The sequence below is a fragment of the Lepidothrix coronata genome, unplaced genomic scaffold (assembly GCF_001604755.1).
Source record: "Lepidothrix coronata isolate B3197 unplaced genomic scaffold, Lepidothrix_coronata-1.0 Scaffold68, whole genome shotgun sequence".
Lineage (NCBI taxonomy): Eukaryota > Metazoa > Chordata > Aves > Passeriformes > Pipridae > Lepidothrix > Lepidothrix coronata.
Window position 1 is genome coordinate 3,037,654 of NW_016690248.1, and position 72,089 is coordinate 3,109,742.

The window sequence follows — 72,089 nt, forward strand, 5'->3', positions numbered from 1 at the left end:
CTCCCTCTTCTTCAGCCCTCTGCCTTCGGGTACTAATACACACAGATAAGTTCCCCCCCTGAGCATCTTCTTTTCCTGGCTGAACAGTCCCAGCTCTCTCTGCCCCTCCTCATAGAAGAGATGCTCCTGTCCTTAAATAGTCTTCTTAGTCCTTTGATTGATTTTTTACACTATGTCCGTGTCTCTCTCATACGGGGGAGTCCAAAGCTGGACCCAGCACTCACCAGGGCTGAGTAAAAGCCTCTTGACTGTGATTTTTACAGATACTGTTAAAGAAAGGAGTGAAAACAAGACTTTCACCTTTTGTTCAGATCCAGTTTCTATGTTGAGAGTGGCTGAGTCAGTATTAGCTGATGATTATGGATTCCTTCAATGACTGATGAATTCAGACTGCTCTCTATTGGAAAAGGATTTGTATCACCAAAGTCACTATTCCAAGTGCTGCCTTTTGTGGAGTCTTAGCTAGGAGGCCAAAGGCAGAAGATTTCAAGAAAACAGGCAGTCCTCTCCACCTAGATGTCAGAAGTGAATTGTTTTGGTAGAAGAGAATATCTTTGAAGAGCTTACTTGGCTCAATTCTGACACCTTCATACAGTTCATGAGTTTTCTGTAGCTCTCTTGGAAGAAGGAATGACTTGATCAGTTACAGAGATGCCTTTGGCTGCTGGCAAAACAAACCATTTTCTAACACAGAGTGTCAGTGTTAGGGGTTGGTGTGCATTTCCCAGTGAGCTCCCAAGTGTGTACCACAGTAAAAATCACAGCCCAATTTGCCTGCACTATTGTTTCAGTACCATGTAGAGAATGATCTAGCCCAAATACATTCGTCCCTACAAATAAGCAACACTACTTAATGAAGTAGGGAGGAGAAATGTCAGAGAGGGACCACACAAAATTTCTACCAAATCTGAAGAAAAATCACAGTATGGAATGGCCGTGCTGGCTGTTGCTAAACACCAGCACAGAGAACAATCAACCAACCAACCAAAGCATTTTCCTGACCCCAATAAAAAGTAATTGTTTTACATACTAAATTCAACATATCCTTTCAAACGTGACAAGGAGGATAAGGATTACAAACAGAGGGAATGTGAATCAGAAAGGAGTGCCTGAAGAAGCGGAAGATATGTACAAAACCGTTGCCTTCAAAGTAGCGATCTCTCTATTGCTGGCAATAACTGCTATCACAGACCAAAGCCACCGTCCTACCGGGATCCAGCCCGAAAACCTACGCGATCAGTGTTTGAGCATCCCGGTACGTGACACGCCGGGCGCTGCCCGGCTCCCCAAGCCCCCCGCGCTGTCCCCGGCCGCTTGTGTGGAGCTGTGCTGCCCTCCGGCGGCGGTGGCCCGAACAGCAGCCCTTGGCTGAGGTCGCCCACCGCAGTGACAGTGACACGGCAGGAGGAGCAGGTGGGCTCGGCGCGGCGTGGGCGGCACCGGATTGCGTGACACCCGCACTCCTCAGCTCGCCCCTTCGCCGAGTAAGGCGTTTTCGTGGCGTTGTTGCCCATGGCAGGGGGGTGGAACTAGGTGATCTCTAAGATTCCTTTCCAACCCCAAATGTTCTGTGATTCTACCATTCTTTTCTTTAAGCTTTCCTTTAACATTTTCTTGCTGTTCTGCTCCCCTGATTCCTAAGCGCTTCCTGCCTTTGCTGTTGAGAAGCAGATCTGCAGCATATGGCTTCGTGGAGAAGATGGAACTAGTCAGAGGAACCGAGGCACTGCTCACTGGGGAGCTGGAGCAAGAGGCCAGAGCACACAGCTCTTTCCCATTTGCACAAAAGTCTAGGCTTATATTCCTGTGTCTCGCTTTTGTAAAATTATTTAAAGCTCACATATTTTTACAGCATCACCTATATGGAGATATAAATAGTTCGTACCAGAAATGAAAGCACTGTAGAAAATGTGATTTAAACGCTCCTAGGCAAGAACATTATCATGAGAAACTACTGGCGCTTCATACTACTTTACTCAGATATTTTTAAGCATCCAGAAAGCTGTTCTGATAGCAACATTCATTCACAACTTCATATTTATTGAAGTCACCAAGGAACAACGAAGAACAACGTATGTCATTGGCTCTGCATTTAAGATCATAAATCATTGCTGTAAAACTTGAACACAGCTAAGCACCACATACAGAGCCATAGAACCGTAGACTGGTTTGGGTTGGATGGGACCTTTAAAGATCATCTAGTCCAAACCCTGGGAAGTCTCAAGGGAATATTGAAGAGGGGAATTACAAAGAACTGCCTGAGAAAATGCTACTCAATTGATACTAGAAAAATTATCCCTTGTTTACACAGAAATTCTCCCTGGGGCTACATTTCTAGTTTTGTTAGGTGGGAAAAAATGTAAACTGAAATTCCTAAGGACCTATTTTCAACTTAGACGGTGCATACCATGGACTAGGCATACATACAGCAGCCACCCTCTGTGGCAATGAGCTACAGAATCAATACGGATTTCAGTGGAGGGATTAAATTCACAGGCTTTTTTTATGGATATAGAGAAAAGACAAATGTTTCATTGATCCATAATGTTCCCTTAAAGACAGGCATTACCTCGTTAGATCTGGTAATTTAATAACCAAGTTTGCAGTGTTATTTCAAAGTATGATCACAGCAGTATATATTGAAATCATATATTATCATGTGTAATATGCGCACGCATACTGCATGCATCCCAAGGAATCCCCGGGAACTGGGGCTCATTTCATCATACAACATCATACAACACCCATTTCATCTTTCACATGGCTCGAAAGGCACCTGCAAGCAGTACATTATATATGTGACGAACACGTAGCAAGTGTAAAGCTCCCATTATTGAGGCTGTGAAGCAGTGCATCCATTTTTCTGGAATAGCAGCACACACAATCACAAGGAAACCTCGAAGTTACTGCAAGTCTCCTGGAATTTTTAATACCGATACAAACCCTGGACGTCTAATAATGAGGATGTACAAAGAGAGTTTATGCTGTGGATAGAAAATCCCACTTCAGCATTTAAGAGCTATGATGGTTTAGGTCAGGTCCATCGGCTACAGAAGAGGAGTATAGATACAGATCTGGGTATGTACGGGTGTGTATATATATACGTACGATTATACATGTGTGGTGTAAGGAGCATATATACCGGCAAGCCTCCGGCGTGGTGGGTGCCCCTGCCCCAAGGCTACAGGACACCCGCAGGGCTAGGCTGTGGCAGGGGCTCCCGCTCCCCGAGAACGGTCGGTGCCGGCCGGACTCGCCCGGGACCCAGGCCCGTGGGACGCTCGGTGGGACCTGCTCCCGGGAGTTCGGCGCGGGGAGCCCAGGGAGCCGCTGAAGCCTTCCGGGGCTGCGACGGCTCCGGGAGCTGCCTTTTCCCGGGAGGTCCCCGCGGGTCGGGCGCGCCCCGCACACCTCCCCGCGCTCCCGGCCGCGGTCTCGGCGCGGGGGTGGCGCGGGCGCGGCGCTGCGGCGGGGCCGCGCTTGGCAGCGGCCGGGAGGCAGCGCCGCCGCTCCCGCTCCCGCTGCCGCTCCGCAACTTTCAGGCAAACACCGCCCCCTCGCCCTCGTCCCCCCGCCGGCGGCTGGTAAGCGCCGGGCTCCCGCGCCCGGCCGGGCGGACGGAGGGCGGCGGGGAGCCCCGGCCGCGGACCCCCGGGCGGACACTGCCGCGCACATGGCCGCGGGAAACTTCGGCCGGCGGGAGGGGCGGGGGCGAGCCCGAGGGCCTCGCGGGCGCCGGGGAGGGAAGAGGGACAGGGGCGGCGGGGCGGGCGGGCAGGTGTCCCCGTCCGCGGAGCCCTGCGGAGCGGTGCGCGGCGCCCCGGGGCGCAGTGCCCGGGCGGCGGCGGCGAGTGAGCGGCGGTCCCCGGACAGGTGCGGGCGGGCCAGGGCTGCGGGTGCTCAGAAGGGAGCGGCGGCCCCGCAGTGCCCGGTAGGGAGCGGCGCAGAGATAGCGGGACCCGCTGCGGGGCAGCGCGGGCCGGGCGGGGGGAGCCCCGGGGGACGGCTTTTGCTTCGGGTGTCTTGCCTAGCCGGCGGGGTGGGAGAGTAAGTTGTTGAGCGATATAGCGCGGGGGCACAGGGTTCAGGTGGAAAATCCAGCCAATTCCCCTCAAGGTGTGTTTTTGGGGTCTGTTTTGGGTTTTTTGTTGGGTTTTCAGTGTTTCCTTTGTTTGTGTGTTTGGGCTTTGTTTTGGTGTTTATTTGGGGAGGCGGGTTGTTGTGGTTTTGGGTTTTTTGTTTGGTTTTTTTTGTTTGTTTTGTTTTTAATAGGGCACAGAGGAAAACGTTAGTGCACAATGCTGAAATTGGTGATCTGGTCGCTGAGGCAGGTATCCAGAAAGCGGCATTCACTGGAGCAGCTACATTACTGTCATTCTTCATGCTAGCGTGAGGTTTATGTGCCTTTGAGGGGAAGGTCACTTTTTACCCTCTCCCCCCACCCCCAGCAACCCACCCTCCTTTTGCTAAGCTGTGCATCAGCAGCATGAATTCCAAGAAGCAGTAGGTGTTTCTTGGCATTTCAACTGGGATTTTGGAAAGGGAAGCTGGGTATTTAATGGGAAAAAATTGCGATGAAAGCAAAGGATGCGGAGGCTGCACACAGCCCTGGGTTTGCAGGCATGTGGAAGTTGTTGAAATAGGTAAAGGGTTGAAATTGGCATTTGGAAAATGGTGACTTTTTCTTTACTTACTTATACAACAGAAAACTGGGCCACAAAGAATTTTTCCTGTTTTGCAGTTTGCTGTCAGCAGAAGGTAAAACATGTCCTTGAAGACATACAACTTTACATAAACAGCTGATGTTTACATAAGCCTAGATAAGTTTGTGAGAAACGCAGATAGCAGAAGATGCGGTGTTAGCTGAACTCAGCTATCCCGCTTTTTGTCCGTGCAATAATTTTCAAATTTTTTTGTATTGTTGCAGCATAAGAACAAAGTGAACAGCTGCACCTTCACCAAAGCAACCACCTGCATTCCTTTTCTCCTCTGGAATGGACAATGGGATGGTCTCTGACTTTATCATGATCAAAAACTTCTTCCTCTTCTGCGTTTCCATGAGTTTAGCCAGCCACTTTGGGTGAGTTGCCAATTGTGTTTGAATTTTTGCTGTGGGTTTTTTAAGTAAATGAAAAACCATGTCTCTGTGTGGTGTGGAGCAGCTGAACAAAACAACCGGGCTTTGCATTTCATCTTAATGTGCTGGTGTCAGGGGGAAGGGAGTGATTTACACTCCTGTTCAGATTTAGTCTCTTGTGTCAGTTCTTCATGCTGTTGTGGGAAGGCTTGGAGGGCACAAAGGGCACAGACCAGGCCTACAGATGCTGAGTGCTCTGACCTGGGTTTAGCACAGCTAGGGGCTGTGGTGCTCCCTGCTTCTGTATCTGTGATGCAAGGGTCTTGCACCTTCCCTCTTGCCTGATGGATGCAGGTTATAGGCAGTAGTGCAAGACTGCAACAGTGGGACTCGGTGCATGCTACTAGCTGGTACAGGCTTTTCTGGTGATTAAGCTAAGATAGTGACTGTTCAGAAGGATGTCTGAGTTTGAAACTTGTTAGAATAATTAGAAATTGTGTTTCCCTGAAGCATATAGGAAGGAATCCTGTTTTCTTATTTTTGCTTTGGGTGCTTCCCTGACAGTGATATTCTGAAAGCTATATCAAAAAAATACTGCAAGTATAGCGCTCAGAAAATGAAAAATATAATGTCAGAAACCCTCTATTTATATGTTTTTCCTATACCCAGAGATATTAAGAACTTTCCAAAATTGAGCTATGTAATGGAATCTGGAAAAAGCGTTTTGCAAGTGCTCAGGAAACGTAGGTTGATTCTTCTTTGTGGAGGAGAACAATTATTTATGATTTCACCAGAAAAAAAATGAATCCTCCCAACATTCTGATTCACAAGCACACCCATCAATTCCTTGCTATAAGAAGACACAAAATGGAGATGCAAATCAGTTTCTGATTTCAAGCAAAGTGACTTGTTCCAGATTGGAACTAGGAGTAAGACCAAACCGACTGTCCACGCTGTAAGCAAAACTTAGCCTGGTCTCCAGGACATGTCCTGTGTACACAGACGGAAGCCTGTGACCACAGTGGTTTATAGGAACAATTGTAGGACTGCACTCTACAAAGGATGCAAAGAGTTGTACACTCATTTATCCACCTTGAAAAAACTTGATCATGCTTTCACTGTGGTCTAAGGGAAAACTCTCCCAAGACTTTGTGATAGAAATGAAGAGGGCATAGATAGTGTGGGAGTGGTTTTAAACTTGTCTTTACATTGTTGTAATTCGACAAAGTATTTTCAGAATAAGAAAATCTTCATGACTGTAACCTTAAGTCCTTCTTGACTGTTCATCATCCCTGCAGAAGGCAGCACATTGCAATAGTTGAGTATGACCTGCTTGGTATGGGGGGGTCTTTTAACTGTGCTTCTTCTCTAACAGAAGAATAGATAGGTAAGGCTGTAAAAAAAATAAAATAAATCCAAACCTAAAAACAACCCAAATGCCTGAGGGTTTAACTGTCCCTTTCGACTCCAAAGAAAATACTGAATGAAGGTCCCAGGTAGGAATCAGTATAACGTGTAACCTGGCAGATAATCAAAACAGGACAGTTAGATGAAACTAGGACATTTGTTTTTTGTGAGTTAGTCAAAAAGCTTCTATGCACTAAAATGAGATCATCACATAAATTCCCCCCACCCTCCTTGCCCCCCATTTCTAATCTAGTAATTTTAGTCCAGGCCTGTAGAGATAAGCAGCTCCAATTCACTGCACCATTCACGCAGTGCCTTAGGGCTGAATTTTGACCCTGCTCAAAAGACAGAGGATGCTCCAGTGCTTCTGTTTCAGAGGCAGAAGCAGTTTCAGAGTGTAATTTGCTAAGTGCTTTGGGACTGACTCTTCAGGACAGAACGGTACAATTAACATGTAGGCTGCTGTATTAACTGCAGGAATCTAATACTGATAACACTTGCTGTTGATAGCAGGTTCTTCTTTATTAGCTTCATCCATGTTTGTACTGTGCTGTTATATTGCAGTGTGTTTTGCAATATGCTTGATAAAAGTGATTGGTTGAAAGAGCACAAATTAAAAACCAAAATACAGGAGGGCATTACAGATGAAGCAGATATTTTTCTACAGTTCTCCATAGTCATTCCATATTTATATTAAATCACAAATACAGTTTTTGCTAACATAGTTAAAGCCACCTTGGGGGATTTTGATGCACAATGCCTGGTTAAATAAACAGAAAATACGTATCTCAATCTCTTAGGCTACTTGATAAATCTCTACAAAAGTCTGTGATTGATGTTTAACGTAAATGTGTAATGACTATCGAGAATTATCCACACTAATACGCAGTAGAGAAGGACTGTAGACAGAGTTGGTAGAAGTTATTTAAAGAAAAATCGGTGAATTAATTAAAATTCAAAGATGTAGATGAACTGAGAAGAGGATGTGAAGTCTTCCCCGCCTCTCGCTCTGTTGTTGGTATAACAGTTTTATGAGTTTACATCTGCAGAAACGGTCCAGCATGAGTCAAAGCTTTTTCAAGCTTGCTTGAGTTCAGCCTTGAGTTGTATAATGTTCTAGCAACTTATTTTACTTAAGCATTCCAAGATAGTTCACAATTGTCTTGAAACTTAACATTAATAATAAGGCTAGAGAATGACTAAAAGTCAAATATAACCATCAAGAGTGTTTTCAGGTAAGACAAGAGACTGATTCCTTGTGGGCCCTCGAGGAGGCCAGGTATTGGCAGCCCTGTGAGGGTTGGAGCCATGGGTGGCTGTTTGCACGCAGATCTGTGTGAGACAAGGTAGCCTGTGTTCAGCTCCATGCTGGCCAGTCTTACTGTGTCCTGGCTTTTATTGCACAAGTCCCAGACCGTCCATGGGCACGTCTCTGGGGACACGTTGGTGATCCACAGTCCTGTTTTGGACGTGCAATTTCAGAAATCTGTCTGAAAGCCAAAACCAACAGGGACGGACGTTGTTCATGTACCCACAGTTTAGTTGCCATCTGCTAATAATATTTATAATAGTAGAAACACAGAGAACAGAAGATCCCAATTATATGTAGCCAACCCAGTATTTCTCTGTACACTCTTAAGAATTCAGTCCATGGTGTGTCTGTAGTTTCACATACTTCTTCTCTAGCTCACAGCCCTTATCACTAAGACTATAATCCTACTATTTAGGCAGAACATACCTCTCCTTTAGACCGTTATTTCAAGTTAGTCTCTGCAGCCCTAAGCAGTTAATTCTGCAGGGATATCCCTTTCCAAGTACTTGTGATGCTTGGGAGTTCTTCCTCATATTTTTAAAGACTAATTTTGTAAGAATTATCATATCTTATGCAGTCATGCTTGTCTGTTTATTCTTTTTTATTCTGTTTTCCTTTCCTTCTCTATATCTCCAGATACCTTTTTAAACCCATTAGACAATTTTAGTAATTGGAAAACTAAGTGGGTATCTAGAACTTCTTGGAGGAGTCAGACAACCATCAGTCAATCCCACTGCTGAACAGCAGACTACGGCTTCAGCATCTCTGGTCAGCCAGCTGGCCAAATATAAGGCATGTACCTGCCGTCCAGCCAGCACGTACTTAGTTTAGGAGAAGCCCTGGCATGCAATGCATCCCAGTGAAGTTGCAGGTCAGTGACCTGGAGAGCTGAGAGTACTGGGAGGTGTTTAATGACCCTGGAAGAAATTCAAGACACTGAAAGGGACATTAATTTGCAAGGGGGTGAGGACTGTAAGATGTCACTCTATAAAAAACAGGCTTTCATTGCACTGCTCACAAATTGCTCCTTCCCAGAAGGTGGTAAAATACTGATCTTTCTAAATAAACGAATTAAATTATTCTTTAAAAATATGAAAATAATATTAAATCTTCATCATTTTAGTCAGTCCTCTCCTCTGTTTAAATCTCATGTGAAAGAATTGAATCTTCATTGCACAAATTCACAAAACATCAACATTTTTAGATCTCAAGATTCTATAAGAAAGGGGTAGCAAGAGACTAACTTAGAAAAGTAAATCTGTTTCCTCTGATGTCTTGCCAGTGTCAGTATCCAAAAGTTTGCAAGTATATTTTCCACTGTCTTTCCCACAAACTGTTAATTTGTCTGAAATTCAGGTATAATTGCAATCCTATGAAGGCAAGTTATTGGAAATGCTTCTCTTAAGAGAGAGAGAAAAAAATTACATCTTTCAGTAGCAAAATACTCTTCAGTTATTTTTTCAGTATTTCTTCCCCTTTTTTTAAAAGAGATTTTGGGAAAAATCATTAAATATCTACTATGCATTTTCCTCTTAGTACAACTAAGCTACAAATAGTACCTGTTATGATTTTGACTGGATGACAGTAACATTTAAAATGGTAAATGATGTACTCATCGGAAGAGGTAGCTGAGCATATTTAGAGAGTTATTATGTTTTACGCTCATGGGCCCCTTCTGTGGCTTCTTATTTTTTCAGTTATCCTGAATTGCAATATTAAATAAATGTGATGAGAAGTATTCCTGGTTGATTTAGTTTATGTTCAATAATGAGCTTTAAATGCAATTATCTCTGAATTTTCTTAGCATTTTCCTAAGGTTTTTTTCTAGGTTTATTTTTATCCATACTGAAAATTTCTGCTATAAAAACATTTTTTGCTGCAGAGAGGCAATAATGTGCTTACCTAGTAATATGTTGATAAAACTAAATCTTTAGCTGTGTGAAAATAATTAGTAAAGGGTAGCACCTGTTTTCTCTCTATTCTTAGAGCTATATAGTATCTAATGTATGTATGTGACTTTGCAAGTACTATAAATGTCTTGCGTCATAACAGACAATCTCGGACCTTACTCCAAAATATGCATTTCACCAGCAATCTCAATAACAGAAATTAAATACTAACTTTCTGCGAAAGAAAACGTAACATTTACACAACAGCAAACAGCAATCTATCTACAAATGCAGCTTCCCATCATACTGACATTTCACTGAAATTTAGCATCAGGTGCCTTTTTTATGGGTGAAGCGATCTGCCAAATCAGATTTGGACTGCAGTTTAGCAGAAGTGCAGACTTTTTGTAAATCTTCACTGTAGTTGATTCTCCATCTTTTTCCTCTATTAATTAGCTTTTCTTGTGGAGATACAGAAGTATTTCAGTATATGGGGTGTGTGTACTATTCTTGTAAGAGATGTACATAGCTGAGATAGAAGGAAGCAGCATCAATTACTCTTGTTAGATTCAGAGGAGCAGTTATGAGAACTAAGTGTATTTTGTCCTATCCCCACAAAAATAGTTCAGTGGAAATCTTCCCTCTGAGTTCAGCTGGCTTTGAATTCAGCCATAAGCACTAAAAATAACAGGATTTTTCAAGAGCAGAAAAACGAGTGAACCTTTGTGTCCTGTGCCCCCAGCACCATATCTTTGCAATAATCCCAGCTCCACATTTGGCATCCCTTGTTCTCATCTCGCGTTGCAACACCTACATTTTACCTCTGCTGTCCTTTTCTCCCAGGATCTTTCCTAATCACCCTGGAAGTCTCCTCCATCTCTCTTAATTATCAGAGGAGGGGAGCTGATCTTGCTGAGGCTGTTTCTGACCTACATGTATGCTGAATGGCCCAGTCAGCAAGCCAGAGGGAATAGATGACTGCTAACCTTACATTTTTACTTAATGAGACGCTAATTCAGATTGCTCTCCCCTTGTCTAGTCACAGCTTCTCATGAAACTTGTAGGAATGAAATGAAGTTTGATCTCTCAACTCCTTTGTCAGACGCAGTGGAAAATGAAAATGGGTTCCTACGCTGATACGGTGTAGCAGGCAGACAGCATGATGTATATCTCTTTCTTATGAAAAAAAGAAGATAAAATAGATGAGAAAAGTTGAAAATAGTATTCTAGATATATTGGATTTTTGTGGTTTGTGCTAGGATTTTATCAAAGTATTTAGTTATGGTCGCTGCATGTAAAGAACATCTGTAACTTCTGTCTCCTGTTTGAATTCCTTTGTGTTCGTTAGGCTGCTACTTGTAAATTAATATTCACTTTTATCTGGTGAGTCCCTTTGATTACATTGACAAAAAGGTGTACAGTCTTTTATCTTGAATGGTCCAGCATGCAGGGATGGCTAATGTTTATGTAATCAGTGTGCTGTGCTGGATTAACTGTTTTTCGTTAAAGTCAAACATGTCCATGATCTTTTCTGCCTCAGTTGCTCACTGGAGGTTGTGGTCACAGCATATAAAACAGAATTAATTTGGTCTTTTGACCACGGAGAGATGAATGGCCTGAAAAATGGTCAAGATCTGTGGCTATGCCTCCACCTGCAGTGAAGGGGAGATCCTTGATGGCCTTGGGCTCTGCAGTGTGGATCTCGTTAGGGTTGCAGCAGTGCCAACTGTGCTCAGACCGCAAGGAACATCCTCAACCAGGCATTTGCATGGGCTTTGGTGTTTCAGGGAATTGGACCTGTGCTCCTACTGCCTGGCCTTACTCCCCTGTTCTGAGAGGCTTTGCAATCCTTTCCGTTTTCAGCAGAAGCCCATAAACTATCAAGGACTGGTAGTCCCGGTGTCTGTGAGAGGATATGTGTCCAAGAGCAGCTTGTTCTGAGCCAGGTCTGTTGTCTAAAACTTCCAGATCCATTACATGGATGTCAGTGAGGTCCCGTTAGTGGAAACCTTATGCAGGTAAAACCAAGTTGAGGTCCCTTCTTTCTTTGTCTGAATCCTGTTCTGCTAGGTAAGCCAAACACATATGTTGCAACCATTCTGTAAGGCAAGCTGTTCAGAGACATGCTCTGAGCTTCTCTGTTTATTTACTGATTTATTTCCCTGGGGACTGGTAATAAATAAACATGGATTTTATTTATTTATTTATTTATTTATTTATTTATTTATTTACTGTCTCCTGATGACTGTCTGGCATTGAGTTCAGGTTGCTGGAGCATAAGCAATTCCTATCTGCTGACAGTGGGCATGAGGCAGAGTATATGGTTCCTAGTGGGCCTTTGTGCCCTTTCACAGCTGGAAAATTTGTTGGTGATTTCAGCAGAGGCTGAATATTGAATAAGCACCAAGTGTGAGGAAACTTGCTGTCTTAAGAAACGTTCATTGCTTCTGCAGGTGAAGCATGCTTATGGATAATCTCCCATGTCTATTCTTTAGGTAAGCAAAGGCATTAGTAGGCAGGGGATTCTCCTAAGCATCTTTAAATGAAAATCAAACAGATTTAAAAATGCAAGTTTTAGTTGTGCTGTGAGCTGTGAGCAGCTTCCTAGGTCTGAGCCACGGATAAAATGATGAAATAAAAAAGAGTTCAAATTAAAAACAAATCTGGCCCAAAAGATATGAAATGTGGCCCACTACACAGTGCTGTTATTTGCATACTACAAGGGAGAACTAATTTATGCAAAAGAAAGAGGAGGAGTGAAGAACTGTGTTTTCTATACAGCAGTATGTTTTTCAGATACCCCAGTAGTACCCCAGTGGGATTTTTTGAATGTAGTGGGAGTTTGTTATCCTCAAATAAGGTTAGAGTTCATCCTTTGTTCTGGCAATAAATTACATAAATTTTGAAAATTAAAAGCTGTTTGGCATTTAAAGATTAGACAGTACCTTCAGGCAGACTTGAAGGTGCATCCCCAGGGCAAAACCATGCTACTCATGCAGCTCCACTGTCAGCTGGTGTAGTTCCTAAAAAATGTAGGGCTAACCTGGTGAAAACCAGTAACAGCTTTTGCTGGCCCCTTGAGCTGATCTCGCTCCCTCCAGGGGATGGAGAAATGCCAACACTTGGGAAGTTATGGACAGAGGGTCAAAGGGCTCAGGTGTCCCCTGATCCAGCACCCCAGGGTTGTACCTCCATGGCATGGATCCTTTTTCAAATCCTCCTCCAGGGAGAGCTGTTTAGGATTGCTTATAGCAATGATGAAATCACCGCAGCTCCCTGTGCTACTCAGCTGGAGCAGCAGGAGAGGACAGAGGCTCAGTGGCTCCATTGCTCCATTGCAAAGTTTCCTCGAGACTGAAGCCCCTTGAAACCAGCATGGCTTTTGACATGTTTTCTTTCATTTGCATAAAATAGCTTCTCACAAACGCCAACAGCGTCAGGAAAAGAGGACACCAATGATAACATCACCATATTCACCAGGATCTTGGATGGTTTGCTGGACGGCTACGACAACCGACTACGCCCAGGACTGGGAGGTAGGATAACGCATTGGCTGTGGCCGGTCCCCTGCTATACGGGACCATCGTCTATGTGATGCCCTTTCAGATGGGTACTTGCTCTTGGCCTTGATGAGGGAGTTGTGTTTGATTAACTAAACTAAGTCCAGAAAGTAGATTTGTCTCCTAGTAAATGGGCCACAATAAAAAAAAAAATCACTGAAAGTTGTCTTCTTTCAGTCACTGAGGTCATCTGAGGTTGGGTTAGGAGAGCATCTGTGATACATTTTTTCTGTAATTGGATACAGTTTGGGTTTTTCTTTCTGGTACTTCCTAAGATGAGCAAGACAATATGCTAGCAGGTTGCTGCGAGGTTCCCTTACTGGTCAGCCTACATAAAATTATGCTGGTGACACATATCACTTTCAAAACCAGATCCCTAAACCATTCGTTTTTAGACAACTACAGAAAATCTGTATTGATATGTCATTTTGATAACCTCTACAGCAGCTATTTTAAAACCATAGCATGTGAATGGTTGTGAATAGCATGTGAATAGTTGTGAATAGCATGTGAATAGGTTGCCATCCTAACCTTGTTGAGCCCTCCTTCAGCTCTCTATCCCTCAGATTTCTCTCATCTTCTACCCATGTGTAAACCATCTGTTATGTTTCTTCCTGGCCCTTTTTTAATCTGGCTACCCCCACCCCTTCCTCTTGTGAGACCAACACATTGCTTTCATCCCTTTCTCTCCTTCTCATCTCACTTTACACAGAGATGCTTGAAAATAGGGCTCGATGCTCTTATCTTATATAACGAACTTCTGAAATTTCTGCCCCTAAATTAAATTAGTACCGGATTTGAAAAGATGCCAGAAAGACTTAGAAACTTGAGGGCAGAAGTAATTTCACCTAATTTTGGACATCTCTAATATAGATGTCTGAAATTGGGCAGATCACCCAAGCCAGCAGAGGGGAATAGGTCCTTCCAAGATATACTTCATCTCATCCTATAGTAGGAGTTGAGTAAGTGCCGGCAATGTGTGCTCACAGCCCTGAAAACCAATTGCATGGTGGGATCCGTCAGAACAAGCGTGGCCAGCAGGTTGAAGGAGGTGATTCTGCTCCTCTGCTTTTGTGAGTACCATGTCCAGTTCTGGGGTCCCAGCATAAGAAGGACATGGACCTCTTGGAGTGAGTCCAGAGAAGGTTACCAAGATGATCAGAGGGCTGCAGCAACTTTCCTGTGAAGACAGGCTGAGAGAGTTGGGGTTGTTCAGCCTGGAGAAGAGAATACTCTGGGCAGACCTTATGAAAGCCTTCAAGTGCTTAAAGGAGCTTAGAGGAAAGATGCAGAGGGGCCCTTTATCGGAGAGTGTAGTGATAGGACAAATGTGTAACGGTTTTAAACTGGAAGAGGGTAGATATAGATTCAGTATTTGGAAGAAATTTTCATTGTGAGGGTGGTGAGGCACTGGCACAGCCTGCCCAGAGAAGTTGTGGATGCTCCATCATTCAAGCATTCAAGGCCAGGCTGGATGGGTCTTTGAGCAAACCTGATCTAGTCGAAGGTGTCCCTGCCCGTGGCAGGGCAGTTCAAACAAGAACATCTTTAAGGTCCCTTCCAACCCAAATGATTCTGCGTTTCTATGATCTGTAGAAGCCTGTCAGTCAGAGGAATTGCACCCTTGAAAGTCTTGTTTCTTTCTGATTATAAGAACAGAGTCTGGACTCCCTGCATTTGATCAGGGATGAAATGTCTCCTCAAGCATCCTCTTAATTTCAAGCTTATGGGAATTTTTGAGTGATTTGGAAATTTTTAATAGATAAATGCATCACAAGTATGTATTTCCATCTTAAAATAATTACTAATGCAAACCCCATATTTATTACAGAGAGAATAACTCAGGTGAAAACAGACATCTATGTTACCAGTTTTGGTCCTGTGTCAGACACAGAAATGGTAAGTTAGCATGGGGCTGCCAACTCTGTTGTATTTACTTCACTAAAGTCATTTTTGGAACTATTGCTTCTATTCAGATCCTGCAATACCTTGATTGTTTCTTTTTTCCAGGAATACACCATTGATGTTTTTTTCCGACAAAGCTGGAAGGATGAAAGGCTGCGATTCAAAGGACCTATGCAACGCCTCCCTCTTAACAACCTGCTTGCCAGCAAGATTTGGACCCCAGACACTTTCTTCCACAATGGCAAGAAGTCTATTGCTCACAACATGACAACCCCAAACAAACTTCTGCGCCTGGAGGATGACGGCACTCTGCTGTATACCATGAGGTAATAACCAGGATTGATTTCTTCTGATGCTGATTCCCAATTAACCCTGCAAGTACCTGTGGGGAGCATCACTTTCTCCACTCCTATTAGAACTGGGCAACCAATCTTTCACACATATTTACATGAATATCAAGAAAAATGGAGAACATAATCACTGCCTACAAGTACCAATTAATTTGTAGCTTCTGAATACTGCTAGTGCCTAAATATTTCCTTTGATTAAATGGAAGGCATATTCTCAACAGATTTGATGATTCAGTTCAGCTTTTTTATGAAGATCTGTTCTCTCTTACTGTTTGTATTTGCAGCTATAGTGCAGACTGCAGGAGAACAGTCTCCAAGACCAGAAACCGAGACTTTGTTCTGGGGCAGTACATCTCGAACCCTTGGAGCTTTTGTTATTTTTTTTCGGTTTCACTAATAGTACTAAAAGGCAAATGATCATAGGGATAAATGAAATAAGCTAGCAGCACTGTGAAGCTGCTTTAGCAAGTATTATCCTGAAAACAAAACTGAGACATTATATTGGTGTCTCAGATCTTCAGGATCATGCTTCTCATCTGATTAGAGGATACTGTCAAACTTCATCATTGCATAACCTAGATAGAAGATATAATATCGGTGATTTTAGAGGACTGTGTGAAGCTCTTCTCAGGCTAAATCCCACATCACTGTATGGCAATTTGCTCATTAAAGGTAATTAGCCTGTAGTAATTAAGACTGCTGTCTATCTTCAACACGGTTTTCTCCAAGAGCATAGTTATATGGATAACACTTGAAAAAGAGATGAAAGGAAAAACCTACCAAGCAACAAACTGTTATTCAGAGCTTTTCACATACAAGCCCAGAGTGGTGCCTGAGACCCAGTAAAGTGCTCAGGAGCCTGAAGTTGGGTGCTGAGATGCTGGGGTTTTCAGTAGGCAACCCCAACCAAGTGGGGAGCTGAACTCCTGCTGGTGCTGTGTCCTGCTGTGGGACCACATGCTGCTGCACATCAAGAGGACAAGTCACGAGTTCACTCACAGGACCTGTGGTTAAGATTTGTTGGGGCTCAAGGAGATTATGCTTTTGTACAAAGGCACCTGGAGCTCTTCAGAAGAGATAGGCAAGGTAGGAGAGGTGGAGGGGTGGCTCTGTATGTTAGAGAGTCTCTTGACCTTGAGGTCAGTGACGATAAGGTTGAGTGCTTATGGGTCAGAATCGGGGGAAGACCAACAAGGCTGACATCCTGGTGGGAGTCTGTTATAGACTTCATCCAACCAGGATGAAGAGGGTGATGAATTATTCTACAAGCAGCTGGCAGAGGTTTCAAAATCGCCAGCCCTTGTTCTTATGGGTGACTTTAACCTGATGGATGTCTGCTGGGTGAAAATGGCAGAATATTGTCAGATGCCACATGTATGATATTGAGGCAAAGCTCAACATAGCTTTTGCTATTTTGCTAGAATATTGTGTGTGGATGTGCGTGTGTGTGGAAATAAAATTTCCACCAACTATGGCATATGTGATAAGAAATGGAGCACAAAACTTTTAAAATAGCTTGCCTTCCGCTATTGCAAGTAATAACTTCAAAGAGTGTCTGCTTAAACATGAGTCAGGAGCCTGCTTTTCTAATGTGCATGGAGCTGTGCTCCTTTAGAGGCTGTAGATTTTCATGATGGGTGTTTCAGCAGCATGAGCGATGCTGTGCCAGGAGGTGGCTTGAGAATCCCCTCCCAACTTGTACAGAGATGATTGTGACAAGCAGCCAGCCCCTTCAGCTGCCTTGGCATGTCCTGATGAAGGTAACAGCTCAGCAGTTTCCTAGGATGGCTTTTCTTGAGAAGATAGGCAGCACTGGGCTTTTAGGGGGGAGAGCTGCTTGTCTCAGTGGTAGTGTGCTGTGAAGGTACTGAGTCCAAACTGGGGCTTCAGCCCCATTTCCTCTAGCTCCCATCAGGCTTACTCAGTTCTCAGGATCTGTGGATGTGTAGACAACTCTCTGTTAGCTCTGCATTCTCTTCGTTTCCAAGGAGGAATTGCGAGCTTCCCAGACTGTACGTAGGAGTATTATGTGCAGGGAGGATTGGACCCTCTGTCATTGACGGAGATGCCTGAATTGCTTTTGCAACCTCGCATCTGGCTGCCTGAATGAAGAGGAGGAAAGCAGCCAAGCCAATGCTGACCTTCCATCCTATTTCACTTCCAAATATACCAAGTATGATCAGCTGAGCAAACTTCCAGCTTTAGCACTTGTCAGGACATACGTTTTCATGACACACATGTTTACTTATAAAGAAAAATGTACTCTGCGCATATTGCGTTTGATGATATGTTGTCTAGGTCAGAAGTTGATGGGATGTATGTTGCTAGGGAAATCTGATAAATGGGCTTCTGTATTTGTGTGGCATTAAAACCCTTCTGCATGAATATAGAAACACAACATGTCCTTTAGACAGATTTCATAAGCAGCAGTGCTCTCTGCTGGGAATGACTTAATAATTCTGGTTGTCTTTCACTTGGGAGGACCTATTAGTTTTATTTCACTAATGTAATTTACAAATTACGTGCTGCTGAATGAAATATTGCAAATTCTGTTTCTGCCCCTAGAGGGGAGTATTGTCCACAGCTCCACTTTTAATTTTTTTATTTCTTTTTTTAAGTAAGGGCACTGGAATAAAAAGCACTAGAAAATATAGTTCATATTTTACTAATACGTATAGAAAATGTCTTTGTGAATGGAGGCAAAAATAAGATTAATTCCCTTTAAAAACTTAAAATATATTTCATTTATCTTATCTGAGAAATACATTTTGTAAAAAACATAGAATTCCTTAATTCCATGAAGCTATTCTGAAAAATTGGAACAGTGATTTAATCAACATTTTTAGACTAAGAAGAGAACCATCATGTTTCAGTGAGCTGCATTTTTTTTTTGCTCAGTGGGAGTTGGCAACTGGATTTCTGTAGACAGAAGTTTTGATAAAGTTTGCTGCAGAATGCCAGAAAAAATGCTGCAAAGAAGCCAAAAATTGTGTGAAGTAAAGCATACTCACTAGAGCTAAACTTTTGGACTGTGAATTAGCTTTTCACCAGCAGCTCATAGGCATTTTTTAATGATTTTCTATTAGCTGTAGATATTGAAAAATCTTTCTTGTGCTCCTTAGAGCCCTGTTCTCACTATCACTTTGAAAGGACTCCAAACTCCTTTTGCTACCACTGGGACTTCCAGGCATCTGATATAATCTGGGATTTTAAACAGAACATGGTCATATATCTGAGGAAAGTACAAACGGATTTTTCCTATCTTATTATGGCAACTGAAGATTGCCAGAGATCCTGAGAGAGCTTATAGTTAAATCTGTCCCAGTAATTTGCATACGAATAGTTTATCAGCTGGAGAATGCAGATATTTTTCAGTATGGTGTTAAAAAACTCCAAAACTTTTAGTACAGCCCTGAAATACAGTTATCTTCACTGTTCCTGGAAGATATTTATAATTCAGCAATGTGTAAGATGCCTATCCACTTGATGGCAGTATAACCACACTGCTTGCTCTGCTGTAGTACATACACAGGTCTACCTAGGCTGAAAATATTTTTTCTTACATTAATACTGGGCATTAAAATTGTATGTGCATGTCCTGGATGCATGTTAGCCCAAAATGTGCTCTTCCACGAAGGACTTGGATTAGCAAGCTAACCATTTTATGCTATAAAGCTATTGATCATAAAACCAGCTGACCAGAAGATACGATACTGCTTTAGAGATGTCCATTGGGAAAGCCAGGTTTTGTTTGCTTGCTTTTTTTTTTAAAGGAAAATTATTGTATGAAAAATGTGTGGGTTCTTAAGCTCTGACTTTGCCAGAAGGCAGCCTTTCCCAGATGTGGGTTTGCTTGTGTGCCCCTGAGTGAAAAGTGGCCAGCAAATATTGACCCTGAGATTAGCTCAGTTGGTTAAAACTTTGTGGTGATAACACCAATGTCAGGGATTCAATCCCCTGTGTGGGCCATTAACTTAAGAGTTGGACTCAATGATCTTTGTGGGTCCCTTCCAACTCAGAATATTCTATGATTCTGTAAATCTAGAATATTGTTCTTTAAAATGAACTCTTCATTTTCCATCAGCCAGCCACCTAAATGGGAACATTTCTGTTCAATTTGAATGTGTTTTTCTTATTTCAAAGGGAAGTTTTCATTTCCACATCCATTTATATTTACAGACAGGGATCTGTGAATACGTTTTAGGCCTTGTAAAAATATTACAAAACTAATTAGGGGCTATGAAGCCATGCAAATGTGCATTTCCTTTCCCTTTGTTAAACTTGCTCCATTTTCTTTCATATTCAAGCTTCAAACTGCCTGAAGCTGGAAGAAAAAGAATACTTTCTTCACACTGAGCTGAATCTTGCAGAGTGATGAAAAACTGCCATGGTGGCAAGGACTCTCAGCTGCTTTTCATCAATTCAGATTTTGACAGAGCAAGAGAAAATAGGAATATATGAAATGAAAGGCCCTTCCCTGAGGATAGCAACAGGATTCTTGTTTTAACATCAAGCCTGTTGGTTCTTATCTCTCTGCTTTGGTTGTACATTGCCCCTTTTCTCAAAAGTTGTCTGTCAAGGAACCAAAAAAATCCAGGGCTGGATTAACTCACAGTAAAGGAAGGCATCAGAGGAGACTGTGGTGTAATACATTTAAAATGGCCAATTATGACCTGACTAAATACAGTCCCCTTGTAGAGTGTGTGATAGCGGCCTATTCTGCTGGAAATAAAAGTGGGCAGAGCCCCACAGAGATCTCCATCACAGGGATGGGAGCTCACACAGCAAGGCAGAATTGATTAAAGACAAAACCCAAACCAGAACTGGCCCTGCCTTGGATGAGGGGAATGCTTGCTTAGACTTTGAGGGGTTACAAAAGGTACAGCTTTAGCTCCAGATCTGTGCTGAGCTCAAATGCAGACCAACTTTCTTTGGGGTTAGATGGAACAATTTCTACCAGATTCCTTTGCTTTATGAGGATGAACCAGCAGAGCTGACCTGATGTGCTGGGTATGCATGGATGGGGTGACTGAACAGTAACTGGAGAGAAGCAGTGCCCTAATAGGTGCTCCCCAAGCATTCCTAGGAAAGCACAGCTGCCTTGGTGACTCTGTCTTTGCCCACTCTGCAGCTGGGTCCCAGCTTCTGAAGCTGGGGGCTTTGGAAGTACCTGGTAGATGCTGAAGAATTATTATGCTTCTGCTCTTTTTTTATTATCGGGGAGGATAATATTACAGTGGACTCCCTAGTCATTTCCCTTAGACTGAAATTAAAATCTTCATCTGCCTAATCAGAAATACTGTCCCCTGAAGTACATTTATGTTTGTGCTGAAGTATCCAACTGATATTGAGTAATCTATAAAATGCTGTGGTGGAGGGCACCAGGCAAGATGGGTGGGATTCATCTCAGCTAATTCTGTTCATCTGTAATGTTGATTTCTGCAGCTGTGCCTCTTGACTAAGAATTGCTCCCAGTGCAGAACAGTGACTTTCTTAAGGAGTTAGGTATCTACGTTATCTGCTGCTCCAGCTGGATCCCTGCAAATTTATGGGGTCTATTGGGATTCATCCCAGAATCCTTGAAGAGCTGACTGATGTCATCACAGAACCTCTTTCAATGATTTTTGAGTGGTCTTGGGAATCCAGAGAGGTTCCAGCTGACCAGAAGCTGGTGAATGTTGTCCTGATTTTCAAGAAAGGCATGAAAGAGGATCCTGGAAACTACGGGCATGTCAGTTTCACTTCAATGCCTGGTAAACTTAAAGAGAAGATTATTCTGGAAAGTATTGAAAAACACCTGAAAGACAACGCAACCATTGGCCACAGCCAGCACGGCTTCATGAGGGGAAAGTCCTGCTTATCCAAGCTGATTTCCTTTTATAACAAGGTAACTCACCTAGCTGATCAAGGGAAGCCAGTTGACATAATCTTTTTGGATTTCAGTAAAGCTTTTGATACTGTCTCTCACAGGATCCTTCAGGACAAAGTGTCCAGCACACAGCTGGATGAACACATCATGTGGTGGGTGAGCAATTGGCTCATGGATCGAGCACAGAGGGTAATAGTGAATGGGGTAACATCACAGTGGTGATCTGTCACTAGTGGGGTTCCACAGGGCTCCATTTTGGGCCCTGTGCTCTTCAACATCTTCATAAAGGACTGGGATGCAGGACTGGAAGGGATACTAAGGCAGTTTGCAGATGACACAAGACTGGGAGGAGCTGTTGACTCCCTCAAAGGCAGGAAGGCCCTGCAGAGAGACCTCAAAGAATTAGAGGACTGGGCAATCACCAACCATATGAATTTCAACAAGGGAAGGTGCTGGATTCTGCACCTGGGATGAGGCAACTCCGAATGTCTGTACAGACTGGGAAATGAGATGCTGGAAAGCAGCACTGCAGAAAGGTACCTGGGGGTCCCATTCAAAGACAAGTTGAATCTGAGTCAGCAGTGCCCCGGCAGCCAGGAGGGCCAACCATGTCCTGGGGGCATCAGGCAAAGCATCACCAGCCAGTCGAGGGAGGGAATTGTCCTGCTCTGCTCTGCACTGGTGTGGCCTCACCTTGAATATTGTGGCAGTTTTGGGCACTGCAATGTGAGAAAGACATTAAGCTATTAGAGAGTGTCGAAAGGAGGGCAGTGAAGATGGTGTAGGGCCTTGAGGGGAAGCTGTATGAGGAGTGGCTGAGGTCACTTGGACTGTTCAGCCTGGAGGAGACTGAGGGGAGACCTCATTGCAGTCTACAACTTCCTCAAGAGGGGAAGAGTAGGGGCAGGCAGTGATCTCTTCTTTGTGGTGACCAGTGACAGAACCCAAGGGAATGGCCTGAAATTGTGTCGAGGAGGTTTAGGTTGCATGTTAGAAAATGGTTCTTCACGAAGAGAGTGGTTGGGTGCTGGAACAGGCTCCCCAGGGAAGTGGTCACAGCACCATCCTGAGAATTCAAGTGGTTTGGATGATACTCTTGGGCACTTGGTGTGACTCTTGGGGATGGTCCTGTGCAGGGCCTGTGTTGGGCTCGATGATCCTTGTGGGTTCCTTCCAACTCAGCATATTCTGTGATTTGGTGATATATGTATTTGTATGTGTATACATATATGCTTATGTAGACACATGTTACATTTACTTAAGGGACACAGGGAGACATCAGTTCCCTGGGCTAAACGCTTATTGCACTGGGGCCTGAAACAACTCTTGCTCTAAAATTCTGTGAAAGAAGTAACAGTTTGGTTATAGAAGTGTTCCCAAGACATCACAGTGGAGAACAGGTGAATAGTTGTGTCCTATCCTCAGCAAAGGCTAAATGAGTAATTTCACAAACCTAACCATGTGTTCACAGTTTGAAAAAAACCAAACCAATCCATCAACTCTCTTATTCTCCTATCCACATGTGTGCCCGTGGGCATACTAGAGATGTCACAAGGGCTCAAATTGTTCTGCCGAGGTCCTATTGGAGCAGGTACCCAGGGAAGCTTCTCCTGAAAAGAGTCTGACCCAGCCCTGAAGTCTCCCTTTGCAGGGAGCCAACCAGCCCCATGGAGTGGGATATGGCTTGACTAAGGCTGGATCCACTTAACTCTTTGTTGGCATGTTGGTGAGATAGATTGAGATAGGTTTAATATGAGTTTCAAACAAACATTTTGCATTTTATTGGGGAAAATGGTGATGGCTGGCCTCATGCTGGGAACAGCACTTGGGCTCACCTGAGCCCCGTAGCAGGTGCTGGCTGCCAGCACAGGTGGGGCCAAAACAGCATCAAAATGTTCCCTTTAATCAGGGGTAAGAGCAGTGCACAGAAATAAACAACTGTTATGGTTTGAAATTGCCCCGTCTGGGAGCCAGAGGGCCTAGAGGTGGTTGGGTGCCAGGGCAGTCTCCCCTAGAGGGCCAATCACTGCTCGTTTTGTTCGCTCCTGTGAAAAATCATATATACACAACTGGCAGAAGTTGTTGGCAATCGATCTGTCTGTCTGCTGCTCTGTGGGTGTGAGAAAGGCCCAGGGGTGGCAGGGCCCCCTTCTTTCCTTTCTGGGGGAAAGGGGGCCCCTGCGGCCCTCAGCTCTGGCTAAGCCAGGGTTGGAGGCAGCATTGGAGTGACTGTGTGTTTGTGAGGGAAGAGACTCACAAACAGCTGGGAAGCGGGAGAGAGAGAGGCAGGCCTTGCAGCCAAGTCCTCTTCCCCCCCCCCCCCCCCCCATTTGCAGCTAGATTGTGGAGGGGGCTTCTTCTTGTTCTCTCTCACTGTAAAGTAGAAGGGAGGCTCAGCATTGGAGCTGAGCCAAAGTGGATGGGCGAAATGCAGCCCGGTGCCAGGGAGATAACCCCAGGCGAAATTGGAGACGGACCAGAGAAAGGCCCAGAGGATGTCCTTGCAGTGATTTAAATGAAGGACAGCCGAAAACTCGGAGGAGGAATGAAGATTCCAAGATGCGTATGTGTAATAAGCTGAACTGAACTACAGCAGCATGGAATCGAGGTATGAGAGAGAGAATCACACAGCAGAGATGGCACGGGACCAAGGAGAAAGGACTCAGAGCTATCTTCTTGGACTTCGTGGGGAAGAAAAGACTTCAGGAAACAGCTGGAGGTTGGTGGGGGGAGTGAATCAGGTTCCCTGAACACTCCCACAAGAGAAAGACTGCTTTTCCTATCAGCCTGAAGGGCTTTTCCTGGACTGAATTGAGGGAGAAGCTTAAAGGGACTGATAGAAGTGTGTAATATTATATATATAGTTGCTTTTAGCTTGTACAGTATTTATTTGTGTAGAATAAATGTATATATACTTCGCCTTTTCCCCTACAGAGGTGTCTGTCTGAAAGTTTCTCTTCGGTGTTGAGATAAAATTGTGGGAAGGGGTGGGGAAAGCCTGGAAATTGGATTTTGGCTCAAACCACCACAACAACTAAGAAGATGGGACTGATTTGGGGATTAAGGCAAACAGTCAGAAAAGCTTTGTATCTCTCTGGCAATAGTACCTTAGCACCAGCAAAAGTTTCCTTGTGTCCTGTTCCTCAGTAACTCTTGTTATTCAACACTTATCTTGAATTAACTTCTCCCAGAAGGCTCTGGTGACTCTGCCTTTCTGCTCCCCTATCCTAAAGCTCTCTGTTTTAATTTGTTTGCATATTTAAGCTAGTAGCTGATAAGAAAAAGCAAGTTTCTGCTCTGTCTGTGGGCTCCCCAGGCACATGACTGCCCTCTGCTCCTGCCTGGTAGTAGCAGATAATACTCCAGAAAGTGTTTTTCTGCACTGCCAGGGTAGGAGAGAGCTTTGCTCAGTCCCCCCACTCTTTTCCTTTGCATTGAGGGAGTCACAGAGACAGCTGAGGGGTCCCTGCAGTGCCCTAAAACAGGGTCTTGCAGGACAGGGTGCTTTTTGTCTCAGGGACTTCTACCAAGGGATACCCACCTCTCCTTGAAACACACTCACTGCAAATGTCTGGCTCCCTAATATCTGCATTTATTTCCTTGCCACATCCTTGACTTTAACACCTCCTTCTTTTCCTTCTTGCTAAAAAGGAACAGTCTCTTGAAAGCACTGTCATGCTTAATTCCCCAGTGGAAATGGTTGAAGGTGACTTTTCTGGAGTGACGAAGTCTTGCTGCTTGAATTGTTGTGCTTTTCTGAGAGGGATATTTGCTTATGTGTCTTGAAACAGAACTTCAGTAATCACTTTATGTTCTTAAAGTAAAGGCTATACATAATGAAGCTTTAATAAAGCTTTCATATACAATTATAGGTGACAGATTAAATAATTTGGAAACCTAACATTTTTCTTTTCAGATAGTTAAGGTATGCAATAGCATTTTGTTAGTTGATTAACATTTGGATAGTAGCGTGAGTATTTGGAGCATTATGAAAGTGAAATTTTGTCAATAATAAATCAGCAACTATAATCAGGGTTTGTTACATTTTTTTGGGTGAATAGGGGCCCCATTAAGTCAGGGAGAATTTTACCATTATCTTCAATAAAATCAGAGTTTCATTCTCCCATTGCAAAGGACCTTTAACAGCCACCTATAATCTCATCATAAACTCTGTTTGAGTGAAACTAGTCTTACAGGGATTTTATTAAGACAGAATGATGGTGGAGGAGGAAAGCTTTTAAATGCTTTGGTTGAGAACTACCTTTGAGAAATGCTTGTGCTGTGACAGAAGAATCCTGGTATGGGGACTGTCTTTAGCTCAGATAACTGTACTTCCTTGCACACAGCAGGATCATTCTGGAGTCACCCTATTTAAAAGGATTAGGCAAAGGCTGTTTCAAAGGATACCAAGGCCTCCTTTCTTTTTAAATAAATGCAAACTGAGAATAATGTTATTATAATCAGCTGTGTAAACTAGAGTATGCAAAGGGTACCTAAGCTTCATCACAATGTTAAAAGCCAAAGTGTGCAAATATCACCACAGTTTGAAGGAGTAGACGCAGATATCAATTTTTTTGTGAGTCCTGAAGCTATGATCTGAATATATAGTTTGTACTCTGCACCAAGGAGCAAATCTGTATGCAGTGACCCATGCTTCCTGCTCCCAGAGTGTAAGAGTTGGCTGCTGTGCTGCTTTTATTTCTGTATGCAATAGAAAATCCAGTCTCTTTGAACCAGGAGTCAGTTTAGTGACTTTGTTTTTAGGTCTTCACACAGTAATGAAAAGCAGCTCCTGCTTGGCACAGAACACCCTGCAGAAATTCGGGGTAGTGACATTTGTGCTGTGTATGAGAACCCATAGTCAAGTTTTCTTAGAAGTCTCCTGTCAAATATTTTGTCACATTGGCCATTACAAGACACTTCAGAAGCCTCTTGTAATGCACACTTTTGTAGGAGGCATCTAAGGAGAGTGTTCAGTGAGCACTTTAAAATCATCTAAGAGGCTCAACTACAAGGTTTTAATAGCAAGTAACAAATAGCATAGCCAGTTCACTTGTTCAAGATGGCCAGACTAGTAGTGGTCCTAGGATGGAGGCACTGGAAAAGTAAAGAAGTATGCAGATATCACTGATATAGAGCAAAAAGAACTTTTTCATCCAAAGAATTTGTGTTAACGAAAGGAAAGACTGTACCCAAGCACATTCACAGCTGCTAAACTTCATTCTCTCTACCTCCAAGATAGACCCAGAAGACTGCAGCAGGCATCATCCTTTTAAGAGATGTGCCGCCTTTTGCTGGATGAGAAATTCGGTGTGGACAGAGGAGTAGGCCTGGCACCAGAAGGATTTCTGGGGCTTCTGAGTCAGGTAGTGGCAGCCAGATGCCCTCCAGCCTTATCTGCTACCCTTTCATTTAAGACAGGCAAGAATAATTTCTGGAGGGACTTAATTAAATTCCACTCCGTCACACTCTCTGTACAAATCATCTTCTCTTCCACATTTACAGTTGATGAATGTCTACAGCCTTCCTCATTATACACAAGGGTTATTTCCAGAGATGCAGGCAGCAGGATACAATTCATAGGACAGTCAGATGAAACAGAAAGTCTTATGCATAATTCTGCACTGAATCTTCCTTCACTTCCTGATTCTACACCTGTTGTCTTTGTAAGATGGATATAGGGATCCCCTCCTTCGATGTTTGCAGATTTCAAACATGTATAATAAAGTGTTGCATCCTTTGAAATGACATGCTTAAATTGTTGGTAGAAAAAGAGACAGGAGATGCAGTGCAGTAAAACATGCCAGCTTTCTTATGGGCTCTTGGAGAAAGGTTTCTGAATTTATCAAGAAAATTAAATTTGCAGTGTTAAGCATGGAAAATATAACTGCATTGGAGGGATGGTAACCTTGCTTTCAAGTACCCATCAGAGTGATTTTTATGAAAAAGATGCAAGGTCTGGACAGGATGCTACTAGAACCAGCTTGTAAAATCCATCCACACAGCACTCTTGGTGACTTTGGCTTTGCTGGCTTTGGTGCCCAGGGGCATTCTCCACGGCAGACAACTCCATATTTGAGTGATCTTAAAATTTCTTTTACAAAAATAAAGCCCAAGGATAGTTCTGCCTAAGGGCCGGTATCTCAGGCTTCAGGAACTTTTTTCTATGTTGTAACCTCCTATCTGTTCTTACAAAATGGTACACTATCTCTGTTCTGAACTGGATTTTTTTTCATATGCTTTTTATGGCATATTATCTTTAAATTTTCTATTACTGTGTGCAGTTTGCCTTTTTCCTTCCTGTTTCCCAGCTTATCCTCAGAATATGATCTCTAGCCAATGATACTATTACATTTTTCTGTGATTATTTTGCCATTTCCAGCCTTTGGTAAAGCTCCAGAATTTCTCTGTGTTGGCAGAGAGTGGAGCTGTTTCCCCCAGTTTATTTTCTGTGTAGCTGGAGTGCCCCAGCAAGGCATCATTGTGTTCTGTTGAATTGGACTGGCTGAACGCTGTGCCATCTGTACACGGACAGATTGTTACCCTTTACAGTCCCCTTGGATGGAAGTTCTTGTAGCACTTTGGGGCGCTAGTAGGAAGTGGTGAGTATATATAGCTAGGGAGTATGGCTCTGTGTTGCTTTTGTGATAGGAAAGTGTACTTTGCGTTCTGGTGGTAGGGTGTTGTGGATTTCTTTGCAGATTTTTGCTCCCCAGGCAATAGTTTTCTTAGGAACCAGCCTGCCCTCCAGCAGAGCCCCAGCACCAGGCAGTCTGTAAGGCTTCGGGTGTCTCTGATCTGTTGCCTCTGAGGTGGAATAGCATAAAATGAGAAAACCATAAGATTACTTATAATGTAAAATGAGATTTGCATCCTCACTCTCCTGAGCAAACTGTGTATTTTGCAAATATCAAAATGGCATAAACAAAACAGTTTTTCCTTGTGCTAGAAGTAAGCTTTGGCTCTCTTGATATATTTGATGTATTTGATGCATTTGATATCAGTATAACTGATGTTACACTGCTCAGAAATTTACCTCAGACTTTTTTAGTGTTCAGCTTGATCTGTCAATCATACAGAACATCCATAAGACATGGCTGTATTTTCCTAAGAGTTTTTCTTTCCCTACCGCTATGTCCAATCTAGATCAAGTATTTCCACACAGTGGCAAAGTAGTCTAGGATAGAAATGCATCCCTAGGCAATACATTGTCTAGGGAAAGTCACCCTGTTGTTTTTTCCTGACAAGATGCCCAGGTAATTCACAGTGTGTTGAACTGAAATGGACTACCCCAATACCATGTGATTTCCACAGAATCTAACTATAGTGCTATATAAAGTGATGCATATATGTCCTTGATGATACATCACTTTATATATAGTTATAGATAGTTATATTATGTACTTTTATTTGTAATTATTTGGTTTATGTATTTAAATAGTTACATCTACATATAAAGTCAATGCTTTTTTATGTCTGTAACAGTGCTATACGCAGGAGTCAAATTCCTAGTTCAGTTGCAGTATGTACAGAAAGGAGATAAGTATAAGGTGTGTGGCAGAAGCTCCATCACAGGAGTTTCTTTGCGTACTAATAAGAAAGAATGACCTTATTGGTACAGCTTACATAAATAAAATCATTTCACGTGTCTCAGGGTTGCTAGATAAGGCCTATGGCATGCACACACTGTGGTCCCCCTGGCTTATCTCACATTCAATTTAACTGGGGGTTGCTGAGTTTTCAGCAGGAACAAGGAGCCTTCAGGAAAAGCTTGCCTGTGTCAGCACTCATGTATTGTGGTGAGGGGCCTAAAGAGAAGGTGCAGGGGAAAAAAAATTATGTTTTCTTTTTACTCCCCCACAGATTGACCATCTCTGCTGAATGTCCCATGCAGCTTGAAGATTTCCCCATGGATGCACATGCTTGCCCATTAAAATTTGGAAGCTGTAAGTTCTCTTCTGAAATAAGAAATAGAAAAATGTCTTGTTTTCTGGCTTTTCATATTCAGCCGTGTCTCATACAGATCTTCCATCCTCCCCCCCAGCACTCCCCTTTTAACGCTGCTCATTTAGCCCCCCAGTCCACTCCCCTTGCTGCTATCCTGTTGCTCCTTTTCCATGACTATGCTTTATCTGTGCCTGCTGCTTTTCAACTCATGCTTGCATGCTCCATGATAAACAGTGAGCTGATGGGTGATATGTCTTATGTATCCACATCAAGTGTAACAGCCACTGTTAGATGGAGTTGTAGATGCAGACAGCTAAGTTGATAACTTGGTTTTACATATGTAGTAAAACAGAGCTTTCACTGGACTGATCAGATTGATGTGCAGTCATTGTGGTATTTATGTGAATCAGGCTTCAGTGCAATATCTACATCGCATATATTAAAAGAGATCTAGAATATTAAAAGAGGAAATATCTTTCCATTTGGCTTTAATAAATCCAGTCCTGTATCCTGTTACATGATGTTGTATACACATGTATTTGTATATATGCACACATTATACTAAATTGTATGCTGAATGATGATTTTTCCTCAATTCCAAGCCTCTAATCCACCACACTGTTGCCTTGCCAGAAGCTTATTTTAAAAATAACCTCAGGAAATCAGTTATATTTAAAAACAAAGCTTTTAATTAAAGTAAAAATGAGGCTACTACAGTCAACTTCTTTTTTTATTATTATTATTTATTTTGGTAATCCAATCAGAGGTTCCAGGTGCAATCAGTGTATCTGAAGACTTTTGATAATTACCAGGCAAGGCGTTTTGCTAAGCCCCGAAGCCACCTAACTTCAGCATTTTGCAATGTTTTTCAGTCGTATCAATTTAGAGTCACTAATCCTAGCAAGATTAAGCTTTGCTTTTATCGTCTGAATCTGCCCTGATTTAATACTGACTATACATTGTCTTCTAGTGATCATACTAAGAAGTAAAAACACTGTTTAGAATAACCATTACTAAATTACCAAACTTAAGATAAACTGATTTCCTTTCCCTCTTGCAATCCAGGTAGACCCTGTTTCATCTGAATGTATTTTACAAGGTCACTGTAGGTACAAGTGTGTTCACTGACTTCAGCAGCATTAATTTACAGTAAAGCCTATATAAATCTGAAGGTCTATACACCTTTATACTCAAAAAAAAATGCAAAACATCTACTTCATTCCAAACTTAAGAAATGGGAAGACATCTCACAGGAAAATGTAATTGTTTGTATATCAGGTTAAACAAAAGCTAAAGGAAAGAATCAATAAGACGAAAAATAAGTTATCCTTCCTAGTGTTACATGTCCTTTACTGTATCAATAGATAAAGTTGAAGTCACACCTATTGGTCTGTAGTGTAGACTATAGAACTGGGATGTTGCATAATTTTATGAAATCTTGCAAAATATGCAATATAAAACTAAAAGATACATATTTAAACAAAGTGCCTGATGCAGCAGAGATCTAAAGCTCAGCCTTAAAGTTAAATGGATGCTTCCATGTATTATTAGATTAGGTGCAGAAAGGTACAGGTTCTCACTGTCCATATAGTAAAGACACAAAAAAAAAGCACCCCAACCAAACATGCAAGTGTATGAGATAATGTTACAAGATAAGCTACAAATGCTTAGAAGGAGTACCCAGTAATGTCTTAATGTAATTATATGTTCTGCTTGTGCCAAATGTGTTACATATTAATCACTTCTTAGCACACAGGTAATTTTAATCCATGCCAAACTAGCACTGAAAAGTTGTATTTTAGGCATTGAGAGGTGAATGCAGTTTTAGTTTATGCTCCTTGCCATGCTCAGAATACAGTCCTAGAGTACATTTCATAAGCTGTTACAAGTCACCTTTAAGTTCTTCCACAGTGTGTAGACAGGGAGCCATTTGACCTGTGCTAGTCAAACCAGTGGCCTCTGCAGTAAGTAAATATATAGGAACAAGCTATAGACAGTCTTTCAGCCTTGGGAATTTCTGTATTACTGATCTGACCACTCACTAGTAATTTACTATGCAGATGTCTGCACAAGTAGCAGCCTGTAAATCAGGGTTTATTGAACTAGCCCAGATGTATTTTAGGAGAATACAATATTTATTCCCTAATTACAGCAGTATGTTTAGGGGTTTACATTGAGTCATCTCCAGGTTTGCAGCAAGACAAAGCCTGCAGCAGTATGGTACACAAGCACATACACTTTGTTCTTTAGCTTTCCTCCATCTTTCCCCAAAGGGTTTCTTTTTAATGGTCTTCTTTCCAAGAAGGATTTTGAAAAGCGTCAAGGAATAGCATCAAAGTAAATGTTAAACACATTATCAATGGAGATGGGAGGGTGGAGAAGAGACTAGTGCTAACCAGTCTGAGGGTAGAGAGAGCAGGGCAGTGAAATGAAACAGCTGGCACACAGACGGATCGTCAGCAGAAAGGATGCTGAGAAGTGATCAGTGTCACAGCAGAAGCAGGAGCAGGTTATAAATTTTCTGGTTGCGTGACCATTCACCATACTTGCTGTAATTCAGCAAGCGAAAGGCAAAAATGTGCTTGATGTTTTCTTCATTATTAAAGAGAAGGAATACTAATCTTGCTCACAGAAATAAAGGTAAATGTTGAATTCTTATGTCCCATTTGACTGGTTTCTTGTTTTATTAGAATTGTGGGAGGTTTTATGGGCCTAGGAAACATTAGATGTAGCAACAGAATATTTTGTAGAAAAAATTAAAAGGAAGGTCAAATACACAAAAAGGGATACAAAGTTACCTGTGCACACCACCAGCCTAGATACCTGCCAGGCAGTTCAAATGCTGACTATAGTAGTATTTTTTAGTGCTCTGTGGCACATCATGAAAAGGAAAGAATTTCAAGGACAGCTTCTCACAAACTGAACAGAGCAGATTTTAGTTGTCCTTCTCTTAAGTACAACGCCCCACTGCTCAGAGATGTCAAGATCAGGTGGGTCTGCTCCAGGAGATGCATGTATGCAGGTACTTTTCCTTTGGGCTTGTATCCCTGCTATGAGTCAGGACACCTGTAGAAATTATCTTGCAGAAGTATCATTTAGAGGGAACTGGGGATGGATGGTGCACAAGCACAGGCTCTAGGGTATCTGCAGCAGGCTCTGCTTCCTTTGAATCAGGAGTACAATCTGTTCATTACCTCGTGGTAGCATGGGAAGGATGCTGTTTTCTTCCATGGCCAAGTTTATTTTAAACTTTACGTTGCAATTCTAGTGCTGACCTGTATTCTAAATAACTTTACTGGTCAAACAGGATCTGATGAAAATTCCTGATGCCAGACCCAGTTGTACGGGGAGCACCTTAGCCTAAGAAATTTGTCCTTACCCCTAAGCTATTTCTGGTGTGTGGGGGAGGAATTAGATAAAATAGCAAGGACATTAAAGCTTCACAGCTTTAATGTTTCACCTCTTCCACTGATGGGCCCTAAGAATACATTAAGAATATCATTTAGTACAGATTCAAAATGCCCATGTGTCACCAGGTAGGTAAGCATCATTATCTCTAGGGCAGCTGAGACAGAGAAGTTAATTGACTTTCTGTAAGGTCATGCAACAAATCAATGTCAGAAAAAGGATTAGACTCAACTTCTTTGGTTGGAGAAGCAGATGTCTAATCCACTAGACCATGAAGGCCTCTGCCCAGGCAACTGACTTAACTCCTAAATCTCATTTTACTCATGTGTTAATTATGTCGGTGTTGCCCTGAAGATGAATTAGTTAATTGCTGTTGGTGACCATTAACCGGTGCTTTGACAATGTCAAATACTGTAAGGTGGTGTCTATTTATGGCGACTATCTCTTGAAGACACAGTGTCCGAGTACACGGAATTAGGAGATCTTGTATCGTGGAATGGACAAATGCCTGAGGCAGCTGCCCACTAGTCACTCAGCAGCAAAAAAAGAAAAAAAAAAACAAAAAACCTCCCAAACCAAACCGTATGATTTTTAGAGTAAGTAGAGAGTTTAACGAATATTCTGAAAATAATGAGATCCCCAAGCTCATGAACAGAGGAAAACCAAGCCTGTGTTTGTTCCTGATGAATTTTTAGTCAGACATGAAGATGGTAAAGGTTGATCACTGTTGATCAACAAGGGATAACTGTTGATAACTGTTTATGAGGAAACAGCACCAGGTACAATTTGTAGTGTCTGGAGAAAGCAGTTAACATGGTTTATGCACATCTTCCTTTTTAACAGCTCAAACTAAGTCACAGTATGACTTTTGATAAAGGAAAGTGCACAAGCTATATCTGTAGCAGGAAGCATGCTCAAATTATTTTCCTCTAAGAAGTCTGGTGAAGTCAGAATAATAAGTAGACAGTAACTTCACCAGTATGCCAGGATTTTATTCCAACACAATATTAAGGCGCTCAGTGTTCACAAACTGTCCATTCACCTGCAGCTGCTGAGAAATTTCTGCAAAAAAAAAGTATTTAAGGAAAATTTCCCCGATGATATTTCCTTATAATGCAGAGAAGGCACCGAGGTAAAAGCACCTACAGGGCATTTCTTGATTTTATGCTTCCCTCCATTAGCATCTGCAAGAGCTGCAGGAAAACTGCAAGGGTTAGAGGGAGAACTTCAAAACAGAATCCTTCTAAACAGACTCTAATTCTCTATTAGTAAAATGTGATAAAAAATGTATCCAGCCTTTCAAAACCTGTGTGTAAGAGTCTTGTGTAAGAATACAATTAAATGAATAAGAAATAAAGACAAATGTTAATTTTAAGAGACTTTGAAAAGGAGGAATGGCTCTTTGGAAGGTTTTCATAGGTTGTTCCCAGGGACAGCTGGAACTCCAGTCTCATGTGTGGAGGCAGAGCTTTTCTGTTACTCATCTCTTCAGATGGTCAGAAAAGGCTCCTGAGTCTATTGCTGAGAGCAGAGATAGGCAGCATAGCTTGTTGACTCTGCTGGGATGTGTTGTGCCTTTTTTCAGAAAGGACATGTGGAGAGGACCATGGAGGGTCTCTGTGAAGTGCTGAGTAGCAAAGTTCAAGACTAAGTTGTGACTTTGCAATTTAAGGCAAAAGCCTCCTAATATAGAATGGATAGTTTTGGTGATGTTCTGTTCAGTCATGTAACATCTTCCTTTACGTTTTCCTAAGGTTTATCACTGTGTCCTTAGACACCTCCATTGCAATGGACATCGAATGACTAAAATAAGGTGAAGTTATGTGAATACTAAAATATTTATTTCTAAGACACTCGATATATTTTTCTCCCTCTTCTAACCCCATATTACCACCAACTACTAACTACCACTTTAGTTGGAATACTTTTTCCCTAACTTTTAGCTGTTTAGAAGCTAGATCTCCAGACACAATAAAGAGATGCTTGTGGCAGCATCAGAAAGGCAGTCTAGACAACTAGCTTGAACCACCATTGTAGTTTTACTTAAATGAGTAGTTTTAATAGCTAGCTAGTAAAGCACAGGCATCTAGCCTGAACTAGTTTTCCATTCAACCTTTAGAATGAATGGAGGAGGTGGAGACCACCTAATGATATTGCTGTAATTTGCCTCTAGTTTCCTTGGAATTATGGACACATGACTTGTCATGGGACTGTGTTGTTTAAAAAATTAAATGTTATAGTGCAGAATGAACACAGTGATTTGGCCCACATCAAAAGCCTTGCATTGACAGCAAAGGCTTAGGGAATGGACAGGATGGATCTGTGACAATTTCAGATAGACAAATATGTCCCAGTTAGTCGTCTAGAATCCCTTTATGGCCACTGAAAGGAAGTCAGCACTTCTGCAGTTAGATTCATTAGAACTATTTTTGATACCAGCCTAAGGATAAGATGAATCATATTTTAGAAGTTCCTATTTTTCTGCACTGGTAGCTCAGAAGTAGATAAGTGTATGATACCCTAGTTGGTGTAACTTAGATGTCTATTTTTCTCTGCATTGCTACCTCAGAAATACAAAACCATACTTTGTTCAGAAGAAACAGTCACTGCTGTAGATTAGTTAGGTGTTATGTTATATTGGTGGTGAGCTTTTTTATCTCTCCTAGGGACTATTTTCACTGTTTCTGCTGGAAGTCCCATTTTTTAAAGGATCTTAATGAAACAGTCAGTAGGAATCTTCACTATGGGGACAACTATACCATTTCTGCAAGCATCTTTTATAAGCCAAGCTTATAAAAGTTTCTTTGGCATTGAGTGCAGTGGGTTAAAACAATAGATACTTAAGCCTTTTTACAGGTGTTGCAACATAGCCTGAAGTCATTTCAGATACACATGTATAGCAAGATAGACTCTTGTAGTCCAGCATTTTGGGCAGTCAGTGCTGCCAATAGTTCCATCCTTGTACTGAGTCCCACAGTCAGGGTGGAGCAACGCAGCCCAGAACTCCCGAAGAGCAGGATATTCATCAAGAGTGGTGCTTAAAATATTCAAGTATTCCAGACATCTAAGAAGCTTTCTGAACAGGAATCTACTTAGAAATTAAAACGTAGGGTTCTGGACCTGAACTGTGTGGTGTGGGTTTCTGCAGCAGTTGTTGTTATGGGACTCCAGTCTGCATCAGAACTTGCAAATGAATATGACTGTAAAATCTCACTTGTCTGGTAGGTTTCCCATAGAAAGGATACTTTTTAGTATGACAGAAGGGAAAAGGGCCCTTTTTAAAAGCTCTTTAAAATGTTCACATAGTCAGTTTTTCTTTGCCCATTACAGTGTACAGTGACACGCATTCAGGACTTTCTAGAAAAGGCTTGAGAAACTCTGCTAGTATACTCTTCAAGCATTTGCAGTTACTGTAGCTATTTAACTTTCCAAAGACTTTGTCATGTATACATGGTTACTGTTTTCCACTGAGCTAATTTAAAAAAATACATTAAAACAGCAGCATTCACTGTAGCCCACTCCCCTGGCTGAGTGATGGCTTACCTGCGGAATGGTGCCCAGCTCTGGGTCAGTCACCTCCTACTCTGCTCACCCATTTCTTAGAAGCCAATGAGTTTTTCCTGCTTAGGTTCATAGTGGAAAAAGGGACTCAGAAAGAACAATTGCTTGCACAGGGCGTTTGCCATGTGGTCCGAAAAAGCTGTTGTCTTCCCCATCTATCTTGCAGCCAGCACTAACCCCAGGCTGCAAACTCTGTCAACCTGCAGCAGCTGAGGGCTTGGCTCCCTACCAGCCCCTGCACAGGCAGGATTGTCCCTAATGAAGCCCATTTCTGTATGGTTAAGGACCTTCCTGGGGTGCCAGTGGCAGCTTTTGTAGCAGCTGCAGAGAGCCCCTTGAGCAGCCACCACTGGAAGCCTACGTGCTGCCTGCCCTGGGAGCAGGCTCCTCATCACAAGATGGCCCACATACGTCAAGCTTTTGGGGGTAGAAAAGGTCAACTGGTGGCATTTTTGAGTGCAAGGAAAGAGCAGTTCAGGCAGGGGGAAGAGTTGGTGTGGAGTTTTCAGCAGTGGGGTTTTTGTCTCATGAAAGAGGTCTAGACAGGATTGTGGTGGAGCGGCGTGGAGATCCAGGGTGCTTTGCTGATGGAACAAACATCAGCATGCATTTCCCACACTGGAGGTTTCAGCCTAAATTTAAAGTTTGCGCAACTTCCTGGTTACAGGACAGGAGTGATTGAATTTGAGTTGTCAGCAGTAGAAAATAACATGCTGAGACTCTGTGCTTAGTGTGCTTAAGCTTTCAAATGGCTCTTGAGTGCAAACCTGCAAAGGGATTGCTGGGCTCACAATGCCCCAAAAGGCAGCGCCAGGGCTTATGGTTGCCAGCCATGGGTTTATACCACTGGCAAATGGGATATTATTTGTAAATATGACAAGTGGCTAAATACTGCTCCACTGTTGTACAAGTGAGGTTTTTAATGTCTCATATTTTCTAAGGTGGCTGTTTTCATGGCTTGTAAGCATTTCATAAATGTTTCTGGAATCATTCTCATGATGCCAGTATGAGGTTGGAAGGTCTCTGCTGCCTGCATTTTGTAGGTGGGGATAAAGGAGGCAAAGAGCAATTACAGTCTCTTCTGAGCTAAGATAGAACGGTTCATTACTTGCTTTTATTGCCTCTGTCGTTATGGGTCCCTAGGTTCAATTAGAGTCTCCTAGTGCTACTGCAGTACATTAATGACAAAATTACGTGCCTGGGGTTTTGGGGGGAGGAAAAAAGCTCCAAGACACTGCTCAAACTTGGATTTCAGTTTCTAGTCTGGCAGGTCCTTTATGACACCTCAGTCTCTAGTGGGCCAGCACGTCCTTCCCCTGAATTGCACATTAGCCTCCTCTCCTACACAGAGAGCCAAGTTAGTCTAAGTTGTCATCTAGCACTGCTGCAGTCCCAGCCCAGCAAGTTTCTTCAAAGGAAATAGTTGTTTCATGTTGTCCCCCATGAAGAAACAAGACAGAAGGAGGAGTGGGAAGAGGGAAAGCCTGATAAGCCTTCTCTTTTTTTTTCTCCTTCTCCACTGAAAGAGTCCTCACGGCCAGTCTCTGCTAGCTAACCATTTTGCTGAAAACATCCCAGAGATAAATCTGTCAGCAAAGCTGGGATTCCTCCCTCCTAAATTTATATTTCTGTAAAGTAAATATATACAGCTGAGCTGATTGCTCTCACCCTCTTAGGGGAGAGAGGTAGATATTTTTAGGCTCAGGTTAATCTTCTCCTATTTTAGGAGGAGATTTACAGCTGATGGCTGTAAATAAGGAGATGTTTTATTTGTGCACAGAGAAGATGAGATCGTGAGCACCTTTGGATCTGGGTCTCCGTGACTGGGAGAGGACAGTTCCCAAAGAGGGGGTGTGTGCCTGAGTATTGTAGCATAAAGCAGGCAAAATGGCAGTGCCTCTGGTCAGCAACAGCTCACATTAGAGAGGCTCCTTGTATCCATCACTGAGGTTGGGCAGTTTGAACTGATGGCCTTGGGAGATTTTATCCCCTTCTCTTAAATACAAGCCTGCACTGCGTCCCATGGCAGGAGTCTATAATCCATCTTCTGAGTTTTAGATGACTGTACCTTTGGCGTAGGGAATAAGTTCTTGTGATTGCAATCTAGAAGCAGTATTAAAGTGTTTGAATAATAATGTTTCAGCTTGCTATCTCTACATACCTATTGATTACACGTTCTCACAGTGTTATTAATGTAGCAGTACTTCTGAGATTTGTAAATGTCTGAATTAAGGGACTGGATTCAGAAACAAAGATATATATTCAGCTCTGCCAATAGTTCCAATCAGTCTCAGCTGTTTTCAGGCCATACTGATTTATAAGTGAGGGTGCTTTGAATGGGAAAGCTCAGTAGATACACTAACTATGATGTTTGAGTTCCTGATGCCACTCAAGTGGGTGGGAAGAATGTCTGTAGATTGCGATGAGGTCACAATTTCATTCTGTGCTGTCAGTTATGGCCAAAAATACCATGTTTGTGAAGGTACCTTCCTCAACAACATCAAATATAGCATTTTCTAAAATTTACTCCACATTTTGCAAAAGAAGCTCCAGTGACACTCCTAAAGAACTGGTCAAATTAGCTTTGCTGATATAAAGTGGCAGCTTGCAAACTGAGTGGACCACTGCAATCAAGATTGCTCAGAGAGTAAAGGTACTATGCAAAATGACTAATGGTGTCAGCCATACTTTGGAGGATACTTTTGTTTGCCTTGCAAAAAGTAAATTAAATTTCTTTACATCTTTCTCATGACCATGCCGTTTTTCCTAATGAAGCATTTAATATAACTGCCTAATATTCTGATTGTAAATTCAAAGTTCATTAAATGTTAGTACAGCACTCAAACTGGCCAACTGACTTGGAATTACCATATTCCTGGCCTGGAAAGACCAACATAAGGTCAGAAACATCCCAGGATATTTTAAATATCATCCCAGCATATCCTACTGTTTTGTTGCTCTAGTCCTCGTACAGTGGATATTTTGACACATTCCATATGAAAAGCAGTTGTGTAGTCACCATTAAATGGTGATGTAAAATCAATTCTCAGGTTAGTTCTAGATTGAGACAGCTACCACTAAACTTGAAAATAAAGCAAGAAGTTTTATTGTAAATACCGACTGCAGTGAGACGAAGAAACTGGACGAGACAAAAGAAGGAAGCTATAACCTGATCCCTAACATCAGCTCTCAGATGACACCAAGGATTTTCGGAAGATGACCTGGTGCTGCTGGTACCTTGGAGCAGTGAATGTGTAACAGCCCCCCCATTTAGTCACCCCTTTCAGTCAGCTCATGACAGGCATCCCACAATGGCAGGTGGCAGAATTTAGTTGTCTACACCTACGTGTCTGTTTGCTGTTTGTCATGCTCCAGGCTGCCCTACGGAAAAACATTTTCTTTGCTCTTTTTTTTTTTTTTCCTTTTCTGAGTGAAGCCCTGCTATCCTGGGACACATCTCTGTTTGGTGTGCCATGCCTGGTTTTTAATGTCTATATGTCAGATTTCACAGCAAGCAGTCACTCCCACTTGTGATCCCAGTGCTTGGAAAATAGATGCACCCCTCTGATTGCTCCCCCATTGCCCTAGGGGCAAGCAGGATGCTCTCACCGGTGATACTGCCTGCATGGTGGCAAATACGGGCACCTCTTTAAGAGGCATCCCTCAAATTGCCGCACTGTCTTCACAATCATCCTTAGAAAACATTCTGTATTACTCTGCACAGCTCTTAGCTCAGTTCTGTTCTTAAATGGTGGAATAGCATCCTGTGAAGGGGCTATGTCTTACTGAATTATCAGGACAACTGTTCATTAGTATTTGTGTTACATGCATCATCAGTATGACTGTGATTTAGTGTACCAACTTGCAAATAGTCAATTTATTGTATTAAAGGAGTCAGCAAACTTGCCTGGCTAATTATGAATCACACCTCCAAAATCCCAAAGTAGCTTTCAGTCAAAAATTATAAGGATTTGGGTTTTTTTCCCCCTTGGCTTTATATTTTTGACCTTAAAGTTGGGTCATATTTAGACTTTTCTCCCATGAACTAGAACTTCTAAAATTGTGCAGGACCTCCCACCTGTTTCTTGCTTTGAAAAGCTTAAGAAAATGGATTTTGCAAAACGATGGGTCTCAGAGTGGATGTCACCTCTTCAGTTCTGTATGTTTCACCACCTCGGTGGGTACAGTCTGTGCTTCCATTTAATTTCCAAGCCACAGACACTTCTATCATATTTCTATTCCCACGTTTTCCTGAGGTGACTTATAAATTACATTCTGAAACAGAATCATTTTGATCTAACTTAGGGCTTTATTTCTTAGCAATGATCAGTAGAGTACATTAGTGTTGCTTAGTAGTGAAATCTCTCGAGACCTGTCTGGCACATTTTTCAGAACATCCTATTCTATTCCCTGCAGAATGTGACAAAAAGATCAAATAAAACTATGTGTTTGGAAAACATATAAAATACTACTTTTGTTACCAAGCTTTATTTTTATTTTAAATTCAGGAAGGACAGAAATTATAATTTTAGTATGACTGAACTTCCAGCTGCCCATTTCACAGCCGGTGGTGTCCTATAGTCTTTTATCATCAGTTTTCATACAAGAATTGTTCCAAGTTCATGAATAATTTCCTCCTTGGATGTCCTCTGCTGTTGGATCTAGATGATATCGTGTCGTTCAAAAAAAGTTTCATTCTGAGCATTTAACTTCTACTCACATCTGGAACACTGTGCCCCATTCTGAGCTTCCCAGTGGAAGGAAAATACAGACTGTGGAGAGAGTCCAGTGCAGGGCCACAACGATCACTTAAGGACCAGAGCACCTCTACTGTGAGGAGAGACCAAGAGACCTGTGACTGTTCATCCTGGAGAAGGGAAGGCTCAGAGGGTCCTCATCCATCTCTGTAAATACGGAAGGTGGGGGTTGGGAGGGTAGGCATGAAGAGCTGGGCTCTGCTCAGTGGTGCCCACTGGCAGAATAAGGCGCAGGGGGCATGAGTTAAAAAAGATTAAATTCCATCTGAACAGAAGAAAACATGCTTTTACTGTGAGGGTGACCAAACACTGGAACAGATTGGCTAGAAAGATTTGAATATCATGGAGATATTCAAAACCAGACTGGACATGGTTCTGGAAAACCTGCCTTTGGTGTCCCTGTCTGAGCAGGGTGTGGGACAGGATGATTTCCAGATATACCTGCCAGCCCAACCATTCTGTGACTCTGTGTTATGTGGATTTGTAGTCACGTGTATTTGTACACAATACACTTCTTGTCTGTGGCATGTATTTAAAATAATGCATGCTGTTTATTTCATATGCTGTAAACTCATGCCAGTTTAAATTATCAGTCTTAATTCTGATGATTTCAGGTCCCTAAAATAATTTCTACAACTCTAAAATTCTCTTAAGAACAGCGGAATTCATCATACAGTCTTTATTTTAGGCTCTTAATTATTTAATATGTGAATACATTTATCTTAGTGTTTAAATTGCTATTTTACATTAAAAACTTACTGTTATAAAAAGCTATTCCCCCTACATCTAGATCATGCATATTTAGTACCACGTCTTATTATTTTTATAGTTAAAATTACATTTTTACTAGATCTGTTTTCCACTTGTTGTCCCAATAGAGTGATCTCATTTGTACATTGATTCATTCTTATAAACTCAATTTAATGGGAAATTCCAATTACAGAGCTCAAATCTGGCCTGTTGACAGATGCTTTGTAATGGGCTACAAAGTATTTGTGCAAAAACCACAAGAAACCCAGCCTGACTCTTAGCATTCAAGCTGGTACATGATGGCTTAGTAGCAGTGCTGTTTTACTGCCTGCAGGAGTCTTTGAAAGGCTGTAAATCTGGATCACTGTTGAGTTATATAACAGCCTCTAAGTCAGTCAAATACATTAATGGTTAGATAAGATAGATATTTGTATGTGTATTCAGATTGCAATTAGAGTTTCTAAAAAAGCTGACAATTTATGCACATCTTTCCCAATCAACAGACTTTGATGGGGATTAGCAGTACTTCCAAGATTAGGCAGTCCGATGATCCTTGTGACATGTACTAAATGTCATGATGATAAAGGCTTGGAATGTAACTGCACAATTGTAATGAATAAAATAGAAAACAAGTCAAAAGTCATCTTTCTACAGTATGTCTCTAAGTTAATTCAGCCTCCAACTAGCATAATTATGAAAGAAAATTTTCAGCCATGGCTTGTGGATGAATGGTCTGTTTAATTGTGGAACAAAGCTCAAGCATGCCAGGTGGGCCCCCATACACACAGATCCCATGCTGTCCAGGTTGTCTTAACTTAATTATGCAGACACTGCTTTATGGCTTCTGTGGGTTTAGAGGGTGCTTTGGAGAGGGATTCTTTGTTCCTAAATTTTTTATGCCCTGTAATGCAGATATGAAAATCTATTGGCAGATATCAGTGGTGATTTTTTTTTCTGGGTTATAGCTTAAAAAAAAAAAATCAGTCCTAGAAATACCCACAGACTGGGTCCCACAGACTCAAAGTTTGGATTCATCCATCTGCATTTAGGTTTATTTGACATAAGGTGCAAAGAAACACTCTTTTTTTTTTCCTCCTGGATTTTATTCCAAATATGGAAGAAAGAAAGGCGAGAAGGAGGGTGTCTGTCAGTAGCCACAGGTGCCACCACTGCCCTGTGCTGGGGGCAGTGGCAGGACAAAACTCCCTGCTTGTGGGTTGCTTTTTGAATGGAAGATGCTACACTGCTCACACTGTTTGATTTGCAAATGAAAACAGGTCACTCCTCAATGCCGAGGCCAATGGCAGGGATTCTCCAGGTCTTACCAACTAACTGCTCTGCTTTGCTAGACTTTTTTTTAATGTATATCTTCTCTTTGGCTGTGGTCTCTCCTCTGCCCACTGTTCATATGCCCACTGGCATAAGAAAGACCATGTCATGCTTTCCTTGTGAGACATACAGGAACAGGAAGAGTGTGGGAGAAGAGCAAGGGACCTCTTTACCATTTTTATATTGTGCGGTGTGTGTTGGATGCGAGAATGCAGAAAAATAAATCTGCTCATCAATAAATAGATATGAGAAGAAATTACTTCTTTCATCATCCTGGTAGGTGATAAGCCTGTAGCAATTTATCAGCTGTCCACTAGAAATAAATGTCTGTTGTCATTTTCTCACATTTAATAACATTATAATTCTCTGTAATTTTAGCTGTTCATCTCAACTGCTACCCTTTTTCTTTCTTCTTTTTGAAAGAGTGAGCTTAGAAGAGAAAGGATAGTTTAACAAGGCTTCCTCCTTTCTTTGCCAAGCCAGCAAAATTATTGTAAACACCAAATTAATTATTTGGATTCATTAATCCAGAAGATGCCCACTTGCTTAAAGTAGAATAAACACCAAGCAGTCTCACTTGGATGTTCAGTGGCTTTGAATTTGAGCTTGCTTTTACAACACTACCAGCATTATTGTCTCAGCTTGCTGTCCCAGAGCCACTACTACATTTTCCTATCACCCTCTGGGAGATGTCCCTACCCTGTGTGCCAGGTAGAGGAGATGAGGGCCATATTTCCTTATCATGAGTAAACCTTTCCTATAATTCTAGACAGCACAAGCTGAAGTTCTTTAGTCCTTCAGCAAGCATGGCTAGTAGGCAACCTACTGGAAGCTTTGTTTAAGTGGAAGGGGGTTTTTACACAGTTTGATAGACAGTGAATAATACCATCTCTCCATTAGCATCTGTTCTACCCCAATAGGAAATTAACATTATTCTAGACTACACCTACACTTTCATCTTTCAATATGACTGGGCCTAATTATACTGCAGGGGTAATCAGCAGCAGAGCTGGAGCTTCTGGTTGTTGAGTTTGGGATAACTGGAGTTTGAGGCTTCTGGGAAGACATGGCAGAAGGTTTGCAGTAGGAAGACAAATACCTGCTAAAAGTAGGTTATCTCCCTTATCTAGAGATAGATAAGAAAGAAAAGATATAGTCTGTGGTGCAGCTGCCACACCAAGGTACACGGGATGGCTTTTTCCTGTCAGAACATGGCCTATAGTAAGAAAAGGAGGCACTAAGTCAAAAATCTTATATTAGAGCTTCTTAAAACATTTGCATGAAAGATAGATGAGGATCATGCCATATATGTGATCCATCACAATAGAATGTCTCTAGAATGGGGTAAATTCATGCTATTCCTAATGTGACAGACTTCTCTTGTGGAGGTAAAATCACTGTGGGTTGCACTGGTTTAGGTTGGGCTCTGTAGGAACACATCTGTTATCCTGTTGTGTCTTAAAGCCCTCTATGTGCCCTTGCACAAGAATCTCTTCCAGCTAGGCTATTCTCCCCTCTCCCATAGATACTCTAGTCCTGGCCAAGCAGTGGTGAAACTCTCTGTCTTGCAATAGTTATTTTTGTGTGAGAAAGACGCTACAGGCTAGAGCCTTCCTCCCAGGCAGGGACTGGCCTCATCTTGTGCTCTTGCCTGCCTGAGTGCTATCTCTTCACACCAGCTGGCCTGGGATGGGTAACCTCCCTTCCCTGGCATAGTTTTGAAAGAAAACAGCCTCATGAAGTATTGCTTGAGCCTATCTGTGAGATCTGGATGGAGTTTTGGCACCTTCTGGCCTCTGTTTGAATTGCAGATTTTTTTTTACAAGAGGAATTGCTGGGCTTTTCCAGAGTAGGAGCCTCCAACCCTGTACTGGTTCATGTATTTCAATAACCAGTAAACCCTGCAATTTAAAGCAGAGGCACTGCTGGGAGGACGCTCCCAGGACAAATCTAATTATCCCAGTGGCTGTGATCATTGCAGAAACAGAGAACTGCTGAGGTGGGATACTTCTGGATAACCCCAGAAAAAAAAATTCAGTGCTGGAGGTTTTTGCATAGAAAGTAACACAGCTAAAAATCAAATTCTCTAACAATCCCAAATTTGCCTAAATAAATCCCACATTCACTGGGAATATCAGCACATGAACAACATATACCAGACACGCATTTAAAAAAGGAGGCCTTTCTGCATCACATTTTTAAACGAACCCAACTCCTCCGGCTTGCCTTCTCCAGATCTGGCTTTGAAATTATTTACAGCATGTTGTGAGCTTGTAATCATCTCTGAGATAAAGCATCTCAGCTCTAAAGGGAAGCTGAAATTTTTGTGATGCAAATATTTTGAAATAGGGAAGCCATTCCTTCTTAGCCATTCATAGCAGATCATGACATGTAATTACAGTAATTTTACTGCAGAGCTACATAAGGAAGGCATGTGGGCAGTCCTGCATGGCTAACAAGGGATGAAGGACTTGTAGATCCTCAACTTCCAAACCCTGGATCAGCTCCAGCCCTGAACACAGCAATTGTCAGATATGTGACAAAAAAAATTTCAACTCACCATTATCATCCTAGTGACAGTAGTCCATATTTTTTTTCCTCAGGTTATCCACAGTGCAATTACCCACCCCCCACCTAGTTAGGAAATTGTGCCCTGTTCTTCATCTGAATCTGCCTGGAACAATCTTTCAGACACCTTTTGTTATAGTACAAGAGATTCATCCTGGTTTTAGATTTCTGTATGCAAGTATCTATACTCAGAGCTTGAGCCACATCTCAGCTTCTTGTCAGTGAGCTGAATAAGTTGAGCTCCTTAAGTTTCAAATCATGACTTATTTTCCAGTCCTGGAGATATTTGTAACCCTCTTTTGAATTCTCTCCCTCTCTCTGTCCTCATTATTTCTATGTATTTTCTGAGGTGTGGATGAATAGCCATAAACAGTTAGACCAAAGGTGTATCTAGCCTAGTGTTCGCTCTCCCACATATGGCACAGTAACATTAATAACAGTGTAAAAAGGTGCTGCTTTCTTCCCTGCTGCCTGGTCCAGCATTCGAGTGATGTGAAGCTCATTGTCCTACACACATGTGCTCTTAGCCTGAACCAGGATCACTTGCAGTTTTCTGCTTGACATTCCTTGTTGTATGGATCCAGGGATCACATTAGCATATTTCTTCCCCTTGCAGTGCCTCAGAAGCTCACGTTGACCCACTGTCTGTAAATTTTTTTAAGTCCTCCATGGAGCTGCAGCTTTCCAAGACAGCTTACTAGCTCTAGCAAACAAAACACACTGTCTGATGGAGCCAGTACACATGATCCTTCAAGCTAACCTCCTGCCCTTATCTGGAAAGCCACCATGTATTGTCTCCTGTGCTAGGATACCAGTTTTTCCAGAAAGAAACATTCTGCATCTCCACATTAAAGAGTGCAGAAGGTGAGATATTAGTATTTGACTTCAGACCACTTCCAAGCCTACCTGCTTTTCACCTCATATTAGGAGAGTAAGCCTTTCCTGCTTTCCAGAGATTTTAGCTTGCAGGAATGTGACTTGCAAACTTTCAATGATAGAGCTGTTCTAAAAAGTGTGAGAGCTATTTGTAGTAAATAAAATACATTTAAATGTATAGTCAGCTCTTGGATTTTTTGAGACAATCAGCAGAGAAGGCTTAAAAACTAAAAGCAGCTTGACTGTCCTTCTAAAAGAAAACTGAGATTTCTTTATAATACTCTAATCACTGTAGGTGTTAGGACATGAAAAGTTATGGCAGCATTATAGAGGAAGGAATGAGTTGGCAGTACTGCCCCCACCTTTATTTCCTAGGACTTCTAAATGTACATGAGAGAAATCACATTCAAATCTCCAGGTGTGCAGGTGTTTCTACACCACCACCCATTTGCTCTGGTATGCACAGACCCCCTCCTCCCCCCCCCATTCTTGCTATCCTTCATGCATTCTCACCCCTGTATCCTGTGTCTGCTCTTCAGCATCACAGGCACAGGCAGACATATTCCAGCTCCCTTTATCTACAGCCATCATGCAAGACCTACCCCCTCACCCACAAATACATATTCCAAAATCAGCGCATATACACCAGACCCTGCACTTGCACACTTAGAATGCATTTAGAATTTTATACTGGAGACATGAAAAGACACACGGGGTCCCTGTTTGCCAGGCACTCAAGGTGCCTGAATCTTTTTGAGGGGGAGCTTCAGCAAAATGCCTTTTGCAGCTTGCTGGGGTTTGGAAGCCACCAGCTAGGTGCGTATAGGTCTGAGCTGCTCTTTTCCAAATTGAGTGGTTGTGATAGATTATATTTATACCTCCACTGTTCCAGCCATTCACAAACCATCCCACACATCTCTTATATTAGAAGGCTTCTACCTAATATTTTTTGAGCTGGGCATATGGGACCATGATTATATCATCTTTATTTGTTTTTCTCCATTCACTCTCGCTCCTCCATTACTCTCTCTCCCTGCCGATACCATTTAAGGATCCACTAAAATATTACACAGTGGTTTTTACTCATCACCATCTTTTTTCCTCCTTTTTGGCAGATGCTTACCCCAATTCTGAAGTGATCTATGTGTGGACTAACAGCACCACAACGTCTGTGGTGGTGGCCGAAGATGGCTCACGACTTAACCAGTACCACCTGATGGGACAAACTGTAGGAACCGAAAACATCAGTACCAGTACAGGTACAGAGAATATTTCCATCCCATGGCTGCTAATAGATGGAGTGGGAGGGGAGATCCACAGGCTCTGGTTATTTTGCAACAAGGCTAGAGAAGTATGCGTGGGATGTGGAGCGTTAGTGAGATCCTGTGCAGGTTCATGGTCACTTAGCAGAGACACTTAAACACTGAGAGGATTATGTGCTGGCTCTTAGGTACATTGCAAGTCTGTTGCTAAAGATGCATCCAAGCCCCTGCTATTTACAGGAGTGCCAGAGAAGCTGCACGCAGCTTCTTGGCGATCGCCTTTACTAAGGCTGCCGGTGCTATTGCTGGCTTATTTTCTCGGGGGAGGAACCACCCCGGGAGGCAAACACCACCCACGCATTTGATCCGTTTCAATCATCGCTTTAAAATGATTGCCTGATGAGACCGCGGGGGGGAGGGGAAGGAGGAGGGAGGAAGGGAATAGGGAATGGAGGGTCAAGTGGGGGCTGTGGCTTGGCGTGGCTCTGCAGCGTGTCCAGGGGACCACGTGGCTGGAGAGGAGGTGCAAACCCCGAGGATCCCCATTCCCTCCGAGGCTGCAAGTGGAGGTGCCAGATGTGGCAGCATTAGGGAAGCAAAGAAGCTTTAATCCCAGGCCGGGCATCCACGTGAGCCATGCCCCCCTGCTTCTTAAGGCTCCCACGCAAGGGCAGCCCTGGGTGTGCATTGGTGCGGGGGGGGGGGGGGGGGGTGTCACTCCCGAGGGGGTCGAGGCCGGGACAGAGATCACGTGCGCTCAGCAGGACGGGAGCTTAACCAGGTTACACAATGCACTCAACTGGAGAGCATTAGTGGCATCCATCGGGGCAGGGAAGAGGGGGAATGAAATAGCCTGCTATGAAGGGAAGGTTGGGGAAAGGAGCAGCCTGTGACAGACAACATGGCTGGGAGCAATTCCTGCAGGAAAAGCCCAACAGAGTCTGCTGCTGATACATTGTATGCCTGGTGAAAAATGATGGGCAGAGTTGTAGAGGACAAAGCATAGATTGAATTAAGAACCTGTTAGTATCTGCAGGAAATGTAGGAGTTGTGAAAACAGGTACACGTACACTTGCACACAAAGTTAGCTGGACCGAAACATGAAAATGCATAAATCTTTGTGCTCCAGACAGCAAAAAAAGAGGGAGCATCTGAGCTTGCCGCTTATGCTTCAAACAGGACACAAAGTGAGGGAAGGCTTGCCATGGGCAGCCACTAAACACAACTGCCATCTCCATCCTATAGACCTTCATCCCCTCCCTTGCACATTGCAGGAGACACAAAGCTGCTGCTAAAGCAAAGATACCTAAAGTCAAGAGAAGCATGTAGACAGAGTGGTCACTTCTGCAGGAAAAGAATGAGTATGCTATCTCCCATGAAAGAGTAAAGACACTTTTTTCCTTACCAGTTCACCATCATAGCCGCGTTGTTTTCTGCAATGAATGGCAGCTCCCCTCTCGCCTTCATTGTTGCCAAGAAAAAGATCCAAAGGATGTACTGGAGCATCTCCTACAAGCTCGTCCTGCTCCTCAGAGCAAGAAAACCATCCAGCCCAGGCAGTGAGTGCTCCAGTGTGTCAGCTCCAGGCCACTTCCAGTTTGCCGCTTTGCCTGTGAAAGCTCCTTGTACTCCTCAGCCCAAGGAAACAGACATATCCCAAAGTTTCTGCACAGTAAACACCTCCCTCATGTATTTAAGATTTATGCTAATAAATGCTTGGTTTCCAACGTCAAGATTTTATATTAATGTCCTGGGTTACATCTGGGCTGGCTGGATTCTGATTGCAGGGTGGATCACAAAGAGCAGGACACAGATTGTAACCGAGGATTAGCAAAATACAAAAATCCGATTTTGCACAGGGAAAGCATCAGTCAGCGATGGATTTTCTGGACTTCATCAAGCTCGTAGGAGGCCAGTAATCAGCATTACTTACGAATGGCCGTTGAAAGCATTTCTTCCTTCTATTGAATTGTTGAATGTGGAAAAGAAAAACCAAAAAGCTATTGCATAAATCCAAGTGCTTGGATCTTTTGTGGCTTTTATGACACACAAGTCAAACTACAGAGCTCTTGCTGTTGCATAGACAAAATGTTTGTGGATGTCATGGGTCATTTATGCTCTTCTTTCTAGCAGACTCTTTTTTTTAAATGGAAATGCCGGACCTGCACCAATCCCTTGAGATTCTGCTGATTTTGTAGGCAAGCTGCTAAGTTTGGCTAGCTTCTCAGAAAAAAGTATCCTGGCATTCCTAATTCATCAGCCAGTCTTGAAATTTGGAACATTTTAGCCATGCCACAGAAAACAGCTCTGACATGTGCCACCTGTTTGATTTTTTTGGCTGTTTGTTGTATTTTATGGGGTGTTTTTGTTGTTGGGTTTTTGGTTTGTTTCTTTTTTTTGTGCTAACGTCCCCAAATGTCATTCCACCAAAAGAGAAGATATTTGACTACTCACACTGCTTCCAACAGATCCAACATCTGTTATATCCTGGTGGTACAAGTGCTGAAAACAATCAGATATGAGATTTGAGTCCAAGTGAATCTTGCTGCTTTCCACTAATGGTTGCCCAATCGTGTTCCCATACTCAGAATCTCTCATAGATAACTCAGGATCTGCAGTATTACAAAACAAAAGATAAACCCACTTCTTTTATATTCTGCGAGCTGGAACCTGAGCTCTGTAATATCCAAAGCCTAAACAATAAAAGAATCGTTCAACTCTTCATTTTGCCCCAAATAAATCTGATTTTTTCTGGAGATCAGTCGTTCTTCTGCATCACTATAAAAAAATCACATGGATTTTTCATGGGCCAAAATGTTCTGGATGTCAGCGTAGTCAGGGAGGTGGTGTCACAGACCTAATTTCAGGATCCTGCTAGAACAGCCATTAATAGACTCGAGTTCAGATATATCCAATAAACAAAAAAGACTGGGGTCTTGTCCAGCCTCATTAAAGTACTTGATTGAATCTCAGCATAATGACAATGGAAGAATGTGTGTAAGATCCTGGAAAATTTGTAAGCACAGTCTTCAGAACTCCCTCAACTAGATACTAAAAAAATACTGTAGCAGCTTTTAAAGCACAAAAAACCCCTTAAGACCAGCAGTACTGTAGCATAGCTCTGTGAAGAAATGCAGTCATTCCTGCTCTAGGGCTTTTCATTAGTACTAGATTTGTTATAGTTTAATAACAATAGTTTGTTTTCTGCAATGTTGAGTGGACCCCATCAGGAAAAGGATTCTCTTTTAAGTGCTACATAAACCTATAACAAAAATTAGCTCTTGCTCAAGAAAGCTTATGGTCTAAGGATAAACAGTGGCCTTACAGAAGTAAAAGGGAGCTCTGCCGCTCCAACAGGGCCAGTATCTTGTTCTAAATAAACAAAGGCCAACTCAGACAGCTTTTAGCTTTACTTTAAGCAGTGGTCCCAAGACATTAAAAACCAAGCTGTGGGATTTTCTTAAGCTTCAAATCTGCTGGGGGAAGTATTCCTAGTATAGGCATTTTTGAAAAGGATAGCATGGGAAATCAGAGAAGATATTAGCTGGAAGACGAGCAAGTGCAAAATCAAAGTGCTATCATTTCAGTGGAGATGAGGGCTTTGATAGGTTAAAGAAAACGATAAGGTAAAAATCAGCTGTGGAGAGGCATCAACATGTAGGCATTCCTTTTCTGCATTTTAAAAAGGAAAAAAAGGGGTCCTGTACTGCTGCTAAGCTGTGTAGATTTTTTTTTATTATTATTCCAGCTCTGAAAGCATACTGTCAAAATCGATAATACACATCGTCACTCTGTTGCAAGCAGGCAAACAGTGCAGTAGCAACTGAGAAACAGATTACAGGCACAGAGACCCTGCTGACTCTTGTCATATTTTAGGGGTAATCCACAAACTAGATACTCCTAAATAAAGAGCAAGTGGGTTTCCTCCTGAGACCATTGCATGTTCAGCATCCCTGGTTCAAAATTACACTAAATGGAAGGGAATTAGGTGACGCTTCACAGGGGTTTTCTCCCCAGTTTCACAGCATTCCCTGTCCTTCTTCATATCACTCTTCAGGGAACCATTTCACCAGAAAATCAGACTCCAGAGAATGACATAAAGATTGAGGCAGAATGTCAGTTAAGGTATTTCTGTGTTTTTTCAGTCTTTCTGTCTAAAATCCTCAGCATGAACAAGGTCTGTAAAATGGATCCAGAATAGCAGAGCTCCTGTAGCATAACATATCAGTGCAGCTATACCTGCAAAAACCCTTTCACTGTAAACCTGTTCTCTGCTAATTAGCCATATTGTCGCTTAGAAATAATCTGCCAGATCTAATTACTTAGCAATGCTGGCCACAGCTCAACTCAGGCTATTCACTCAAGACAGAATCAGTCTATTGTATATTTTCCTTTTGTGACTGGTCTATAGAGACTAACAGTCAAGTCTTGTAACAGAGATTATGGATATATTTGTTTTGTTCTTGGAGGACAATATATATTTCAGAACAGCCATTACTATGATTAATCAGTACCCAACTGAATGATGCATGCTGTTAAATTAATTTTATATCAGTGTGAGTGGACAACTGTTAGGGCTTGAAGGGTTGTGTTGTTTTTTATTCTTACATTTTGTTTTTACTCTTATTTTTTCTAGGCAAATAGTAGCATGCTTTTAGCTGCTTTAGGGCATGCTTTAGGGCTTTGGGGAGCAGTTACCATCATGAATAGCCTGGAAAATGATGTGGTTTTCCAGGAACTTGTCTGAAAGAACTGGGGACAGTAACCATCAGCAATAGCCTTCAGTAACAACTATATGGTTTTCCAGGAACAGTCTGAAAGAGCAGGTTAAGTTTTGATTTTTTTCTGAAACATTAGGGAAGGTGACAGCTGGTCTGTTGATTTTGGAGTGCATTTTTTAGGCTTTAACTGAAATTCAGAGGAGCTGATAAAAGACAAATTAAGGCAATGCTGTGAATTTGGCATATAAAAAAGATATGGAATTTAGCACTGCTGTGGCAGCTTTCAGTGAACTCTCTATTCAGGCAGTACAGTATTCATTGTACAGGTGAACAAGACATGACACAATGTCTATCCAAAACCAGATTATTTTTCCAGAGGCTAAAGTGTACCAGATTCTAGGAAAACTGTATGCACTAGAGGGACTTTTTCTTTTTTTTTTTTTTTTGTCCTGGAGGAGTAATCTGAAGGGTTTGGGTACTCAGATCAGTAAGACATCCCAGAATCCATATGCAAAGTGGCAATTTTTGCAGCAGATACTGGGACAGGCAATGCCTAAAGTGTGGTGCAGAAGGTGTCCAGACACATTTTTATTCTTGAAAACTGATGGCTTGGCAGTAACAGTTGCCCTAATGAGGTTAAGTCCTGCTGCTAAATCAGGTTTCTAACAGTAGAGAGCCTTAATTGTTACTATGGTATGAGAGTTTGTCAGAATGGGTCAAAAATAGGCAGGGCTGAGGCAGTGGCAGCAAGCCAGATTTTTTAAGCCTGTGTACATCACAGCATTCTAGTTGCATAGGAGGACTGCAGCTTTTCAGTGTAGTAGAAGCAGTCAGTCATTGTCTTCTGCTTCTGGGGAGTCAATGTGAAGACTATGAGGATTTAGCAGCACCTCTGTCTCAAGTCTTGGTTTTCCACAGTGCAGAAATCCAGACATTTTTCATGCAATTAAGAATGGCTGAGTGGTATCCTTAAACAGGGGGTTGTAGCTGGCCTCCTTAAGTCCCTGATTGGTAAACCTTCTTTGTTTTACCCACATGCACATTTTTCTTCTTCTAGGTGAATATACTATTATGACAGCCCATTTTCATCTGAAAAGAAAAATTGGTTATTTTGTCATCCAAACATATCTTCCTTGCATTATGACTGTGATCTTATCACAAGTGTCGTTTTGGCTAAACAGAGAATCTGTCCCTGCTAGGACTGTCTTTGGTGAGTATCCCCCTCTCTCCTAGAACACAGATAGGATTGGTCTGGCTTGTGGAAGTGATTTGCTGTAACAAAACCACAGTTCACTAATGTTTATTTCTGCTTGAGATGTTGTAGACGTTTCCTTGTTCTCTTCCAGTTCAAACTCAAAATCCATTTAAAAACAGGGCTTTTTTCCACAAAGTTATGACAGAAATTGGTCAAGAATCAATTACATGAAAGTTAAGGACAGAAGACAGAAGAATCAGATTGGTGTGATTTGTGTTGGGTTTTTTCCACTTGGGTAAAATACTGGATGGTTTAGAACAAAAAGACATACAGATTATCATATTTAGTCTATACTCTAGCTAAGCATTTGAAACAGATTTCACTTCAAGACATTTTATCTCTGTTGTAGGATGTTTATCTGGGAAAACCATGCAGAGGTTAATTAGTGACAATTATCTCTATTGCCATCAAACAAATTAATACGAATTTGCATTTAGAAAATGTATATATACTAAAGAAATTGTTATGGAAAAAACCTTTGGGGTGTCATTAATTTACTTGTTTTATCACTAGAAGATTGCAGAAAATAAGCACTCTCTTAAGTGAAGGTTGATGAAATACAAAATTTTCACTAGATGAAAAATGAGGGGAGTGGGAACAGTTTATTACATAAAACTTTGTTCACCTGTCCTTAAACAAGTCATTTTTTGTACAAACCTACTGAAATCAGTTGGCAGCTTTGATCAAACATCAGTTCAGCAAGTTGTATGGGGAGAATGCAGGTAACAGCATCCCTTTGCTGACCGAGGGTACCCATTCTAGATTTACAAAGGTGTAACTGAGAGTTGAATTTTGTACTCTTGGGGAAATCTTCCCACAGATGAAAGTAGTGGCAGCTTTGTCAATTACTGGCCTATGGGAAAGGAGGAGCTATGGTCAGGGAAACCAATAACAGTCAACAATTTCATACCTGCAATCTCTGTGTAAGGAAACAAACTAAGTAATCCCACTTTATTCTGACTGTTAAAAACGCTGGGCTTGTGTTACCCTAAAAATACTTATTTAAATACACTATAGCTAGAGATAACCAGAACCCCAGAGGATTAAATATTTAAGGGTAGAGGCTTTCATTTTTTTTCTTACTCTTTCGGACCATAATATGCAAACAGAGATTGACTTCATGTGGGCTTCTTAGGTATCTTGCATTGGGACCTGCTCATAGCTCATCAGTGATCCCATAGAGCTTAGGAAACTGATCTCTGCCTCTTTTATTTTTTCCTTCTTTGCAGGAGTAACAACAGTCCTCACCATGACCACCTTAAGTATCAGTGCCCGTAACTCTTTGCCAAAAGTGGCCTACGCTACTGCAATGGACTGGTTTATAGCTGTTTGCTATGCCTTTGTATTTTCTGCATTGATTGAATTTGCAACAGTCAATTATTTCACCAAGAGGAGTTGGGCATGGGATGGCAAAAAAGCCCAGGAAGCTGCGAAAATCAAGGTGCTTAGCTTAGATTTTTTAAATACCTAAAATAAAAAGCAGGTACTCAACATAGTTCAAATAACTGAATAGGCAGTTTTCAGGTTCTTCATGAAAAAGTTAAACTACCTCATGACATACTTTCACCTCCCTATAGAGGAAAATTTGCAAGGAAATATGACACCTTCTCTTCATGGAGATAGACTACTAGTCTCTATCATCTGTATGAAGAGGACTTTTTACAGAAGGATATTGGGCATTGAGTCCATGTGGCATGGGATTTCAGTGACCAGACTTCTGCTAATAGCAGACTTATACTATGAAACATATCTCTACAGAGCCCTCCCTCTGTCCTCCTAAATAAATGGCAAAGCTCAATGGAGCCAGGGCTCCACCACAGTATCCCCACCAAAAAAGGGACAAAAGAGCTGTTCTGTGAAAAGACAAACTGTTGAATTTCATGCTGAAATGAAACCTTTGGAATAGGACTGACTCTTAATAAATCATCTCCTAGAGAGAGCTTGTACCCGCAGGCATCCCAGAAGAGCCATACAAAGAGACAAGCTGGCAGGGGCAATGAGCCCTTCCCCACACTCTTTGCTGCAGCCAGGGAAGTGAGATTCACGTCTTGTCAGCTGCCCATGGGGCAGCAACCTCTGCAGGTGCAGGACTGCATCGCCCTGAAAAAAGGAGCTGCTAATGCACATGCCAGGTGGGATGCTGGTCCAGCCAGTCAGTCTCAGCTTACTCTGATGTCAGGGAAAGTTTCACCTGACTAAAGGGCTACAAAATCAAGGCAAAACCATCTGTTTGGTAGTCAAAGTCAGAATAGCCAACAGGCTCTTATTAGCATGATTGATTATGGTGCTTAGCTTTTTCGGTTAATATCTTGAGAACATATTTCCATTTTCTGTTTACGTGGTCTAAAATATTTGTTCTTTACACTGCAGAAAAAAGAGCGCAACTTGTTGGGAAATAAATCAACTAATACTTACACAACTGGGAAGATGACCCCTGCACCAAACATGCCAAAGGACTCAGCCCCATCTGTCATCTCAAACACTACATCTGCTCCAGTGAAGTCTGCAGAAGAAAAGCCTGCTGAAAGCAAAAAGACTTACAACAGCATCAGTAAGATTGACAAAATGTCACGGATAATTTTTCCAGTGCTGTTTGGAACTTTTAACTTAGTTTACTGGGCTACATATTTGAATAGGGAGCCTGTAATTAAAGGTGCCAATTCTCCAAAATAAACTGAAGTACTCTGAATCCACATGTGAGCCATACTTACAAAGCAGATGCTACCAAGGAAAATTTGAGATCCAGATGACTTTCTACACATTTGGGCAATATTCTTCAGGAAGTTTTTTGCATGTTTAATAATATGTACAAATAATATTGCCTTGATTGTTTCTACATGTAACCTCAGATGTTTTGGAGACGATTATATTACTTACAGCAATTGATCTTTATAAAAGATCAGAAGACATTGAACATGGCTTCTTTGCTGCTGAGTATCTTGCATTGATAGTTTACAAATAAAATAAGTTATATTTTTTAACTGTTCAAGTGTACTACATATCGTGGTTTTTATACTTCAGATGTACAGTCATTCAAATATAAGCTTAACCTATATTTTACAGAAGAGCTCTACTGTTGTCATCTGATAAGTTACTGAGTAACGCCAGTTGTAAATGTGCCAAATTATTAAGTGTAGGGCTATGTTTGAGCACCTTTACTAGTTACAGGCAGTGCATTGCTGCACAGATAAAACTGCTCAGCCCAATTTTCATTGGAAGTTAAAAACAATATCATAAATCCTAATGGGACTATGCAGATTTTCACTGCTTGAGACTCTAGCTTGCACTGAAATAACATAGGGAGCAGGATGCTACTTGTGTAAATAAAGTGGTGGAATCTTGCACTTAAATGAAAAGGTTTGTTTGGATTTTGCATTCCAAGAAATTTTGTCTAACGATTCTCAGTATTTATTCCAAAAATTAAGAGTTATATTGCATGAAATTAACATAGATTAGGAACATACTTGTGCAAATAAAACTTTTAACAACAGCAGTAGACATTTTTATCAGGGTAAAGTAAATGATGTTTGGACATTTTCCCCAGAAGAAGATTGTGTTATATTAGCAGAGATTATGCTGCAGTAATTATTACTTGTTTCCCACAGCAGAAACCAATCAGCCAACACTAAGGGGTGTAATCAGAAAAAAAGATGTACTTCATGACAGCAAGGTGTTTCAGTGACAATATTGGCAGAAAGGTCTTTGTACTGTCCATCTGAAACTTTTCTATAAAACGCCTTGCTGCTGACAATGTGTTTTGCTTTCACAATGAATGAGAAAATGCAGTCTGAGTTTTCAGCTCTTTCCTCCTTGGCATCCTTTAATTGTTCCAGAAGCTTTTGTATTTAAATCTTAATGTTTAAATAAAAAATGCATTCAACATTTGATTGCAAAATGTCGTTCTTATACTGGTTATCTTTTTAGAAAGACCAAAACGTCACACCACGGGAGCTGAAGAATTAACTGGAAAGCACACAAGCGTGCACTTGTGCACACACATCACGTAACATGTTTACATGACATGTGCACGTGACACATCCTCTCTGTTACCCAGAAAGGAACGTCTTGAGTGAAGACAGTGGATCGAATTATTTCAGAATTAGGTTCTGTCTTGCTATGGAGCATCACTCCTGTGATCTTTTTGGGACAGAGAGGAGAGCTTGTGCTTCACTTTGAAATGAGGGTCTGATCTGGGACTGGGTAGCTGTCTAGGCTTCTTATGTGTGTTCTCTTCAACCCTTTCATTCCCAAACATTTTCATTGCCAAGAAAAAATCTCATACATCTATTCCTTTTTGAAGCTTTTTGTTTGATGCTGTGGAATGAGAAATTTGCAAATTCTCAGTGGCAATGGAGAAGCCATGGGATTGGGCAGATGACTGTATACTGATAAAGAGGAGAAAGGCAGGAACGTGCACATCTATTCAGTGCTATCCTGAGCCAAGGTGAGGATGTGGATCTCTGTTTTCATGTAGGCTTCCCATGTGTCTTTGAGCAGCCGCAGACTTCCTTGTTCATCGTCCCTTTGAGGGGAATCCCTTTGGCCCTTTGGGGATCAAAAATAGTGAAAAATTTCAGTGCCTACTGGGAGGCAAAACTTTATATAAAGTCCCATGACTATTTCTTGAGATGAGAACCTCAGAGAATTTCATGACTGAGTTTCACGAATGAGAAACTCAGAGCCATCCTAACAGCATCTTCTCCTGGGCAATTCGTCTGTCCCAGAGGGTTTCTGTGCTTTATTTGCTTATACCCAAATCTGACTCATACTCTGTATGGCTCAGTAGGATTTTCTGGTCTCTGTTGCAGGACTCGGTACCAGGACCTCTAACTCTGATCTATTTTACTTACGTGGAAAGTCTCATCTTCAACGAGTACAGATCTACCTGCAAACAGCAGAGTAGTATGGCCACAGGATCAGGTCATTTGCTTTATTATAGTATACAATTTGTCGGTGTTTACTGGTTATATAGAGGACCTGATATGCCAAAGGCATATGGCACCACAGGCATTCTGTAAAAAATCACTTCCAGTTGTATTGACTGTCTCTTTCTATGTTTGAAGGTAAAGGTGGAAAATAATGATTAGAGCTCATTCTGTTAATGTGGACTTGCTAAATGAGGTTGAAGTTTCCTAATCCTTGCTGAGAACTGAAGTGATAGAAGAAGAGGAAGCCACCTTGCAATGTGTACTTGTGCAGGAACACTAGATGTTGTCCCATAGTTTGGAAGATGCTTCAGTAAACCAACAGATTCCAGACTGGAACACTTAAATGCCACTGCCTCGCATTGCACAATACCTACAAATTTAAATCTCTCCACAGTCAGTGAACTGTTTGTGTGGGAGACCATTACTCACTGAGATGGCATCTGAAATGTGGGAGATGGGAGCATTTCCCAGATCCTGTCTGAAAGGAAACACCTTGGCCTTGTCCTGCTTTAGGCTGGAGTGGTATCTGGATGTGCATCAATCTCCTCTGGTTTCCCCTGGAAGTAGCTTGGGCTTTCAGGAGTGGAGTGAGCTGTGTCCCTGTCCCCAGCATGGGTGAACTGGGGCCCTGTGGGACACATCTACTTAACGGCCAAAGAGAATTATAAATAGGAATGGCTTCTCGTCGGGTTTTTCTTGTATGCTATCATTGAAAAAGAACTGAAAAGTGAATTACAATTCAGCACCATAGAGTGTGTGCAGTCTGCTGCTAAATTTCTTTACTTGCACATATTAAGAATGAAAGAACAAGCTGAATACAATGGAAAAGGTCTTTTGGTTCTGATATTTGAGCTGTGCCAACTTACTCCCAGATGAATTTAAGCAATAACATGTTTTCTAAAGTTTAACCCTCTTCTGTTATTTCGTGTTCTGCTTTTTTTCTAAATGGAATACACCTTCTGTGGAATAGCAAAACATATTTGTACAAAATTGAGAAAGAAATTGTTGTATTAAGTAATCATGTCTTTCAAAAATTCTTGCTAAACATGTAAGTTAAACTTTCAAAAAACTGAATGAAACTGTTTTGCTATTCAGTTTATGCAGGCAAGATGCACAGCCGTTTGATTTTTAAACCTGGAGATAAAGTTCTTTGTAATAAGGATGTATTGCCTCTAACATCTTTGCTTCTCAGATTGGAATTGAAATGACCAAATTTCTTGAATTCTTTCTGGCTTTTTATATGTTTTTATGTCACTACAAATACTAAAGTAATGGTCATTGCTTGGTGACTCTCAGATGACATCTTTGCTTTACCAATTTTGTGTCTTCCATTATCTTGTTATAGACATTTGTTCAATTTAGAGGAAGACAGAAAGATTGGAAGTTAGACTTTATGAAGCCCAAATGACTTCTGAAAGATCTTCTTAGGATTACCACTAATTTAGACTGAAGTGGAAGTGTCCCATTCTGTAGTGCATTATTTGCCTTTTCATTGCCATCCTTAAAAGCATTACTCCTCACAGTCATCATGTCTTAAAAGCTTCTGTTTAAATTGGCCATGGCTAAAGACAAAGTGAAAAGGAAACTGAGAATGTTGATTGAAGATACCAGTTTATTTCAGTTAGATGAATTTGGAGAGATTTTGAAAAATACTGATAGATTGCAATTGACTGGACCGGCAATGATAGGTTGGATTCGTAGGTGGGAAAATAACTGCACCTAAGACAAAAAAAACCCCACATAGCTTGTCACATAAATGACAATAAATGCTGGAACCAGCCACCCATGGCAGTTTTGGCCTCTGGGTCTGGACTCAGTTCTTCATTCACTGCCAGCTGATGTTATTGACGTCCTCAGGAAAACTGCTCAGAGGAGCAGACCTGCCTGCCCTCTTCTGCCAGCATGTGAATGTGAAGATGCTGAAAAGCTGCAGCATGGCACATCAGGGGGGATTCTCCATATCCTGCCAGAGAGCAGAGAGTACTGTGCTGAAGGACAGAGGTGAGGGCACACAGAAAGTGTCTGGACCTCTGAGGTTCAATTTCCTACCTCAAGGCAGAGTTACTTATTTATAGGAGTGGAGTGCTTCCAGCAGTAGCGACAGAGACCTTCAGTCTGAATAAACTGGCCCTAAGACTCATATAAAATCTCTAATAAGCCTCCAGCTGGAGCACTCCAGAAGCTGTAGAAGACAAGTTTCTGGAGTTTGTCTCAGAGCAGCCCCAGTTCCCTTCTGTGCTGCTTGTGGTATAAGTAGCACTGGGGTGCTAGGAAAACCACCAGTAGGGCTCTCTTTCAACATTTAATCTCAGAAAAGTTCAGATGCCCAAACTGTTCAGTGCTAGAGAAGGAGCTCCCAGTTCTAGCAAGTGAGGCACTTGATCTATGAGTCCCATTCCCTTCCTCTGTATTTTCCCCCTCAATTTATGTCAACTAGCACCCTGCACAGCTACTTTCAGGGACTCATATTTCCCCACTGTACAATATATACCAAAAAAGTATCCCTTAGGTTGAAAAGATAGTCACCTCCTGTGAAAATGCAATGAGAGGTAAGTTAAATGTGGGTCCATTTTATTGTGCTAAAGAATATAAACATTTTACTATTGTTACAGGATATGATAAAATGTTCTTTTGTTAAAACATATGCTGGATAATCATGCCCCTTACCTGAATACACAATTTGAAAAAGCTCAGCAAAGGCAGAGTGTGCTTAAAAGTAAAATAAAAGCATGTGAGCATGAAGAGGAGAAGCAGAAATGACCGAGGCATGAAGTGTAACGAAGAGCGGTGCTAAAGCATCCCTTTAGCAGTAACACATAGCTCACAGAGGCCAACAGAAAGAAAACCTTACATCACCTTTTTTTTTTTCCTTACTGCCTGAGGAGAAGGATGCAATTATTAATGAACCGTATAATTTCGCTCCAGCCTTGGGGCTTGCTGCCACAGTGCAAGGGAAGAGGGGACACTGTGAAGGTCTTCCTGGAGAGCTGGGTGACTCGATGGCCACGTACAGCTCCGGTAGCGACACACGATCACCGACAGGGGTAAGCGAGCGCTCTGTCGCCAGCTGGAGGCAGTCTGGAGTGGGGGACCCAGCCTTCCCCGCGCTTCCCGCCGTCGCCGCCAGAGGATCCCGCTGCCTCGGCAGGAGGTGACGGGGGCGGGACAGGGCTGGCGGGCGGGGTAAGAGGCGGAGCCGCCGCGCGGGGTAGCCAAAGCCACCCCCGGCCGGGAGAGGAGGGGGCTGAGGGTCTGCCTACTCGAACTAGGGTGTAGCGTTGGATTTGCGCTCGCCGTCTCTCCGTAAATCGCTGCCAGCGTATCTTTCCTCGCGGTCTTTTTGGCACGATACCATCTGGGTTCCTTATGCCGCCCACCCAGGCACTGGCAGAGGCAAGGCGGTCCCCAGCCGCCGCTGCCGGCAGAGCGAGCACTCTCGGCTCCGATGCTTCAGCACCGCCCCAGCTGTTCGCGCTGCCGGGCTCCCGGGCAGAGGGGTTGGGGCCGAGCTAAGCTTTTATTTATTCAAGTTGTGTGCGTGTGAATACACACATTTTTCTATATGGCCAGCGCAGTAGTAGCCGGCGATGGCGAAACCCCTTCCTGCATGGAGGGCGCTTCCCGTCGTTTCTTCCGAAACGCGCGGGCACTGCGAACCAGGACGTGGGTACCGCGACCTCGGAGTCCTAAGTGATGTTTCCATAACCACCAGCCCTCAGAAAACCTTAAGGTGCCTGAAAACTCTGGCCGTGCTGCGATGCCGGCGCAGGGTGGAGCCCGGTACCACCGGGACTCATCGGCACTCAGCAGGAGTTTCTCCCGTCGCTGAGACGCGGCGGCTCCTCCGCTCGCCCCGTTCCGCCTCCCGCCCGCCCCACGGCGCCGGCGTTCCCGCAAACTTCACATCAGCGGATGGGCGTGCTGCTTGACCGGCAACGTAGCTATTCCTGCTAAAATCCAGGCAACCCCCGAGCTCCCGCCGACCCTTCCCTTCCTTCGTAATCTTCTCAAGGCAGCAGGCGGCCTGGATTGCACCTGCACTTCTCTGCTAGTGGCGGAAAAAAGCACAAGCCTTGTAACAATTGGCTATTAGAATTCACAGTAATGCAATTAGCCAAAGTAAACACGAAAGAACTGCTTTATAATCCAGTAAAGAGGCGTTTAGGTTGGAAAAAAAACAAACCCCGAAAGGTTGAAAAAACCCCTGAAGTGCATGACGAGGAATTAATTGCCTGGCTCACAACGGATTTTGCCTAAGCTGTTTCATTCCTTCAATAGATAACTTCGTGAACAGAACTCCCTACAGCTAGCTCTTCTAGGCTTCATGTAGGAGTTATTCTAAAAGCAAGATTGCATCTTCCAGCAGATTAGGGTTTTTTTTTAATGTAATGTCATAATTAAAAACGACTCCCCCAGAACGTGGAAGTTGTATCTAAGGGAGGAGGAAGCAGAGATTTATACTTCCAAGATTTCTGATCACAGGAAAACGATCACTCGCTGTACCTCTAGCAGAGTTTTTCGTTTCCAAATTACCATTACGTAAGTGAAATTTTGCCACTTCTCATTCTGAAAACAAAGGGGAATATTCCAATTACCTGATGCCCGGAGCAAAGCTCCAGACACCTGCAGAGAATCGAAGTCGCTAAAAATCACATCTGTGCTGTTCCTTGTGGAGTAAAAAGACAAACGATGTCTAAACCCAAACTGTTTTTGACCTGAATATACTTGGCTGCTGTCAATTTCCGAGTTCTCATATCAGAAATTCCTCATTTGCTCCAAAGTTTACAATATATACATAAGTCCATGTAACTCGGTTTACAGCATCTCTCTTTTCTCTGCGTATACCTTTTACTGGCATACCTTGTGCATATATATGTGTGTCCATGCATTCATACAGTGCATGCAAACTTCTTCGTACATCCAGCTAGATACAGAGGCATATTCGTCTATCTGTCCGTGTAAGTAGCCGCACCAATAACATGGATCTGCGCCAATATGTACATCGGGATGCCCGTCCTTCCGATCAGCCCGAGACCAGCAACCGACCCTCTCCCTCCGTCTGAACAAAGCACCTTCAGCACGGGGGAAGGGGGGCATTCGCCTAGTGAGTGTCTCGTTTGGGCGTGAGGGCATCCCGCAAAACAGCAGGGGGATGCCTCCGTCGGCCGCCCCCTCGGGGGCATCGGCATGGCGATGTAGGGGAGAAGTCCCGGCTGTCGGGTTTGCTGCTTCCCCTCTCCCGTGTGCGCCCGCCGGGGCGGGGGCAGGGTTCACTTCCCAGGTCCCCCCGTTGCCGGCGAGGCGGGTACCTGTTGGGCAGGGAGCGGGGACGAGGTGCTCTCCGATGCGGGGCGGTCCCCGGCAGCGCTCCGGTGCCGCGCTGCGGGGCTGGCCGTGGCCAAGCTCTCCCGGGAGGAGGCAAGGTGCGCTTCTTTCCTCTTCCCCGGCCCGCCCCCCGCCCGGCCCGGCCCGGCCCGGCCCGGCCCGGCCCGCCCCGCGGCCCGGCGGGGCCCCGGCTCCGGCGCGCTGTGCACCGCCCGGGGGGCACGGCCAGCGCCAGCCGGGGGAGCAGGAGAGGCCACGCCGCTGCTCCCGGCAACTGTCTGCTAGGAAGGGGGACGCGCCGCAGCTCGGTGCCCGCTGAACACCTGTCAGCCCGCGGAGCCTGATTTATACCTGGCCCTGGCAGCCTCTCCGCTGAGGATTTCCCCCTCGTCCCACTTTTTCTTCTTCTTTTTTTTTTCTTCCTTTTTTTTTTTTTCCCTTCGCCTCCCCCTTCTCTTCCCGGAGCGTTGTAGAAGGGGGTATTTCCTTCAGGGTATAAAGCTGAGAATACAGAGGAGGAGAGGCTCAGAGCTTCACCTCATTGCCTCGTTTTCCCTTCCATGTGAACATCCTGCAACGTTTCCTTCTTCCTGCCTCACCTATCACCTGGCCAGCACTGTCCGGACAATGTCCGCTAAGCTCCTACCGCTTTTCTTCCTCCTCTCAGTGTTCCACGCCTGGTAAGTCTGCGCTCCCCTCGCCTCTCCCCAGCCCCTCTTCTCTCCCCTCGCACCGGGGCTGGCGGGCTGCAGTCCCGCTTGCCTGAGTTTGCACAGTACTCGGGTCCGGGAAGGACAGTGGGCTCTCCCCGCCTCCCCCGAGCTGTGCCGGGGCTCTGTTCCCAAATGCGGTTTACCCCGCTCCCTTGCCGGGACCCGCCTGGCTCCGCAGTGCTGTCGGCGCGGTGGCACCGCCGCTGTCCCTTCCCAGGCCCGCTTAAAGCTGGAGGTCGCCCGCGAGGGCTCTGTCCTGAGCCCGCCCGGCGGAAAGTTTCCCGCTCCGGCTGCTGCCGGCACCCGGGCGGTGGGCACGGTGGGACGGCGGCTGGCGCTGCCCGGGCACCCCTTACGGCCCTGGCTTCCCTCCGCGCCACCCCCGGGGGCTCCGCGGGAGGGGCCGGCGAAGAGAGGGAGCGGGTAAACCGCTAGAAGCTTAAGCCCCTGGCCCATGCCTCAGAGCTGGGAAGGGTCTCCCCGGCCGGGCCCCGGCATAACCTATTGGGAGTCAGAGGGGGACAGCCGGCATCTGCAGCCCTGAGCTTTTGGTCTAGGCTCACCTTCGGTCCTTTTGGTTGTCCAGGGCTGTCCTATACCCTCACCACATAACCCAGGCAAAGGGGTCACCTCAGCCACAAACCAGGCTGCAGGCATGCTCAGAGGCTTTTCCCTCTCCTTCTCAGCAGCCTGCCCCCCACCCGAGTGGCATCTCTCTCCTAAAGCCCCACAGGAACTAGAGGATGTTTCTTTGCCAGCCCCTGGAGCAAGTGCCAGACACACATGTTGCAGGAAATAAACCCTTTCCCCACAACCTCTCAGGGTTTTCTGATTATGCAGTCTCTTCTCTGTCTCCTCACAGAATCAAAATTAGTGGCCCCTGAGGAGTTTGGGGAAAGTGTGTAGCCTTTCTTCCTTCCCACTTTGAGATGGGCCTGCCACCATCCCATTGTTGTTTCTGTGGACTGCAGGAATATGATAGGAATTGGCAGTCACCAGTAAAGTTACAGGTGAAAATGCAACCGCAAGTGCCTTCAAGGAGTTTAACTATGTAGAGGCAAGCAAGGGAAGTAATGAAGTCTTTAGAAGGAAAACAAAACACCTTGAAAAATATGTGTCTAGTGTATTATTCTTGATGCACTGTGATGTCTCCCACCTCCAGTCTTAATCTAGAAGTTAGGTAGAGATTTAAATTATTTGGAGGTACTTTCTAGGAAAGAAGCTGCTAGAGTGAGAGGATCTAAAACGGCTGCCAGTGCTAACTTAGACTCTTGTTCATGACTGATTTTAAAGCAGCATCTCCCTGAAATGAGAGTCATGATCCCACCTGAACTCAGCTCTCATTTCCATGTGCAGTCTGAATACCTCTGGTAAAGTTTTGATGGGATGCAGCAGAAAAAGACATATAATTTGTGCTTCTTTGTTATCAGCAGTTCAGCACCACTGCAGCATTTCAGCTCTGAAATATCAGTGATGTATATTTGGAGATGATGCCTCCTTTGAGAATGGCTTTGTAACAGCGGTATTAAAACCACTTGTCATGAATCTGATGGAGAAAAAACTCCCCCCCAAATCCTCTTGAGGTTTTTTAAATCTCATTGAGGGAATTATTAAAAAAAAAAAATCCAGTTTTTAAAAAATGCAACTCAATAACAGAGAAGTAATGGTTGTCTATTCAAAATTTCTAAGTTTTCTCTACTTTTGCAATTAGTTGTATGAGCTCTTTATAGAAAATCCTCAGGGTCTAGGTTTCAAAATTATTTTTATATAGAAATTGTGCCTAGAGCACTTGCAATTTGTGAGGTCATGCTAAGTGATTCATGGCTAATCCTTGGGGATGTATTTGCTGTAGAACAGTTTCAATTAGAAGTTTCATTAAAATCTCAAATAGTGGTCTTTGAGCAATGTGAGGGTTGCTGATGCTCTGTGATTAAATTTTTATACTTGTATCAGGTTTTTTTATGTTAATATAGAGTGTCTATCAAGTCTTCTGGACATCTGAGGTATTTTAAAAGACACTAGTGTCATTCTAGAGAGAAAGAGAGGGAGAGAAAGAAGGTTGCTCTGATGTGTGTAGCACATCCCGTGAATAAGCAAGGTGGTGCCTCTCATTCTCCATTGCTTTGCACCTCACATAAGTATTGACATTTATGCAAAAATGTTGCAAAATGAAGTCATGTCCCCCAGGCAATTTCAGGTTGAAGCAATATATGATTACTGCTGTAGGTTCTACCATTGAGGTTATCTTTTCTCCTAATAACTTCATCTCAGTTTAACTGTCATAGATTTTCTCCAGTGAAAGGCATCAAACAGGTTTGGTTTCTAAGATACCAAAAGATACATCTTCAAATCAACATTTTACAGTTTGTGCAAAAAAAGCTGCACAAATGAAAATAGTCTTTTGTGAAAATAGCTCTACCTGTGATTTCTGGGTAAACTGCAGTTTCACCACGTTTGTATTAATATGCTCTTAAAAGAAAAGTAACCTACTTCTAAAGGAAAGAAGTCGCAACTCTTGGGGTAGTACTGTTTTTTAAAAAAACGTCATTAAAGTTGCAGGGAAATTCAGATTAATTTATGCAATGTATTTGTGTGCTTGTGATAATCCATCTTAAATTCAAGGAGTGAGCTCTTAATTCTAAGCCTTGTAATACATTAAACTCTGAAATTCAGGCACTGAGAATATAATAATTTATTAATAGGATAAAATGATCATGAAGCATTAACAGATCTAAATTTTTAATACTCTTATTAGCCTTTGTGCAAGAGATGAATCAGTTGTCTTGATGTATTAATAAAATGATACTGCAGATGTTTGCTCTTTGTAAAAGTGTATTGTAAACTCATCAGAATAGGTTTATTAAAATACATGATATAAAATACTACTCTGATAGCTGTATTAACTTTTAGAGTATAACTTTTTGAAGAAATTGTGAGAAGAGAATTTCTGAATCATTCTCAGTCATGACCCATTCATAGATGCTCAACAATTGTTTATGGGAGCATCCTGTTGCACAACCAGTCTAAGGCTGAGTAGGTGCAAAGCCAGGTGAGACATCTAAAACTTCTTCAGATGAGTGTGGAACTTTACCTGGAATGTAAATTAATGTTTTAGTTACGTAGAATAACATGTGTTTGTTTTATTTGTTATTGCAGTTCTAGAAAGGTTGAAGAGGATGAATATGAAGATGGAGCAACTAACCAAAAATGGGTTTTAGCTCCGAAAACACAAGAAACAGATGTGACTCTCATCCTAAACAAGCTGTTGAGAGAGTACGACAAAAAGCTACGGCCAGATATTGGAAGTAAGTACTTCTTTCTGCACAGGTGAGGATAAGCTCTCTGGGCACAGAGAAGACATGGTGTATTTTGGATGTGTGCACAAACATCTGGGAAAGCGGAGATAAAGTTTTTTTTGGCTGAAGTTCATTTCCAAGTCACTATTTTAAAAATACTAATTCTCATGAGAAGATCTGGTGATAACTTAGGATCCTAAAATCTGGTTTTCTTGTACAGAGTTTGTGTAGAGAGATGGAAGGGTTAGCTCTAAAGTATTCAGCAGGTCTTTGGCAGAGGAAGGAACATATTTACCTCTTTTGTCATCCAGTCCCTGCATCTGAAAAACTCACACTCTGAGAAGCAAACAAAACCTCAGCATACTAAAAACCAAAAGTATGACACAGCAAGTGAAGAATGTGCATCTACTCTCTTCAAAATATGATCACAAAAGTTATGTTCCTTAATGCTGAGAAGAAAGCACCAGGATTTACCTGTGTATAGGGCAACTCCAGAGATTTTCTTACCCAAACCATCAGACACTTACAAAAGAAATTTTATAGAATGGAAGTCTCTTGTGGTCAGTACTACTACATTTAAGTATAAAATGTAGATAAGAGCGAGTAGATATCTGCATATAACTATCTTGGGCTATTTTTTTGTTTTAATTTGTGTAATGGCATGGTGTATTTTAAACCAGACATGTTTTGGTTTGGTTTTTTTTTTTTTGTTGGTTGGTTGATTGGTTTGGTTTTGGTTTTTCATTTCTGTTGGTTTGGTTGATTTTTTCTTTTTTAATGTTTCACCTTTTTTAATCATGCCCTGTTTGCCTGGTTTGCAAAATGGCTGTAGCACAACTGTTGCTCAGCTTATTCGTAGCAAGTTTGCATGACAGAAATCAGAGAGCATTTGTCACTTATATGTACTGCACCTTGCATGTACTTCAGGATGCACTGAGAATGGAGAATACTCAAAACAATCACATAATATAATTTGCTTTTCCTAAATTTTTGTAAAGGTTAGAGGGAGAATTCCTATCACTGATTATGAGTGAATCTATTGTTAGCTGATAGCACATGTATTGATACACTTTCTAGATGATCCCTTTGGATCAGTTTAGAGGGAAGTAAGAGCCGTCTGTATGTATTCACCATTACTGTTGTGTCTCATAGCTACACAATAATACAACAATTGCAGAAAAAAAGACCATGTTGTGTTATGAAAGAAAGTGTATGTTTGGTTCTTTTTCATAGCCATTGCTTTGATTTTGCCATAGAACTTACAAAAATTATATTTGATACATGTTTCTGTTTTTATCACAAAGTGACATTTATCTCTCTACTTAGTTTGTCATCCTGGATTCAGCTGATCTTTAATATCTGATGGAGAAATGCTTTAATGCACTTTCCCACCCATATGAACCTCTGGAAGACGGTCTCAGACAAAATATTTTATTTATTTTGTACACCACGTCCTCAGATCACTGACTTAAGGCAGAGTAAATTACATTATGCCTATGTGGGGCAAAGTAATCATTCAAAGTCCCCATGTCAGTTGCCATAAAATCAGTAGAGGTCAGACATATCTTACAGCACTGGAAAGTCATTTTTATCAAAATAATTCCTTTTGTCTCTCCACAAGATTTTGTAAATCCTGTTTTAGAGAAAGGAGTTAAATTACACAGCTCCTCACATATCAGAGATTTTACAGTTCTCAGCTACATCTATTTCTATCAAGCGTCTTGGTCCTAGGCTATTTTTCTCTTTGATAGCAATTTGGCTATTTCAGAACTTGAGCTGAGAGTTGTTCGTATGCTCGAGTAGTTCACCTCTGCTTCCTTTCCTGGTTCCTCTTTTCACCTCTCCTACCAGTGATGCAGATAAATAACACTGCCCTTTTGAAGCTGGGAAGCTGTTGCATTAGGCAAGGAGAACACAAGGGGAATACTAGAGAATCGGGTACCGCATCTAACTTCCCTGAATTGCTGGCTGGTGCGTCACACACAAGTGATCTTCCCTTCCATCTGGGAGACGGTTGTTCTCTGAACAGGATAGTTGACGTGTCCTGGCAACTGAACTGTGTTCCTGCCCTGAAGGTCCCAATATTAATATAAATAATTGAAAGCATAATACGTATCAGTTAGAGCACCAGGAAAAAAAGTAGTGAACCAGGTAACTTAGGCATATGATAAGAAAATTCACGTTTTGAAATTTATAGGAAGCATGGAAAGAAACAGTGGAAGAAGTGAGAAGTAATTCTTGGAATCAAGCAGTCAATAAAAGATACTGAGGGTTAAATCTAGGACTAACATGCAGTCAGTTACTCCTTAGTGCCTTTACATTTGCATGGTGCTGCCTGGAAGCAAATCAGCTGTCCCACAGGACAGAGGCACTCACTGTTTCATGCCACACTGCACTTTACTCAGCTTTCCAATCCTTTATTTCAAAACCACTGTTTCTGACAGTGGATAGCTTTAGCAATGGTCCTGAAGAAATGATTGTTGTCCTGAATGCAGTCAGAAAAGCCTAGGAAATATGAACTTCTTTGTACTTTCAAAGGTTGGGATTGCAATTTTTAGATCACTTGGGAACACACTTTTGCAAGCCAAAGGCCATGGAGAGAAGGGGAAGACTGAGGCAAATGGAAGGTATTGAAGTGCATGCTGGCCTAGGCAGTGACTTTGCTGTGGTTTTTCATCCTTCCCAGGGCAGCTGATGTTTTGGCTAGCTCAGATATGTCCAGGTACTACCTGGGACTGTACAGGCACATTCTGAGTGCCTCCTTGCCATAGACTTCTTCAGCAATCATCTCCAGCCCAACAGTACAGCCATAAGTGAATAAACACCTGTGCACATTTAACTACTCTCTTTCCTCCTCCCTCACCCAAAAACATCTAAACCACTGTTAAGAGTGTGTAGGTCACTGCTAGGCCAGGATTTACTCTCTTTTTTTTTTCATGTTGGTCTATACTTAACCTCAGTTTTCATGTAAATGACTGTTGCGCAGATAATGTGCACAATCTACACTCAGCAGTTCAGGCATCACCTTCAAGGTTCCAAGCCAGGATTTTTAGAGAGTGGATTGAACAACCTAAATATTAGGCAAAACAGTTAACCTGTAAAGGCTATTATCAGTGTGCTACCTTAACAGGACCTGTCTAGCTAAAAGGGGCCTTTGATCTTTGGAAACAAAGCAGTGTTCTACCAGCAGGGGAATGCCTGAATGCATCCCCTGTGGCCACACACTTGGCAGAGTTCCTGTCTCTGTAAATATCATGGCTTGTGAGGGTTTTCATTTCATTGGTGTCACCTGGCAGATTTCCATTATACCACAAAAAATACACCCCTTTTGGAATAGAAAAAAAAAAAAGAAATAAAGGAAATAAAAGAAAGCATCTCATACTGAACAGCTAATACCAGTGTACTGATTAGATCAAAAAGAAAAGTGTTTTATGATGTGAAGCATCTTTTTCACTGATTTTTTTCTTTCTCTCTTTTTTTTTTTTTTTTTTTTTTTTTTACCAGCTACAATTATAGATCTGAGAATCTCAGGTCTGTTGCGTGATATAAAAGGCACCAATCCCAGATAACAACTAAACCCATTCAGAACTGTAAAGGTCTTAACATCTCTTCTATAGGCAGGTATTCTGTATTTTGTTCCAAAGTGCTTTGAAGTGAAGACCTGTTCAATGGATATGCATAATTTTCTAAGTCCAGTAAGGCTAGCTATGCTGCAAGCATGTTTTTTTCCTCCATGTCACATTGACTTAAGTCCTAACATTTAGTAGGACCAAGTTCTGCCCCTGAAATTTTACTTCCTGATTATTAATAAAATAAAAATATTAAAAATATTAGGAAAAGCAACAGAGCACAACGTAGAATGATGGTAATTACAGCTAAAAAAATCTCAGTCTCATTTAGGTTCTATTGATAAACCAGATTTTTGTCATTGTTCTTTTTTTGATTGAGTGATTTAAAATCAAATTTCCAAGAAAAAAAAAATCACACAAGCAAACAAAACCAACCAAACAAAAGAAAACTCATA

The 72,089-nt window shown here is 42.4% G+C and overlaps 2 protein-coding genes across 2 annotated transcripts in view; both read left to right on the top strand.

The window, feature by feature from the left end:
• The first annotated feature begins 4,003 nt into the window (after positions 1-4,003).
• GABRA5 (gamma-aminobutyric acid type A receptor alpha5 subunit) lies at positions 4,004-57,698 on the top strand. Its single transcript, XM_017818477.1, has 10 exons — positions 4,004-4,643; positions 4,928-5,080; positions 13,100-13,221; positions 15,077-15,144; positions 15,256-15,476; positions 29,233-29,315; positions 47,681-47,824; positions 53,606-53,758; positions 55,033-55,244; positions 56,174-57,698. The coding sequence occupies exons 2-10, from the start codon at positions 4,995-4,997 to the stop codon at positions 56,474-56,476; spliced, it is 1,392 nt and encodes a 463-aa protein (XP_017673966.1). The 5' UTR covers positions 4,004-4,643; positions 4,928-4,994; the 3' UTR covers positions 56,477-57,698.
• A 6,838-nt stretch (positions 57,699-64,536) lies between these two features.
• GABRG3 (gamma-aminobutyric acid type A receptor gamma3 subunit) overlaps positions 64,537-72,089 on the top strand; it is a 314,021-nt gene continuing 306,468 nt past the window's right edge. The window contains exons 1-2 of the mRNA XM_017818520.1: positions 64,537-64,736; positions 67,926-68,074. Of these exons, the coding sequence (XP_017674009.1) occupies positions 64,684-64,736; positions 67,926-68,074 (202 nt within the window). The 5' untranslated portion in view covers positions 64,537-64,683. The remainder of the gene's footprint in view (positions 64,737-67,925; positions 68,075-72,089) is intronic.

Excerpts from the sequence above, each read along its gene's own strand:
- GABRA5 (XM_017818477.1), top strand. The coding sequence starts at position 4,995 with ATGGACAATGGGATGGTCTCTGACTTTATCATGATCAAAAACTTCTTC. Across the intron at positions 13,222-15,076 it reads ACTACGCCCAGGACTGGGAG|AGAGAATAACTCAGGTGAAA; the intron begins GTAGGATAACGC and ends TATTTATTACAG. Across the intron at positions 29,316-47,680 it reads CCCATTAAAATTTGGAAGCT|ATGCTTACCCCAATTCTGAA; the intron begins GTAAGTTCTCTT and ends CCTTTTTGGCAG.